Below are 62,779 nucleotides of genomic sequence, written 5' to 3'. Positions count from 1 at the left end.
AGTTTTTTTTTCTATTTTCTTTTAAAATTAACTAAGTGTTTGAAATGAGAGAAAAGAAAGGATTTATTCACATATTATTCATTTACTTTCAGCCAAGAAACAAATAAATAAAATCAACATATAATTCCATTTACAAGTCACAAAAGACAAAAAGTCATTGGGGCAAAAAGACCATTTTGCCCCTCCTTTCTAAAATCACATAAAAATCACTAAAGGGGTATTTTTGGGACATTCTAAATTCCCGGCCATTCCCGACATTCCCAATGTCTAAAACCCGTCCCCAAAATACTAACATACTAAGTTGTGATTTCTACTGAGCCAAACGCCGCGTTCCAAAATACCGGACACCGGAAATACGAAATATAAAACTGCTGATAACATACTCATGCATATCTGAATTCCATAATAAATTATTTAAATGGCTATAAATAATTTCCTGATTAACATAAATAACTGCTAATTTTCCAAATTAACTAAGCGGGCTTTACAACTATCCCCCCCTTAAAAGGATTTCGTCCCCGAAATCTAACCTGAATAACTCTGGATATTGAGCTCGCATGTCTGATTCTAGCTCCCAGGTGGCTTCTTCCACCTTACTGTTTCTCCAGAGAACCTTGACCAACGCTATGGTCTTATTCCGAAGGACTTTATCCTTTCTATCCAGGATCCGCACCGTTGTTCCTCATAGGACATATCCGATCGAAGCCGAAGGCTCTCATGCGATTATATGAGAGGGGTCTGAAACGTATTTTCTCAACATTGAGACATGAAATACGTTGTGCACTGCTGATAAAGCTGGAGGCAATGCTAACCGATATGCCACTTGACCTATCTTCTCGAGAATCTCGAAAGGTCCTGTAAATCTAGGGCATAACTTGCCTCTTTTCCCGAAACGTTTAATCCCCTTCATCGGAGATACTCGCAAAAACACATGGTCCCCTACTCGGAACTCAACATCTCGACGTTTCGGACCGCGTAACTCTTACATGCACTCTGGGAGGCAAGCATTCTAGCTTTAATCTTCTCTATTGCCTCATTGGTCCGCTGGACTGACTCTGGACCAAGGTATTTCCTCTCCCCTGTCTCGTCCCAGTGGATAGGGGATCTACATTTCCTACCGTACAACAGTTCATAGGGTGCCATCCCTATCGTACTCTGATAACTGTTGTTATATGAGAACTCTACTAACGGTAGGTATTTACTCCATGAACCCTCAAAGTCCATAACACAGGCTCTCAGCATGTCCTCCAATATCTGAATTGTCCTTTCGGACTGACCATCTGTCTGAGGATGGAATGCTGTACTGAATTTTAGCTTTGTACCCATTGCCCGTTGCAAACTTTGCCAAAATTTGGAGGTGAATTTCGGATCCCTGTCCGAAACAATAGACTTCGGTACCCCGTGAAGTCTCACTATTTCACGACGTACGGTTACGCCGTGATCCCTTTGAAAATGTTGTTCTGACCGGCAGAAAATGAGCAGATTTCGTAAATCGGTCCACCACTACCCAGATGGAATCATACATACCCGTGGTCCTAGGTAACCCGACCACAAAATCCATAGTAATATCCTCCCATTTCCATTCTGGTAGGGTTAGAGGCTGCAACAACCCTGCTGGTTTCTGATGTTCAGCCTTGATCTGCTGACATGTGAGGCATCTCGATACGAATTCTACCAAATTCTTCTTCATACCGTTCCACCAGAAGTACGGTTTCAAGTCTTGGTACATCTTGGTGGTGCCGGGATGTAGAGAATATGGAGTAGAATGAGCCTCCTCAAAGATCTCGTTCCTCAAGTCCACCTTTGTTCGGGACACAAACCACGGCTTTATACAAAAGCATCCCACTATCCGACGAAAAGTCCTTGGCTTGACCGGCCAATACCTCATCTCGGATCTTCACTAACTCGGATGCGTCGTCCGAGCAACTTTTATTCTTTCTAACGGATCGGATTGCGGCGTTAAGTTGTGCGGTGACCTACCACAAACTCAATGCTTGGACCTGACCATATCCTCTGCTAGCTGAGGTGAGATCTGAACCATGCTAGCTACCTGCCCGGGCCCCTTTCTACTCAGGGCATCGGCCACTACATTGGCTTTCCCGGGATGGTAAAGGATCTCACAATCGTAGTCCTTCACTAATTCCAACCAACGCCTCTGTCTCATGTTCAAATCTTTCTGAGTAAAGAAATACTTGAGACTCTTATGGTCGGTGTAGATCTCGCACTTCTCACCATACAAGTAATGCCGCCAAATCTTCAGTGCAAATACCACTGCGGCCAATTCTAAATCATGAGTCGGGTATCGCTGTTCATAATCCTTTAACTGACGGGAGGCGTAAGCGATAACCCGATCGGCCTGCATCAATACGCACCCCAAACCCTGTTTGGATGCGTCACAATAGACCACGAACTTCTCCTTGTCCGAAGGCAAAGCTAGTACGGGGCGGTAATCAACCTCTCGTTTCGGCTCACGAAAACTAGCTTCGCATTTATCTGACCAGATAAATCGCTGATTCTTCTTTGTAAGCTCGGTTAGGGGCATTGAAATTTTGGAGAACCCCTCCACGAACCTACGGTAGTACCCAGCTAACCCCAAGAAGCTTCTGATCTCTGTCACTGTCTTCGGTCTCGGCCAATCCCTGACGGATTCAATTTTCCCGGGATCCACCTTGATCCCATCTTTACTCACAATGTGCCCTAGGAAGGAAACCTGAGACAACCAGAACTCACATTTCTTGAACTTGGCGTAGAGTCTATGTTCTCGAAGTCGTTGCAGTACCATCTGGAGGTGTAACTCATGCTCCTCTTCGGCGAGAGTACACGAGGATGTCGTCGATAAACACAATTACACAGATATCGAGGAAATCCTTGAATACTCTATTCATCAGGTCCATGAATGCTGCAGGAGCATTGGTTAATCCGAATGACATAACCAGGAACTCGTAGTGTCCATACCTAGTGCGGAAAGCCGTCTTTGGAATGTCCTCCTCTCGGATCCTCAACTGATGATAACCCGAACGGAGGTCAATCTTAGAAAAGACCGTCTTCCCCTGAAGCTGATCGAACAAGTCATCGATCCTAGGTAATGGATATTTGTTCTTCACCGTCAGCTTGTTCAACTCTCTGTAGTCGATGCACATCCTCATAGATCCATCCTTCTTCTTCACGAACAAAACCGGGGCTCCCCAGGGTGACACACTGGGCCGAATGAACCCTATGTCAAGCAACCCTTGGAGCTGAATCTTTAACTCCTTAAGTTCAGCTGGAGCCATCCTATACGGGGCTTTAGAAACCGGATCCACCCCTGGTGCCAAGTCAATCACGAAGTCGATCTCCCGATGAGGTGGTAACCCTGGAAGTTCTTCGGGAAAAACGTCCAAAAATTCCCGAACCACTCGATGTCCTCTCGGCGAGATGGTGTACGGCCGAGTGGTGTCCACCACCACGGCCGAAACCCTAAGCACCCACCGTGCAATAATTCTCTCGGCCGACATAGCCGAGATCACCGGGATCCGAGATCCCTGAACCGAACCCACAAATACGAACGGTTCTTCACTTTCCGGTTGGAAGACCACCATCTTCCTCTTACAATCAATGCTCGCCGAATATTTAGATAGGAAATCCATTCCTAAAATAATATCGAATTCGACTAAGCTCATCTCTATCAGATCAGCGCTTAACTCTCTACCATCTATCCTGATCGGCATAGACCTAATCCACCTATTGGAGATAACCAATTCTCCGCTGTGTAACGGGGTTCCAAACCCCGACTCATATCTATCAAAGGGTCTACCCAACTTACTAAAGACTACGGCCGCCACATAAGAACGTGTAGCCCCGAGAATCAAACGATCGAATAAAACGAGTTGTTAATAAGAATCGACTGTAACCGATGGTGCAGGCATCTGCATCGGCTGCGTGATCGCGAATACCCCGGCTGGAGTGGGCATCGGTTGGAGCTCTCGGTGCCTACGGCGGGGGGACATTCCCTCTTGAAGTGCCGGGCATGCCACAATGAAAGCATCCCTGCCCCTTGCACTCACCCCGATGATGCCTCTTACGGATAGGGCACTCGGGATAGGAGAAGCGAGTCTCATTACCACGGGACGACTTCCTCCGTTCGGTTCCCCGGAACCTCTTGTTCGACTCGAGCCGCCGAAGCAGTGGGTGCCCTCTTCCTCGATCAATGGCCGAACCACTACTCCCCTGCTAAAGCCCGATGCGGGAGGGGTAGAGCTCCGCCACCAACCGAGTCTTGGGCCGAATGCGACATACATCCCACCGCGCCCTCGGCTCGCGGTGCCTTCTCCACCATCCGAGCGTAGGTGGTGCGTCGTCGGTGGTAATCATCGGGTCATGCCCGATCTTGGGATTCAACCCGTCCGGATACTTCTCCTTCTGCCGAAGTCGGTCGGCACAATTCCCGAGGCTAACCTCGCCAACCGGTCAAACTGAGTAGTATACTCAGTGACACTCATGTTCTCCCGCTGGGTCAGGTGAACGAATTCCTTTCTCTTGGCGCTTCTAACCGCCTCGTTGTAGTACTTCGCATTGAAAAGTTCCTGGAACCTCTCCCAAGTCATGGTGGTGACGTCGTGAATCTGAGACACCATGTCCCACCATACCCGGGGCATCCTCACAGGCCCGAAATGTGGCGCACACCACTCTGTCGTTGCCGGTGACACCCATAAAGTTCAAAATCCTGGTGATCACCGTAAGCCACTGCTCGGCTTTCGACACGTCTGGACCTCCCAGGAATACCGGAGGTGCTTGCTTCCGGAACCGCTCATATAAAGGTTCCAATCTGTGGGCCGCCACTACCATCTCGGCACAGGCGGCGAGGGGCGGTGCCGCCGGAACTACCGAGCAGAACCGGGAGCACCCCGTCGTCTCAACCTCGAATCTCGAGGTCTTGCTCTTCGATCTGGCTTGCATCTCCGCAAACCGTAACTCCCAATTCGGGGCTCCCCGATCGGCAGGGGGAGCACGGCGGCTGTGGCGGGTTCTCATCACCCCGACCACGAGCCCTGCCTCGGGGACCTCTGCCTCGGCCCCTAGCAGGTGGGGAAACCGAGCTCCCTCTCACGATTCGACCCCACTGAGTTGCCTCGACTCCTGGTAGTCCGCCTGGCGTCCATCTAGTTAGAACCGCCTGCGAAACCAAGAGTTGGCATATCAGGTCGTATTCAAGGCGAGCTTACTAATGCCGCTTAATTTGGAAATTAGAAATGAAACATGCGCCTATTCTACTATCAGGCTACTAACATGCTTCCTAACAGGCTTTTCTTTTTCATAACTGAATAAAATAAACTACTAAAGCAATAAAGGCTTGCTGAACCGTGGAACGAGCTAGCCGCCGATGATGATTGTACATGTCGTGACGATCTTCGGAAGACAACCTGGCGGCTCTGATACCAAATTGTAACACCCTAACTAACTTAGGGGTATTACGTGATTTTTAAACGTACTGTGCAGCTCGTTGCTAATCAACGAGGTTTATGGAAAAACGTGATTAATTAAAATTTGGCTTTTTCATTAAACTTATAAACCATTTTGCAAAAAGTCTCGGGATCCCGATTTATAAAAATATTTACAAACGCTTCTACTGTTTAACTTTTACATCAAAATAAGGTCATCTAACGACCGTTACAAAAATCTCAGCCTTGCTGTCCCGAGGATCGTACGCTCCAGGCCTAACCGCCCCGACATGTACAATCCCATAAGCTCGCTCACGGTCCATCAGCAACTGCCTTGCCTTTACCTACACATGCAACGTAAACGCGTGAGTCGACGGACTCGCAAGAAAAGCATAATAATATCATACATAAGGCCGCCGTGTCCAACACGATGCCGAGTCCCGCTCGCCATGTCCAACATGGTGCCGAGCACTACCGCCATGTCCAACATGGTACCGAGTTTTGAACGTTCGGGGGACGGCACTATTGACAAGTATCCTCCCGATCGGTCGAACCTGGTCATACTCCGCCGCTTGGTCATACTCCACTCGTACCGACGGGATAGGTCAATAAGCCGAACCACCAACCGGTGTCGGCTGATCGGCCGAGCTGGCCATACTCCGGCCGGTCATACTCCACTGTACCGACGTGACGGGGTTGGGTGGTTCGAAGCCTAAATACATATCTAATGTAAACTAACGGTGCTTCCTACATGCACGCTAAACATGTAAACTACATATGCATCTTGTTATACTAATCTTACGGATTCCGATTTCGGTGTGCGTCAACTGATCGAAGCCGAACGGCGGACATCGGCTCCTAAACCATAAAAATCACAACGCTATAAGTGACACGCTAAATCACTTCCCGGGGACTAAAACTCGAAACTAAAAGTTTCCCTATCGATAAAAAGCATGGCAATACCCCTAAAAACCCAAAAACGAGGAAAACTCGGGTTCTGAAAAATCCCCCATCCGGAAGTCCGGTTGCCCAACCGAATTGGTTCGGGAAAATTCGGGACCCCATCCGAGATGGGATGCTCAACCGAATTAGGTTCCTCGCGAGCGGCAAGCAAAAATTCACATATCTTGACCAATTCGAACCCAATTGATCCCAAACTTTCCGAGACCTCCTCAATAGGTCCCAAATAACAATTCTAGAGCATCAAACCTACCCAGAAATCCCACATGCAAAATTCACCATTAAAGCTCAAGCTTTGAGTTTCAAACTCAAGCTTGAGCAAAACCAACTAACTAAGCAATCCACTAGCTTAATTCACCTTAAACTAGCATAGAATTACCCCAGAAAACAAACCACAACATCCAGTAATTACAGAAACTAAGCATAGTATTTTCTCACAAAAATCATCAATTTTCACATATAATTTAAAAGCTTGAACAATCTAACTACTCATGCATCACACAACTCATTTAACATCAAAAATCATGCTTTGAACAACATAAATCAACAACAAAACACAGCAGAAACAACTCTCAAAAATCACATGCATTATCATCCATTTTCATCATTTTTCTTCAAGAATTTAAAGAGAAAGTGCCTAGGAAATACATACCACACAAGAGATCAAACAAGTTGCAAGTTAGGGCTAGAATCACCAAAGAAAATCCAGCTTTTTGAACCTCCAAGCCATAGAAAGAGAGGAAAGAGAGAGAGAGAGTTTTTTTTTCTATTTTCTTTTAAAATTAACTAAGTGTTTGAAATGAGAGAAAAGAAAGGATTTATTCACATATTATTCATTTACTTTCAGCCAAGAAACAAATAAATAAAATCAACATATAATTCCATTTACAAGTCACAAAAGACAAAAAGTCATTGGGGCAAAAAGACCATTTTGCCCCTCCTTTCTAAAATCACATAAAAATCACTAAAGGGGTATTTTTGGGACATTCTAAATTCCCGGCCATTCCCGACATTCCCAATGTCTAAAACCCGTCCCCAAAATACTAACATACTAAGTTGTGATTTCTACTGAGCCAAACGCTGCGTTCCAAAATACCGGACACCGGAAATACGAAATATAAAACTGCTGATAACATACTCATGCATATCTGAATTCCATAATAAATTATTTAAATGGCTATAAATAATTTCCTGATTAACATAAATAACTGCTAATTTTCCAAATTAACTAAGCGGGCTTTACAGTTACACCTTCAATGTATTTTATCCTTAAAACACTTGGCTCCGTATAAATGATGTTTGAGCAAAGTGAAATGAGATCTCCACCATTTATCTCTGTTTAGCCAAGCTCGAAGGATATCATCGTTTCACTTCTAAGTTCCTATAGAAGTTATAGATTCCATATTTATGGTAGCGCTCCCACTCAATTATACTATCATGTTCCTAAAATGTACGTATCACCCTGACCCAAAAGTAGGCTTAACTAACAAATCAAAGAACATGTATAGTACTCTTGAGATTGAACCTAACCATATCAGGATTAAGGTCATTTGATCTAGGATCAACATGTGATATTGAATTGAATAGATATTACGGTAAGTTTTAATATATCTAATCAAAGTTCAATATCGATCCCTTCCGATGTATACTCCATACATCCGATACTGGTAAACTTTGCCAATGTCCTGGAAAGGACATAACACTTTTCCAAGGTGTAAGAATACCTATCGCTGATTATACCATGTCAGTCTAAATCTAGTGTTCTGACAAATCAGGGAATAAACTTTTGAACATATAATTAAGATTATATTCCACTGTGCTGACAACACTATAATCTTTAACAAATTCATATGTTCTGGACTTAAAAAAGAATTCATACATTATATACATATAATCATGAAATAAATCATGTGAACCATGCAACATAAAATGTTATTTCTGATCTTTATTAATAAGTAAATCTGATTATATTGAAATGAGTTTTATTTAGGGCACAAAACCCAACATATTGTTGGGGTAGGGAATCATTTGAATTGACTATTGATTCATTCAAAGGTAGAATACAACATGGGATTAAAATGAAAAATAAGAAAGAAGAGAAGGGAGGTCAGTATGATGGTTGGTATAGGACATTGGGATGTCCGTGGGTGTTTATTGTTTGGTTTTATGAATGTTGTCCTGCCATTGTAAACACTTTCTGCAAAAGAGTTTCATCTAGGATTCCAAGAATTCTGAATTGGAGCAATACCATTGTGACCAAAAATCCAACTGTTAGAGACTTGAAGGGCAAGATTTTTGATTTGTCGTTGAACAAGGTAATTTTCAGTTTCTTTACTGTTTTTTTTTTCTGTTTTGTGCTGTTTTATTAATATTTGGTTATTTAATTGTTTTTGTTTCAATTTTTGGTTTTTTTGATTATGATTTTTAGTTAAAGATTAAAAACATTTGTCCTACTAATGAGGAGAGGCAGAAGCTTCAATTGGAAGGTTTTTTGTAGATGAATCTATTGATGACCGTGGTATATCTAAGCAAACATTTGAGAGTTGTTCATCTTCTAAGAAGTCTGATTCAGAGGACATTGATTTGTTGAAATCTAAGTTGGAGCTGGTCATTTCGAATCAAGAATCTTTGGCCGAAGACTTCATTTCCTTGAGGTGTTTTGTTGACCTTAATTTCAAGTTTGTAATGACTGTAATCAAGGATATTCAACAAAAAGGTAATGTCATTCATCGTCGACCTTCTGGTGAGGTATTTAATTATAGTTTATTGTTTCTGTTTTTACATGCTTTGTTTTTAGTTTTTTTCCTATCTTATTTTAGTTGCATTTTTGTTGTATAAATCAGAGAAAATCATCTGATGAGTTAGTAACACAAGATTCTGATGATGATGATGATGATGCCGAGGATGATGACAAGGAATTGTCTGATCTTGAAAATATTGATTCTGAATCCGATGATGGTGATGAGTTGGTTAAAGATGGTGGTGATGCTGCTGAAGATGATAAGGTTGTTAATGATGTTCCTCCTGCTGATGTGAATCAATCTGAGGTTGTTGCAGGCAGTGATGAGAGGGCTAAGGATGTTGAGAACCTTAAGGCCAAAGAGTCTAGTTTAAAGGGGGATGATTTTTTTGATAATTTAAGCTAGCTTGAAATTGATGATGACCAAGTTGTGTTGGCTGGTTTAGAGGCTATTCGTAAAATCAATGTAAGTGTATCTTTATTTGTTTGCAAGTAAATTATGTTTTATTTTAGTTGCTTGAAAATTTAATGTTCGTTTTGCAACTGTTCGTTTTCTGATTTTCATATTGTTATTTTAGGTCCCAGAACCCAATCCAGGTGTTGTTGGTGTAAAGACAGCTGCCATTCATACTGATGAAGAAGCTGAGGACACTATTTCTGATACTCCTCTTTTGGATAAGAGAAAGCGTGCACCGACATTGAAATCGCCTTTTGTTGATTTTGGGTCGGCTGATGTGAGGAGCACTCCAATGGAGGTATGTCATCAGGTTCTCAATCAGAAGGAGATGAGAGGGATTTTAAGATGGTTACTTATGTGAAGGGCCTTTACGCTCTTAACGATTCATTTGCTGATCCCATCTCTCCTGAAATTGAGGCAAAGTTTGATGCTTGGGTTGGTGAAGGCTTGCTAAAACATCCTAGGTGACTATTTTATTCTTTCTGTTTTTGTATTCTGTTTTTTGTTTTAATTTTATTTTTATTTTTTACATACATTTGATTTTAATATTGTTTTTTTTGTTGTTTTAGGTATTTCAATTGTTATGTTGATGGTGCGAAGAAATTTTCCTCAGGGTTTAGATTAGGTGTTGATTATGTTGAGGATAAAACCTGGTTTTATCATTTGGCTACCTGTGACATGTTTATCAATGACTCGGTAAAGTTTCTATTTTCTCTTCAAATTTATGATAGTTGGTTTTCAGTTGTTTTATCATTGTTTTTAAGTTTAGTTACTGTATTCAAGTTTTTTAAATAGTTTTTTTAACTTTTTGTTTTTGTGTTTTTGTGTTTTTGTATTGTTTTGTTTCAGCTTATGAACACTATATTCTATTACCTTAGGAAAAAAGGTAAATATTCTACTGTTGTTATAGTGAATTTTGCAACAACTGCTTGTCTTTTCGATGATTCCATTCAAGCGTTGTACCACAAGTTCAACAAAGCCAAGGCAATGAAAACTAAGATGTCGCTCATACATGCTGCCACCCAATAGCGCATTACATCCGAGGTTTGCAAATTCCGTATTCTAAGCCTTGGTATGAAGTCGATCATGTCTTATTCATCATCAATCTTAGGAAGGAAAATCATTGGGTTTTTGATTGTCTTGACTTGAATGAGGGGATTTTGTTTCTTTATAATTCCTTGAGGACTGCCAAAATGAATTCTTCCGCTAGGAATGCAATGAAGACTTATTCTGTGTTACTCCCTTTGTTTTTTGATCTCCTTGGATTTTGGAAGAATAGGTCCCATGTTCCTGATTTATGTTCTGACCCTAAAGCTCCTCTAAGGGTCCGTTTGGTTGATGGTAATGGGTCAGAAAGGAATTGAATAGAATACTAATGGGCCTGATTATTTTGTTTGGTTGGAAAATAACAATTTTGGAAAAGAATTCCATAGTAATGCTATTCCCCCAAACTAATAGAATTGCTATTCCATTTTTTATTTGGTGGAATTATAATCCCATTCCACTACTTTAGCAGATATCTCTCTTCTACTCTAGCCATGGCCCAAGCCCAACAAACCCTAACCCTAGCAAACTGAAGATTAACCATTGTGACCGTCTTCTTCGTCTTCTTCGATCGATCAGACTGTTGAAAATATTTTACCAGGATCTAGATTTACTACCATGTATGTTTCATTAACATCCTAATATGAATTCTAAAACAATGAAATAAACACATAAGGGTTTAAGAAAACCTTACATTGGGTGCAGCGGAATATAATGACTCAAAAGTAGGCTTAACTAACAAATCAAAGAACATGTATAATACTCTTGAGATCGAACCTAACCATATCAGGATTAAGATCATTTGATCTAGGATCAACGGGTGATATTGAATTGAATAGATATTACGGTAAATTTTAATATATCTAATCAAAGTTCAATATCGGTCCCTTCTGATATATACTCAATACATTCGATACTGGTAAACTTTGCCAATGCCCTGGAAAGGACATAATACTTATCCAAGGTGTAAGAATACCTATCGCTGATTATCATGTCAGTCTAAATCCAGTGAACTGACAAATAATAAACTTTCGAACATATAATTAAGATTATATTCCACTGTGCTGACAACACTATAATCATTAACAAATTCATATGTTCTGGACTTAAATAGAATTCATACATTATATATATAATCATGAAATAAATCATGTGAACCATACAACATAAAATGTTATTTCTGATCTTTATTAATAAGTAAATCTGATTATATTGAAATGAGTTTTATTTAGGGCATAAAACCCAACACATACTCACGCCGCTGCAAGTGCCGGGGTAGCGTTGCCAGAGGTAACTCTCTCTCTCTCTCTCTCTCTCTCTCTCTCTCTCTCTCTCTCTCTCTCTCTCTCTCTCTCTCTCTCTCTCTCTCTCTCTCTCTCTCTCTCTCTCTCTCTCTCTCTCTCTCTCTCTCTCTCTCTCTCTCTCTCTATAAATATACACATTTATGGGTATTATTTATGTAGTTAAACTTGATTTGAAGTGATGAATGTTGTGTTCTGTTCTGTTTGAATATCATATTGTTTGTTTAACTACTAATATAGAAAGATTAGCTTGAGGTTGAGTCTCCACTCCATCGTCTTCTCTTCTCTTCGACAAGTTAGCCTTGACTCACTCTCCAAAATATCATAATCATCATTGTCTTCTTTCGCTTTTGATCTAATAAAGTCCATCTGCTTTATCTTTTTCTCCAATAATTTCATCGACCCGGAGCTTCCTCCTTTTATTCTCCAGGTATTGCTTTTAGAAATGTAGTAACTGAGGTTTTTAGATTCTTGTAAGTGAAAAGTGAAATCTTCTGTACGAAAATGAAGTCAATTTTGATATGGGATGATTGTGATTTGTTATTTGTTATTGAATCGCAATCTGTTTTGGCCAATCTAGTTATTCTGGATCTTGTAAGAAGTCAGATTGAGTAGCGTTTTTCTAATTTTTTTTTTTTTTAATTTTTGGGTACTGTTATTTTGCTCAAATCGAAGTAGTTCATTACTCAAATTTGGTTAATTATTCATTTTTAAGTCAATACCATAAACCAAGTCATAGGTTTTTTTTTCTTCATAGTGGATAGTTATATGTATAGCTGTACTTTCGGAGCCTTCCAAATTCATTTAGCAGTGTATTTTTTTTTTCTGAAGCAAGAGCATTCATCTGAAGCTTCTTTGTTTGGATAAGCATACGAGTACCATTAAAATATTATCCCCCATTGGCTTAATTATAATGAAAAGCTCCATCTGTGTTCTTTCCTTGGTCATGTTTGTGCTACTTTGATTGATATACATATATATATGTATTTATATATATAATAGAGTCATCGTCACTTCATATAACAATCAATAAGAAAAGCTAAATACAAGTTATGGAAAGTCACTGACAATTTCTTTTACATTAAAGAGGCACATGCATATACATGAGCACTATATGTTTCATACACATGTTATGTTTTTATATCATCAATAACATTGTTGGGAAAGTCCAAACAAGAAACTCTCCACCGCAGGTGAAAACAGAGGTTTCATTTCATAATTAAAGCTTAACAAGAACTATATATAACAAGAAAAATATGCAACCAAGTAATTATATAAATATATATTTATATAAGTAGATAAACCTATTGCATGCATACATCCATATCAACAGAAATGAATGACTTTATTTCTTCCTTTATATCAATATTTGATTAATGGTTGAAGAGAAGAAAGAAGAGGAAGAAATAATTGATTACTGGTGGAATATCGTAGTGGAACTAGTGATCAAGATTGTTATTATTATTATTATTATTATTATTATTATTATTATTATTAGGAAACTTCTGCAATTCAGAGAACAAAGCAAGTTTCTCTTTGTGAAGAAGGGTGGTTGTCTTTCTCAGCTTCTTGTTCTCTTCAATGAAAATTGTTGCCTTCGATGATTGAGCACGTATTCTATGTTTTTGGAAATCTTGTGTAATTTTTCTTGGTATGTCTTTTTTCTGTGCCCATTTTATGAACATGTGCTCTACCTCACTAACATATTTAGCTTAAATAACTTTGCTTATGCCCTCAAACTTTATATTCTTCAAAGTTAGTTAGATATGAATGTTTTGGTGTCCTATTTAGTGGCATGTGAGTTAGAATGTCAGGGATATGATAAGGTTTCACATGCTTGGTGGAGGGAAGTAAATGAAGAAAAATGCAAATAATGTTTGTTTATAAATAGGATAGCTTTCTTCTAAGAAGGGACTCTTTGTAAGTTCTGTTTTGAATTGCAATATGAGCAAGTCATATGGAGTTTGAGTGGGTTAACATATTCAAATAGATTTCATGGAAAAGTTAAAAAAACAAAAAAAGAACACTGTTTGTTTTAGGCTCTGTTCCTTTTAGGCTTTATACTTCAAAGTCCTTGCTTATGGCCTCTGCTTTTGGTGACCTTAGAGGAACATTTCTTGGGTACTTGTATCTGTTTATCATTGGTTTATGATTCACATAACTCCATATGTAGTTGCTGAATCTTCTAAATTCTCCAACAACCTACACACATATTATGATTTTAATTATTTACATAAACTAACTAATAAATATTTATTATTATTATTATTAATTCAGAGAAGATATATATATTATAGTACAGTTATATATATTGTTTCTCTTTATTAATTAACTCCATGCCTTTAATATGCATTTGGCATTGTCTACAATGCATCTCACTCTGGTTTCTTACTTTTTTAGTGTCCCAGATGATGAGAAGGATGAATGGCGAGACTCCTGATTGATGACTCTCTTTAGTACACAGCTCGGGAAAGAGTTAGAAAGATCATGTTTATTCACTTTAAAATAATTTGTAGGACAATATATATTGCCTTTGACATTCAGTAGTATACAAATTATAATCTTTTAGATCTGGTATAATGTGTTATGCTCATAATTTTGTAAACAATTGTTTTGAGCATAAATATGGGTATTGGACATGAATACTTATACTTTTTGTAGTGATATTTTATGTATGGACAATATTTAATCTTATTAATTAAAAAATTATAATGTCAGGTGTTTTTTTAGGAAAATTATTATTATATAGTTTTTTTAAAATTAAAATTTTTCATGTGATTATATAGGTTTTTGTAAAAAAATATATGTCAGGTTTTTTTAAAGAAGTAATATTTTATAGTAAATTCAATAAATATAAATTTATATATATCAAATTTTTTAAATAAATATTAATTTTTTTTTAATACATATCAATTTTTTTTTTTTTAAAAAAAAAATATAAGTTGAATATATTTAATTTAATTTTTTAATCACGTTTTAAAAATAATAGTAACGGCCCCTAAGTGTAACATTTTGATTGAAGCGTCTTAGCTAGTATGTATTAATAGTATATGAAGAAAAGCTCTCATCCTTCCCACTTTTCATAATAAACCATTTTAATTAGTATGAAATTATTAATTAAAAATAACATCCAAAAAAACAATTCAAAGTTAAGATAATGATCATATTGAGTTGACACGCTGCAATTTAAAAGAGAAAATACAAATTTTTCTTAAACATAGTATCTGATAAAAACAAGGAGGCACACACACACACCTACCAAGGCAACAAGCTTAAGCTATATAAGATCAAACTAAAAAAACCCTTACAGCAAAAGTAAGTTCAGATGACCAAATTGAACCACAATAAACACCCCAAAATAAAACACACAATTTTAAAAATAGCATACATATATAAAGCTATAAATATATCTATATTAGCGTAACACAAAGATCTAAAGCAGATCCTCTAAGATGAACTTGTTGTCCTTCGGCTTGTTCCCAAGAAAACACTGGTGAGAACAGTTTTGGTCTGCAGTGATGCTTTCAGTAAATTCAACCCCTGCAGTGATGCATGGTCATGAAACTGATTAAGTGAAACAAAATAATATATATAAATATGTATATATATATATATTGATACCTCTTTCAAGCCCACCGAAACAGTCTTCTCCACAAGAGAGCCAACTTCCTTAACATGAAACTGATTAAGCATAGCAATACTAGAAATAGTAGACATTGGCTTCACTTGAAGATCATCCATAATCATATACGTAACAACACCCTTAACAAACCCTCCTTCATCACCACCTAATGACCCCGGACCCCCTTCGCCGCCACCACCTGCCACGGCAGCCACGTACGGCAGCTCATGGGAGATGGCACGATTACAAGTAGGACACATGGCTCCAGGCTTGTCCGACACGTGGCGTCGGTTACAGTTATGCTGAAACGGACACACGTAGACCTTTTTGGCAGCCAATGAGGAGGCAGCATCGTCGTTGGTCAAGAAAAGAAGTAGTGTTTCGGCACCGCCGAGAGCTGAGTTGCTTGGTTTTAGAATAATGTCTTTGTTAACGTTGGGTTGAATATAGGTGCTGCTTAGGTTTTCGAAGCTCTCGTAAAGATTACCAATGGATCCCACCATGCCATTGGTGGAGAGGAGTCTTATCACAGTGCCTACTGGCAGAGAAAGAAGCGTGAAAAGAAAATCGGCAAAGTCTTTTCCTGCTTCAGCGAAAAGAACCCTTTGCCCTTTGGAATCGATTAGAAGTTTTAGTGTAACTTTAGACATTGGTGGTTTTGTAGTGGTCTCCATTGTTGTAATATATTATTGTTCAATTAACTCGATATTAGTAGTAGTACTTTCTTAAGGCTTGTTTATGTATATTTATACTATAGAGAAATCGAAGGAGCTATAATAATGTTTGTTAATTAAAATTGGTTTTATTTCCCATAAATAAACGACATTTGAAAAGTCCAAGTGGATTAATAACTAATAAATCCGTTGGCCATATATATTCATGTACATATATTATATATTATCGACGATACAAAATTTTCTTGAGTAAACATTAGAAATAAAAGTCCATCGGTTGATTTTATAACGAGGCTTATTCAATACCCGGTTTAAAAATGAATTTACAACACATTAATCTATATATTTGTACGTTGAACTGTATATTTTCTTATTAATTATACTTAAAAAATAATAAAATCAGTTAGGATTACAAGATAAAAGTAAAACAATATTCTCTTCACCTTCCTACTTTCCAGTCCACTCGAGTCCCTCTGTTCTTTAAAAAAAATTGTTACTTTTAGTGATAATTTTTAAGTCACAATATATATATATTTTTTTTTTGTGATTAAATGTGATTTTAAGTCACAACAAAATTTTACTTGTGACTAAAACATAGTATTTAGATACAAGTTGTCAGTAATTTAATTTTAGCCACAACAAGTATTGTGACTAAAAATATATTTAGTCACAACAAATTGTAATTTTTGTGACTAATACATTTAACCACGGACTTTTTATTCACAACATATATAATTAATCACAACTTTTGTTGTGAGTAAAAATAAAATTTGTTGTAGTGACTCGTCACTTTTCTCCATTCCTATAATTCACTCAAACCTAAAAATAGAGTCTATGTCGGGTCCGTTAAGGGTTCTCAGTTTTCAATTATTTAAGTTTTAAGGGCTAAGAATTTAATGCACAGTGGATGTGTAAGATTTATAGTAGTTGCGATTGACTCAAGCAGACCCAAAATATTTGGGTCTGAGTCGTTAAAGTTGTAATATATTATTGTTCAATTAACTCGATATTAGTAGTAGTACTTTCTTAAGGCTTGTTTATGTATATTTATACTATAGAGAAATCGAAGGAGCTATAATAATGTTTGTTAATTAAAATTGGTTTTATTTCCCATAAATAAACGACATTTGAAAAGTCCAAGTGGATTAATAACTAATAAATCCGTTGGCCATATATATTCATGTACATATATTATATATTATCGACGATACAAAATTTTCTTGAGTAAACATTAGAAATAAAAGTCGATCGGTTGATTTTATAACGAGGCTTATTAAATACCCGGTTTAAAAATGAATTTACAACACATTAATCTATATATTTGTACGTTGAACCGTATATTTTCTTATTAATTATACTTAAAAAATAATAAAATCGGTTAGGATTACAAGAGAAAAGTAAAACAATATTCTCTTCACCTTCCTACTTTCGAGTCCACTCGAGTCCCTCTACTTTTTAAAAAAACGGTTAATTTTAGTGATAAATTTTTAGTCACAACATAATTTTTTTTTGTAACTAAATGTAATATTTAGTCACAATAAAAACTTACTTGTGACTAAAACATAGTATTTAGATACAAGTTGTCAGTAATTTAATTTTAGCCACAACAAGTATTGTGACTAAAAATATATTTAGTCACAACAAATTGTAATTTTTGTGACAAATACCTTCAACCACGGACCTTTTATTCACAACATAAGAATGATAATTTATAATTAATCACAACTTTTTTACTTTTAGTCACAACTTTTGTTGTGAGTAAAAATAAAAAATTTTGTAGTGACTCGTCACTTTTCTCCATTCCTATAATTCACTCAAACCTAAAAATAGAGTCTATGTCAGGTCCGTTAAGGGTTCTCAAATTTCAATTATTTTAGTTTTATGGGCTAAGAATTTAATGCACAGTGGATGTGTAAGATTTTTAATAGTTGTGATTGACTTAAGCAGGCTCAAAACATTTGGGTCTGAGTCGTTAGAGTTGTAAAAGAATTCCTGGATGTAATTCCTAAGAAGTTATCGGGATTACCACCACAACAGGAAATAGATTTCATCATTGATTTGGCACCTGGAGCAGAGCCTATTTCAAAAGCACCATATCGAATGGCTCCAGCAGAATTCAAGGAGTTGAAAAATACAACTTCAAGAGATGCTGAATCTAGGATTTACCCGACCCAGTGTGTGTCGCCTTGGGGAGTTCTAGTTTTGTTTATGAAAAAGAAGGATAGAATCTTTCAGATGTGTATTGATTACTGGAAATTGAACAAATTGATGACGACCAAGAACAAGTATCCACTGTCTAGGATTGATGACTTGTTTGATCAACTTCTGTTAGACTATTTTTAGCCTACGTTTTGGGTCACTTTTTATAGTTGTTTTCCTTCTTTATTATTATATTTGGAATAGAATTACACTTGTTTTCTTTGGTTTTAGGTTTCACACTTGGAATGTATAAATTGATCAAATTTTGGAAAACAACAATCTATAGAATAGAGAAAATTCTGCAAGAAAATAAAGCTGAAACTTTAAGCTTAAATTTGACTATGTTATGATCAGATTTTGGAAAAACTCAAAACATAGAAGTTTTAGATTTCTGTTTCTTCTTTCCAACTCATCTTGAATCAACTCATTTGGAGTTTGTATGTGAAAGTTATGCATATTTTATTGAAAGATGCTGAAGCTGTCAAATTTGCTTCAGTAGTCGCGACCACCACTTTCCATGGTCGCGACTAGGAGGCCAGACAACAAGTTTATTTTTCGTATTTTACCTAATACGGGATTTTCGCGACCAGGGGCAAAATACGAGATTTTTGGCCAGTTTTTTTACTTTTTCAAAGGTATGAACCCTAATTTCTATTTAAGGGGCTCGTGTTTTAGAAGGAAAGGAGGCAGAAATTGGACCCAAAACTGAAAGAATGAGGCAAAGGAAGCAATGATGGCGATCTGGAATGCAATCACCAACTAGTTCTTTCTTAAACTCTTAATTTCTATGTTAATTTCTATTTTAGTTTTGATTATGGATGTTATTATGGATTTTATCAACTAAACTCCTATTTAGAGAGATGATGAATGTTGATTGAAATTACTTTTGGTTAATGATAATTGCTATTTCTCCTTTCTTGATTGTGAATTTATCCATATTTGTGTTTGATTACATGTTTAAGATTGATCACCTTCTACTTGTTCTATGATCCTAATTCAAAATCTGAAAAGTGAGAATCGGGAATGCTAAAATTGGATAAACTAGGTTATGATGTGAAACGAAAGTATTTGCATAGCCTTTGTGACATTTAGATTATTGCTTAATGCTGATTATATGTTAATCTATCTCATAGATGATTAAATAACATGTGATTTAGGACCTAAAAGATCTGAAAAGAGTTAGGTTAATTTTTATAATCTGTTATTCACATTAAGAAAGAGAATAGTAATTAGCATTAACAATTGGGTAATTAAATCAACATGATTCTTTTCCCTAATTTCTCATCCTTGATTAAACACATTTATTGCTTTCTTTAATTTTCTTGGTTTTCTTTATTTCAAAATCTATCAAAATTATTTATCTACCAAATAGAATCATAAGTCTAATTTAGTGGTATTCAGTTCAATTTCCTGTGGTTCGACCTTACCTGCGTGAGTTTACTACTTGATTACGTGCACTTGCGTATTGTCTATAAATTTTGTAACAACTTCAGGGTAAGACTATTTTCTCCAAGATTGACTTACGATTAGATTATCATCATCAATTAAGAATTCAGGAAGAAGACATTCTGAAGACGACATTTCACACCAGCTATGGTCACTATGAGTTCTTGGTGATGTCGTGCGGGTTAACAAATGCTCCAGTGACCTTTATAGATCTTATGAATAGGGTGTTCAAAGACTTCCTTGATAACTGTGTTATAGTATTTATTGATGACATCCTTGTATACTCTCAGACAGAAGCGGAGCATGAACAACATCTCTGAATGGTTTTGCAACGACTCAGAGATCATGTATATAAAGTTCAAGAAGTGCGAGTTCTAGTTATCACAAGTGTCCTTCCTAGGGCATATTTTTGGAAAAGACAGAATTATGGTCGATTAGGGAAAAATTGAGTCAGTGAAGAATTGGCTGAGGCCAATGACAGTTACTGAAGTTCAAAATTTTCTCGGATTGTCAAGGTATTATAAACATTTTGTGAAGGATTTTCTAAGATTTCAATGCAACTGCAAGAATTGACTAAGAAGCACCAACGGTTTGTATGGTCTGATAAGTGTGAAACACGCTTCCAAGAGTTAAAACAACGGTCGATCGCGACACCAGGGTTAGCTTCACCATCAGATCAAGAAAAGTACGTGGTATATTGTGATGCATCTAGACAGGGTCTGGGGTGCGTTTTGATGCAAGCTGACAGCGTCATTACTTATGCTTCTCGTCAATTGAAGGAGTATGAACAGCGTTACTCGACACACAATTTAGAACTTGTTATTGTGTTTGCTTTGAAAATTTGGCCGCATTACTTGTATGGAGGAAAGTGTGAGATCTATATAGACCACAAGAGTCTCAAGTAGTTCTTTACTCCAAAAGATTTGAAGATGAGACAAAGGCAGTGGTTATTGTTAGAGTTTATTTTACTAGGATCTAGATTTACTAACATGTATGTTGATTATAGTACTAATCTAACATCCTAAATATGAATTTTCTAAGACAATGAAATAAAGACATATAAAGTTATAGAAAATCTTACATTGGTGGCAGTGGAATATAATGTCTCCTTCCATTTAGATCTCTAATCCTTGATCTTTTCTGTCGCAGAGTATGATTAAGATCTAAACATGGATCTTCTTCTGTTATTAGAATTCTTCACAATCTTCCACAAAAGCCTGAGTATTGGCTTGAATTATGTGGGCAATTCCTCAACTCACTAAAGGGGTTTCGAAAATATGAAGAAGAAAGGAAGAGGATTTTAAATTCTAAGAGCCTCTCTCTTTATTTTTTAAGTTGTCTGACAAAGTAAAACTATGTTAGAAAATAAGAGCCATCTCTTTCTATTTATAAGATAACTTTTAGGGTTAGGATTAGAATTATACGGAATTAAAAAAAAAGATAAAATAATGGCTTAATTGAAACCTTGTTAGCCCTATAGGTTTTAATTTTTCCATTTTATTTTAGAACTTTCACAAATGCCATATTTTAATTCTAACTCAATAAATGTCAAATTTATCTATTTAATAATTATTATTAATTATAAAAGTAAATTGTCACTTAACTTATTTATTAATTAGACATTACAAAGTCTCTTAATTAATAAATAAACTCTAAATTCTCTCTTTCTTAATTAAGCCCTTGCTTAGTGAAAATTCACAAACAAGATATAATCTTATTTAGAATTCTAATTGATTAATTAAAACCAATTATTTGACTCTACAAGACAATATTTTTCCAGACAATGTGGGGACTATGGCCTATGTAACCAAGCTCCCACTAAGTAGATCTAAAATTTACCAAGTAAATTTTCTAACTTATTAACTACTCCTGACTCCACTATAGATTCAGAATTGCACTCCTGATTACATAGAATGCTCTATATTTTCCAAATATAGATACACTATGAATTATCCATTGTTTCAATCTAAATAATCAAAGATCCTCTATAGATGATTTACATCGAGTAGGGACAAATTTATCGTTCTACCCCTCAATGTATTTTATCCTTAAAATATACTTAGCTTTCTATAAATGATATTTCAGTAAACTAATATAATTACTGAAATAAGAGCTCTTCCATTTATGTCTATTAAATCAAGCTCAAAGGAAATCATCATTTTGTTTCTATATAAATTCCATATCTATGATTAGCGCTCCCACTCAATTGTACTACCATGTTTCAAAGATGTAAGTATTGGGCAGATCCATTTGGTCAACTTTAACGAACAAGTCAAAGAACACAAGTAACGCAGTTAAGCCATAACCTAACCATCTCAGGATTAAGATCTATTGCTCTAAGATCAACTAAGTGATATTAACTTAGAAAGATATAACAGTAAGTTTATGATATATTTTCCATTGTCAATATCATTCCAGTCCGTTGTATACCTGATGTCGCCCAATTAGTTACACTGCGGTCGCGGTAGTAAACGGGCTATATGTCTTATCCACAGGGAGGTAAATTACCACTAAAGATTAGTATAAATAGAAAATGATAGAAATGTGAATGACGTAAAAATAATCAAATGATGAGTGAAAGGGTGTGATCAGATAAAGAATTTGGTAAGGTAGAAATATAGTTATGCAAATTCTATTCTAATACCGATATTAATTCAAAAACACAGTTGTAATTCTACACTATTAATTACAACTGGAAGATGTATATAATGAAAGCTCAAATTAATTAATCTTACATAAATTGAATCTCACATCTAACTTGACAGCATGTCATATTATATATCATAAATTGACAAAATACCACTATTGGCAGAATACAGTAAACGACATAAAATATAATAAAGATACCAAAATATTAATAGCCTAACTTACATAAGAAAAGCATGACTGAACTTATATAAAAGATACTATTAACTTTGGAAGAAAAATTAGAAGATGAAGAACAATTTAATAAATGAGATATGGAGATGAAGCACAAAATAATCAATATCAATAATAGAAATAAGAAGTACAAACGCTACACTCTAACCTCACCAATATTACTACTCTAGTTTACTCATTTTTGTCACTAAAATAAGTAAACTAAAATAATAAAAGAAAAGTAACAAAATGACAAAGTGTATTTTTCACTCTAAAATCTGATCCCCTTAACAACACATTTCGGCTCTAATTTATAGTGAACGATTGCTGTAAAATTAGTAAAATTCGGGTAGACTGTAGGGAGGGATGTGGCTCCACGTTCTCATAATAATGTGAGCATGTGCATGACTCAAAGCTAATGTTGTGGAGATGATGCATGCCAAGCCGAGTGTGAAGGGAGCACATTTCAATTACGTGTGCTTGGTTGAGATAGTGGGACTTAAATGAACATGATGACCAAAATACAATTGTCATTGAATTGGACATGAGATAGGAGGCCCAATTAAAGAAATGACTATGCATGAACGTGGGTTGCTTCTTGGGCCATTTCATTTGGTCTTCAATTCTCTTCTTTAATTATTTATAATTTTACCAATTGTGCTCCAAATCTGAAAAATAACATCATATTTAAATAAATTAAATATTTCCAACTAAACAAATATTACAATTAAAACAATACAAATATTTAATTAAATTAATTTTATATGCACAATCAAAGGGTTAAAATATACAAATTTGAGCAGTAATCAATACCTCATACATCTAATACTAGTATACTATGCTACACTTATATAAGTGTAAGTAAACTTTATCGCTAATTATCACGTCAGTATAAATACAATGCACTTATAAATAATGGGACTAAGTACTTTACAGCATATAATCATAATTATTTTCTACTGTGTAGACAACACTATAATCATAAATAGCTATATGTTCAGTATTTAATAGAATTTATATATTAAACATATAATCATGAAAGTAATCATGTGAACCATGCAACATAAAATGATTTATGATCTTTTATTAATTAGTAAATATGATTATATTGAAATTAGTTTTATTTAGGGCATATAATCTCAATAAACTCCCACTTGCACTAATATAAAACTAAAAGTGTATTTCAATTAATCTTAACATCTTGATATCCAAATCAAGTATAGTATGTAGTATTATCTATGTAATAGGATTTGATAGGTTGTATAGTATCAACCTTCTCCACCATTACTTCTCCTTAGTCACAAAATTTTAGATATTGTGAAATTTTTATCTACATGTTTACTCCTCTTAGGGTATTGGACTCTTTACTGTTTGGCAACTATATCTGTATTATCATGAAGTAAAACTAGTACTTAATCCATTACTGGAATAACACCAAAAATTACATAGAACGTTTTATAGGCTAAATAATTATCTAGTAGCCTTCTGGGCCACTTTAACATTCAGTCTCACTGGTAGAGTTAGAGACTTCAGATAAGTTTTTACACTTCTCTAAAAATCATTGCTCCACCCCAGAGTAATCACCATCTCATAAGTAGACTTTCTAGCATTAACGCAAGCCTAAAAACTTGATTTGTTGTAGCCTAAGAGTATTAATATACCACCATTATCAACTAACATATAGTTCCTTTTTTGATCTTAAGATTTATTTGATTGTCTTCCAATATTTCTTTCCTGGATTAAACTGATACCTACTCATAACTCCCACTCAACAGCAGGTGTCTAGTCTAATGCATACCAGAGCATACATGAGACCTCTCACTGTTGATGCTTATGGAATTGTTTTCATGACTTTTATCTTTTTTAGAATAGTTGAAACTCTTCCTTAGATAAGTAAACTCTATCTGTAGAAGCCAAAAAACTTCCTTTAGAGTTAGCCATCAAAAAAATGCTTCAACATCTTACTAAAGTAAGTTGCTTACACTAGAGTAAGTAAATTACCAGGTATACCACAAGCCATAAGTTTCGATTGTCTCAAACTTATGATAATGGGAGCGGGAAATTTTGTTAAGTCCATTGAATAGACTTATTATCGCAATTTCCCTTCTTGTCCTTGTAACAGAAAACTTTTGGTTGCTCCGTATGAATAGTTTTAACCATAGTTCTCTTGGCTTTGCTTCTTAATTCCTTATTCTGACTATCTATTGCTTGTTTAAACTAACAATAAATTCTTATCACAAATGTCTCCAAGTCATGACAGGGTGAGTTTCTTGAAACCCTCCCACTACGACGAGGTACCATCACTTTCTATCTAGGAACATTTGTGATATTATCCTCATCGGCTGTGTCAATACAATAGAGGCAGTGAGACCATCTTATATAGAATAAGATGTTAGAATACTTTGGAATTGAATCAAAAAGTATCTTCTCTACTTTGCTACTTTGTTTTCAGATTTAATCACGTTCTTAGAAAAGTAGTATTTGTTGAAGCAAACACTTTCTTATCTTAATGACCATAGGATGGTCCAGCCCTAATCATTTTAGAATAGCTATCAAACATGCAAATACACACAATCGCACACACACACTCTCTCTCTCTCTCTCTCTCTCTCTCTCTCTCTCTCTCTCTCTCTCTCTCTCTCTCTCTCTCCAGTCTCTCACACCACACACTGCAATATGGTTGTGAGGTTCTTGTTCTTTCCTATCTTATCATAGTATCTCACGAGTTAAGAATATATTGTAATTACAAAATTATACTCATTCAACTGAATCTAATAGCCCACTCTATTCCTGAGTGTTGAGGCTGGCTTGGAAGATTGTAGTGTGAACTCTTCAACAAGTTCTTGGATTGGTTGTTCGATAATAATACCAAAAGATAGTGAGGATCCTCTGATAGGCTACAAGAGGTATTGTTTTCTTTTCATGTAGTTTAAATTTAATCTATATATATTATGTTAAGATCCTTGGGATTATGATTCATATTGGATTAAATTATATTTTAATCAAATCTGCTTTTGCTTTTCTAACTCTGATATAGACCATAAATACAAACATGTCTCTCAAGTATCCTAGGGAAATGGCTAAGTAGATCGCCCAAATAAAGTTGTTGAAAACCAAAACTAATGTGAGACAACACATAGGATGTCAACCTAGGTGCCTAGTACTTGTATAGGACCTACGTTGAGCCCTGAGATGTCCATGTGACATCCTCTTTCATCATTTTAGGGTCATTGAGACCTATTTGTTGAAGGATAACACTAAGAAATGATTTCACTGGATCTTTGGTGCTTACATGGGTGCCCCAAGCGTGCAGGTAACACTGCCTTATCCTGGGATGTTGGACCCCCAATGTTGTTTCCATCATGCCACGTGTCAAAAATAGTGTCTAATTAATCAAGCCAAAGTTTTGGGTAAACACCTTAAAAGGACCAAGAAATCATGTCCTCAATATTCAAGGTCTTCTAAGTGTGACATAAAATCTCCACCACCAATTGAGTGTGTTACTCAAAGACAAGTAGTTTCTTTTGAGTAATAAATACAATTATAGAGCTAGTGAAAGGAAAAGAGGCCACATGATATCTTGGATATCCTTAACACATATTTTTAGAAATATATCATTGAGCGTGATATAGTTTGAAATCTCTTATACTAGTGTCTATGATTGGCATATATAATAAAAGGTATAGAATTGAATCTAAGACCAACTATGTGAGATAGTTGATTCATGATGGAATCATACAAACTCTTATGTGAAAATATAATGGATCCATTTACAAATCTTTGAGAAGAAAAGTTGAGGCGCACACGCAAGAGAGACATCTAAAGGGATGGAACTAAAACTACTCGCTTAATAGATTCACCAATAATGGAAACCCAATTTTTACCCCATTTTTGTAAGAAATTCAATGGGTAAGAACAAGTCATTGATAAGTGGATAGTCAACACTTAATTGGTCCCATCTAAGAATGGTTAGTGTTGGTTGCCACGGACTTGAGGGTTAACCAAAAACTTCTAATAAAATTTAGTTTATAATAAACAAGCATCTCTAAGAGAAGCAAAGATGATGCAAGAATTTTACCTATATGAACTTAAGCCTATTGGTGCCTCTCATAGGAGTAGAGTTTTTGTAATATCCTGGAAAATCTAATTGTGAATAATTAAAGTTTATTATATATTATAGGATTAATTAGAGAGTAATGAGTAGGGTTATGATCTTGTTAATCTAATTCAGCGTAAATTATGAATTTTTTCATAAGTGTATATATAAGTATAATTTATTAATTATGAATATTTATTTAGAATATGTGGGTATAATGTAAGTTGTTTATGGAATAAAAATATTTTCAAGTTTAGTGACCTTGGAGACCCGATCAGAGGCCAAAAATATCACAACAAGTTTAGTTAGAAATTTTAATGGGATTATTGAGACTAGTTAGTTTAGAATTATCAGGGTATTTTAGGGTACTCGGGATTGACCAAATACCCTAGGGTTAGAGATTTCTTAGTGGCTAAAAATAATAAAAGTAATCCTTTTATAATTAAATTTATTATTATTATTATTATTATTATTATTATTATTATTATTATTATTATTATTACTAAACTTTCACTTTATATATATATATATATCTATATGTATAAGATAAGTTTGAACTTTAAAAACAAAACCCTCATCAACTCACTTTTTCCCTTCTCGAGCAAACCAACAAAGCCAAGACTCCAAGTTTTTCTTTTGATTTCTTCCCACTCTTTTTAGCTCTTTGATCCATTGGTAGTGGAAGTTAGGAGTAGCCAGGCTGGGGTAAAGGCTAAAGTTAAGATTTGGTTCTTTTCTTTCATGAAAACTTAGGTTCTAAAGGTTGACTTTTGGTTCTGTGATTTTAAGGGTTTAAGTGAGCATTTGGTATTGTTATTGGGGTGTTTTGGATTTGGTTATAATGCTCTTGTTATGATTTTGTAACTATTTTGAGATAAGAGTCAAGTTTGAGCTTTTAAGCTCAAAGCTTGGTCTCTCATAGCGGATTTTGATTGAGAGCATGGTTTTGATTTTTGTTACGTAGAGAATGTTGTATGGATAATGTATGATCGTTCTATGAAATTCACAATTATCTGGTTAGATTTTGGTGGGGTTTTGAGAAGTTGAAACAAGATATTTCCCGTTCCTGTGAAAAATGGTAGACCGTTTTTGGAGTAGGAAAAAATAGTCTACCGTTTTTGGTATTTATGGGAGGATTGAAATTCGTATTATGGCCATAACTTTTCACTCGGGTGTCTGTTTTAGACGTTCTTGTTGGAATTTTATACCCTAAATAAAATCCATTTCAATATAATCTTGTATGTTACCAATAGAAGATTAGAAGTTATTTATGTTTACATGTATTTTTCATGTTTATGATTTAATATATAATTTCTATTAAATCCAATACATATTATAATTCATAATTATAGTGATGTCAATATAGTGGAAGATAATTATGATTATATGCTTCAAAAGTTTATGTCATGTGATTCATTAGTGCACTAGATTTATACTAATATGATAGCTAGTCAGCGATAAAGCTTACTTACACCTTGGATAAGTGTTATCTCCTTTCCAGGGTATTGGTAAAGTATGCTAGTATCAGATGTATGGAGTATACATTGGACTGGACCAATATTGATCTTGGTAAAGAAATTATAAACTTACCGTTGTATCTTTCTAAGTCAATATCACTCGGTTGATCTTAGATCAAAAGATCTTAATCATGATATGGTTAGGTTCGATGTTAAGAGTGTTATTTATGTTCTTAGACTTGCTCGTTAAAGCTTACCAATTGGTTCGGGCCAAAACATACATCTTGGAAACATGATAATACAATTAAGTGGGAGCGCTAATCATAAATATAGAATCTATAGCTTCTATCTAGACATAGAAGGGAAATGATGATTTCCTTCAAGCTTGAGTTAATAGAGATAAGTGGAAGAGCTCTTATTTCAGTAATTATATTAGTTTACTGAAATATCATTTGTAGGAAGCTAAGTCTTTTAAGGATAAAATACATTAAAGGATAGAACGGGAAATTGGTCCTTACTTGATGTAAATCATCTATAGAGGATCTTTAATTATTTGGATTAGAACGATGGATAATTCATAGTGTATCTATACCTTGGAACATATAGAGTGTTCTATATAATTAAGAGTGCAATTCTGAATCTATAGTGGCACAAGGAGGAATTAATAAGTTAGAGACTTTACTTAGTAAATTTTATACCTACTAGCTTGATTACATATGCACATAGTCCCCACACTAGTTAAGATAATACTGCTTGTAGACTTAGTTAATTGGTTTTAATTAATCAATTATAATTCTAAAATTAGACTATGTCTTATTTATGAATTTTTACACTAAGCAAGGGATTGTGAAGAAAAGAAGTTTTATGATTTATTTGTTAATTAAGATACTGTAGTGAGTCTAATTAATAAATAAGTTAAATGGTAATTTTATTTTATAATTATTTTTAATTATTAAATAAATAGTTTTGACATTTAAAGGATTAAATTGGAAAATATGGCATTAGTGAAAGAAAAGATAAATTGTTGAATAAAATGGTAAAATTGTAACTAGTGGGACCCACATCTTATGGTCAGCTACTTAAGGAGAAATTTAGCCATTTATTTATCATTTTTTAATTTCATATAATTCAAACCTAACCCTAGAAGGATTCCTATAAATAGATAGTGATAGGCTCTTAACCTGATACACCACATCCACTCATACATTGGCTCTCTTCAGTCAAATTTGTCAAATTAAGAAAGAGTCTTCTCTCTCTCTCTCTCTCTCTCTCTCTCTCTCTCTCTCTCTCTCTCTCTCTCTCTCTCTCTCTCTCTCTCTCTCTCTCTCTCTCTCTCTCTCTCTCTCTCTCTCTTTCTATTCATAAATTTCATTCCTTGTAGTGCTAGAGTACATGCCCACCCATATCAAGTCAAGTACTCAATCATAGTGTAGAAGATTGTGAAGAATCCAATACCTGAAGGAGATCCAGGCTCAGATCTTGTTAATACTCTACGAAAAAAAGGAACAAGGGTTAGAGATCTAAGTGGAAGGAGACATATTATTTCGCTACCACCAATGTAAGGTTTCCTAAACTTTATATGTGTTTAATTTCATCGTTTTAGAGAAGTTATATTTAGGGTGTTAATCAACATATATGTTAATAAATCTAGATTTTGGTAAAATAATTTCCAATAGTTCTATATACCGTTTTGAAGCTTGCAACGAGATTTATAATATGGTATAGATTTTAGAGCTAAAGTATAAATTTTATTTTAGGGTGTTTATACCATGAGGTTTTGTAGAAAAACCTTAGATTGTTTTATGCGAGTATTAGGCTGTGTTTTAGAATAGACACGTATCGATTTACTATTGTTGAGAAATAGGGTCGAGATCATTGGGCATTTTTTTCTCAACTTGGATTAGTCGGCATGCATGAATCTGGATTAAAAAAAAAATATATCTATACCACATAGTATGCCAGATACGATTAAGATTGTTTATGAGTTAGTTGATAATGAGAACAAGGTGATGGTCATTACCGTTATGAAAGTAAGGTGAAAGTCATTACTGTTATGAGAGCAAGGTGACAATTATTACTATTATGAAAGCAAGGTGACGATCATTACCATTATGAAAGCAAGGTGATGATCATTACTATTATGAGAGCAAGGTGACAGTCATTACCGTTATGAAAGCAAGGTAACAGTCATTACCGTTATGAGAGCAAGGTGACAGTCATTATCATTATGATAGTAAGGTTACAGTAATTACCATAATGAAAACAAGGTGATGGTCATTACTGTTATAAAAGCAAGGTGATGGTCATTACTGTTATAAAAGCAAGGTGACAATTATTACCGTTATGAAAGTGAGAAAGCAACCATGATCACCATGAAAGAAAAGTCATGACTATAAACTATAGCAGTTGTTAGGTTCCCTACTTGAGGGTTATCTCCATAGATAACGACAGTGACATGAATACCGGGGATGGTATTTGGGTTGATCCACATGGGACAACTAGGAAAAGTAATGACTATCAATTGGAATTGTTGTTAGGTTCTCTACTTTCCAGTTATCTCCATAGATAACGACAATGACATGAATATTGGTAGTGTTATTTGGGTTGATCCACATGGGACAATTGGGAAATGTAATGACTAAACTGAAACCGTTGTTAAGTTTTTTACTTGTCGATGATCCTGATTAGGTAGCGGCGGTGACATGAATATTGGCGAGTGGTATTCGGGTTGTCTAGTTTGACAACGACGGTAACATTTGGATACTAGGGATTGGGTGTTCATGTTGCCTAGCTCAGTGATAATTGTGATATTTGGATACCAGTTTTGAGTATCAGGGTTGTTTTATTAAATAACGACAAAGACATTAGTATGCTAAGTTAGGTGCAGAGTTGTTTCATAAAGAAAATGGTCTGAATGGTTACTTTATGAAGTAATAGTTATAGTTATTATTGTTAGACTAGTAATTGTGTATAACTGTATATTCTTATATTGGTATTCATTATGTTTGAGTAGCCATGCAGACCTAGATTTAAATACATGAGTAATGTATAATTGTTTGATCCTGGTAATGTGAGTTTACTTGCTGATATTCGTGTGATGAATTATATGATTGTTGTTATTGTTTTTCTTACTGAGTCTTTGTTTCTCACAGGTACTTTGTGGTACAGGTAAAGGCAAGGGAAAACTAGGACAACTATGAGATGACAATCTTCTTCGGTAAATGTACATATCGACTTATCCTGCTTGTGTGGTCGAGTTGTCAGGAGCTATTTAGAGTTGTACCTAATGTGTATTTTAACTTACTTTTGTATACATCTCTTTTTGTAAAACTTTTGTAATAGGGGATCCCTAAAACAAATTTTTAGCGATGTCATCATGTTCATTGCTATGGTCTTATTATAGTGAAGTCCTTACTATTATTGTAGATTTGATTGAATAGTTAATCTATTATTACAAAACTATGTTTCAAAAACACACACTTGGCGTCCCTAGGGATTAGAGCGCTACAATTTTCTCCTTGGAAAGCTCATGAATGGACTAACACAATGCCATAATAGTTTTAAGCGTGTGAAAGTGGGAGTAACATAAGAGAACAAATGAAGGTGTGTGAAAGTTCACTTGAACACAATACTACCGGTCATATCAATTAAGGACTTGGAGATTCAATCCATAGGAATACCGACTAGCCCGATAAGGCTTTGTAGGGTCTTCACTAAGGCACTATTCAACTCAAAAGATACATTATTTTATGCACCAACATTGTTTATTTAAAGATGAGAAAGGCATAAGTATTTAACCAAGTGGAGGATTGTTAGAATTGGTTAAATACTTAAGGTTAATACATGAAGATTTGTAAACACCAATCAATGAGATATGGTTAGGTTAACCTAATGGTTCAAGTTAAAAGCCAAAACACATTAAGAAGTTTACATTTAAACTTGAACTTGTAGGATATAATGTAACATGTTATGGGGTCTTAAAATTTGTTTTGAGTAAATTAAGTCACCCAAAAAGTTCTGAGTCAATCAGAAGTGTCAAAATGCATATTTTAGAGAAAATTGTACAGTAACAAGCAAAATATCGCCTAGCATTAGGCGACATGTCGCCTACAACATTTTTCGAGCAACAAATAAAAAATACTGTCAAAGTCTCGGGAGACATATTGGCTGGAGGCAACATGTCAGCTAGAGCATGACAGAAGTTTGTATTTTGCAATTTATTTCTTGAGCATGTGACATGTCCCCCAATGATTGGCAACATGTCGCTTGGAGCTTTGCATGAAAAATTTCAAGGTTTCTTAAACGAAAGAAATGACCCAAATAACCTCATCAAGTAACCTAACCATATGGGTTAATATTAATTATAGTTCCTCCACTATATAAGGGTGTTAGGAGAGCAAAAATGATTAGATCATTCATTTTTACTCTCTCTCGAAAATCCTTCTCTCTAAATGTTCCTTAGTTCTCTCTAAGATTTGTTCTTAGGGTTTTGCTAATCCTAAACAACTAAAATGCTTGAAGTTGCAGATCTTATTCTATGAGAGAGGTCATTAGCAATTTAATGAAGGCTTAGAGTAAAAATTTTTTTGGATATCATTGAACTAATGTGGCAAGCTTTCTTTGAAGAATTGATTTCACAGAAATCATTAGTGATGTTTTCTAAAATAATATTTATGCTATTTGTGTTAATCTTTATTTCATTCTTAATTGTTTCTTTTGAATTAATCTTGTTGTTCATAATAACAACAATATTAATGTTATTCTATTATTCTTGATTTAATCTCTATAATTGTTATTCCAATTGTTGTTGAATTTTTTATGTGTTCATACTCGATTAATCTAATACTCTAATAAAAGTGACAATACTTTGGGCCTTAACTAAGTAAATTACTAAAAAGTCCTTTGTTCTCACATATATACTCACATATTAATATGTAAGGTATTTTTATTGTTTATTTTTTATATATGATATGAGACTTCAATATATACTTTCATTTTGTTTGATTCATAATATTATGCAAGAAAAGATAAAATTATTTTGATAAAAATAATAGAATATTCAATTGTTGACTGATATGAATTTGATGATCAATGCATAAAATATATATAGGGTAGGTTAATTAGTTGTAGAATAGGGATTGGGAAACAACAAGTACTATGAATTATTGAATACAAAAAAAATTAATCAGACCATATATGAAAAAAAATAATTAAAAAAAAACTAATTAGGAAGTTTTTTCACGAGATGTACTAAATTCTGTTTCTCGAACTTTTTAGACTGTCAAAAATTAATTTAAGTTATTAATATTGTTGGATTTAATTTTTTTTATCTAATTACATAAATAGAATAATTAGTGTTTTTTATCATTCTATATGGAAGATTAAAAATATCTCTTTACATAATCATAGTCTGTATGTTAAATTTTACTTATTTTTACTATTAAAATATTGAATAATTAGCATTTTATCTTGATCTTCAACTATTATCATATATTTTTTTATATAAATATTTAGTCTTATGTAATTCTTAATTTTTTTTTATTGAAAATGCAATAAATCTTAAGAAAAAAAGATTTAAAATTCTTCCTCTAAAAAATTAAGTTCATTTAAACAAATCAGATTCAAGTTTTTTCATATTTATCAACTCATGTTCATATTCGTTACGATATTTCTTTAGTTACAAACCTAAATTGATATTCTCAAAACATAAGAAATGAAGGTGCAAATTTCTCATCTAAATCAATAATAATATACTTTATGTTGGATTTAATTATTAGAAAAAAAAATATTTAATTAATTTCTTTTTAAAGAGGCATAATTTAGTAATTGTCTATGTTCATGTGAAAATTAATTAATTTACAACAACACATCAATTGTGAAATGATAAAAAAGAATCAAAGCTAACAAAAGTACTATATTTTTGTAAATAGAATAGTTCACAAAACTTTATCATTATGATATACATTTTAGAGGATACAATTTGGTAGTGTTATAAGTTTTGAAGATACAATACTAATTATTTTTCAAAATAGTTGTGCTTAAATATTTTTAAGAGCCCCACACGTGCGAAGCACGTGAGACGCCACTAGTGTGTTGTTAAAATCATAAGAATTCTCCTAAATTCCCAACATTATACGTTATAATTGTTTAGAAAATTACATAATTTTTTGTAAAATTCTGAATAATTTATAGTACTAAAAATAAATTAAATTTATTTTATGTGCATATAAAAAAATTTCAAAACTAAGGTTGTGTTAGGGTTTATAAAACACTCAAGAAATATATGAATCACAGATCTAAACATATTCCCTAAAAGTGCTTTAATATAGAAAATCCTATATCATAAATTTATGGAACCTTTGCTAAATTAAAGAAGAAGAAGATGATAAAAGATGAGCGGAAGCACTAACCTGAAGCCATTGTTGGAGATTACAGAGAAGGTTTTGATCTTCCAAGAATACACTATTTTCTAGAGTATTTTCTCTGATGGGGAAGGAGAGAATACAAAAACCCTAGTGTTTCTTGGGGACCACTACCTATTTATACTCATCTTAGAATGAGTTTTGGGTATTTATAATTTGGCCCCTCAACAAATTATAAATTAACTTATGGTATCTACACATTATTTCCATGACAATTTAATACCCTTTTGATACCCATAACATAATTGGTCACTTAATTTTGTATCACACTTTATCATAGCATATACATTATACATATGTGCCCACAATAGGATTTTAATCTAACAATCTCCCACTTGGGCGACATATGTTACCTTATAAATGTATAACCTTATGAGCTCAAAATTTGATATTATGTAAAGGTATTCACAACAATCTCGTCCATCAACTATACCCATATAGGATCAAAGCGATTTTCGTCATATCAATCATGACTAAACCCATCAATGGTCACATATACAAATATAGCCAAATGACATAGATCAATCATGGATGTGTAGCATGGAAATTACATGCAATGTGAACCGAACATGCCTATTTCCAACTGGTCCTCCTTAAACCAAAGTGAGGTCAGACTTTAACATAACAAAACAGAGTGAATAAACTGAAAAAACTTTATTTCTGATCAGAAAATAACCAAATACATAAATGTCTTAAACAAACATAAAGCAAAGAAAATACAAACTCCCACTAAATCATGATATCCTCAAGTAACACTACACCCATATGAGCAGTGTGCTCATGAAAGACCTTGGGTGGTAATCCTTTTGTGAGCGGATCCGCTATCATGGAGTTTGTCCCAATATGCTCTATGGAAATCTGTCCACTCTGCACTCTTTCTTTCACAACTAGGAACTTTATGTCAATATGCTTTGACTTGGATGAGCTCCTATTGTTGTTGGAATACAGCACTGCTGATTTATTGTTACAAAATATCTTAAGTGGTCTTTCAACATTCTCCAAAACACGCAGCCTAGTGACAAAGTTTCTCAGCCATATTCCCTGATTTGATGCCTCATAACACGCTACGAATTCAGCTGCCATAGTGGAAGAAGCTACAAGTGTCTATTTGACACTTTTCCAGGATATAGCTCCTCCAGCTAACAAGAAAATGTAGCCTGATGTAGACCTTCTGCTATCTTGGCATCCAGCGAAATCAGAATCAGAATACCCTACGACCTCCAAATGATCTGATTTCCTGTATGTGAGCATGTAATCTTTTGTTCTCTGAAGATACCTCATAACCCTCTTGGCTGCTATCCAATGGTCCATACCAGGGTTGCTTAAATATATGCCTAACATCCCAACAATGTACGCAATATCTGGACGCGTACATACCTGAAGATACATTAGACTCCCTACAACTGATGCATAGGGAATCTTTTTCATTTCCTGAATTTCAAGGCTGCTTTTAGGGCATTGTCTAAGACTGAATTTGTCTCCTTTAGCAACAGGGGTATCGCCTGGTCTACAATCTTGCATGCCAAACCTTTTGAGTACTTTATCGATATAGCACTTTTGTGATAATCCAAGAATACCCCGAGAACGATCTCGACGTATTTGAATTCCTAATACAAAAGAGGCGTCACCAAGATCTTTCATCTCAAATTGCTTAGATAAAAATCTCTTGGTTTCGTGCAATAAGCCTATATCATTAGTAGCAAGCAATATGCCATCGACATATAGAACCAGAAATATGTATTTACTCCCACTGAACTTGTGATATACACAATCATCAATAATATTCATCTCAAAACCAAATGAGATAATTACTTGATGAAACTTGTGATACCACTGACGAGAAGCTTGCTTGAGTCCATAAATGGATTTCTTTAATTTGCAAACCATATTCTTTGGGTCACCAACCACAAAGTTTTCTGGTTGCTCCATATAAATTGTCTCATCAATGTCGCCATTGAGAAACGTTGTTTTAACATCCATTTGATGTAACTCAAGGTCAAAATGGGCAACAAGTGCCAATATTATCCTAAAAGAGTCTTTCGATGAAACCGGAGAGAAAGTCTCTGTATAATCAATGCCTTGTTTCTGAGTATAGCCTTTTGCTACAAGACGTGCCTTAAATCTCACCACATTAAAATATTCATCCTTCTTGGTTTTAAGTATCCACTTACAACCAATTGGTTTTACACCTTCTGGTAATGGGACAACTTCCCAAACTTTATTGTCTTGCATAGACTTATTCTCTTCATCAATGGCATCAATCCACTTTTGAGAGTTAGAACTTTTCATGGCCTGATGCAAGTTGATTGGATCATCTTCCATCATTCCAATTTCATCCTCATGTTCTTGAAGAAATACAAAATAGTCATCTGAAATAGCATTTCTTCTCTCTCTTGTGGACCTCCTTAATGGCTCTTGTTCTTGAGGGTGTTGAATTTGTTCTTCTGGAACAATAGCCTCATTTTGATTTGAGAGTTGTTCAACATTGTCTTGTTGAGGTTCCGGATTCATTTCTTGATCAATGACAGGTGTGGAAGCCTGAACATTGTCTAAAATGATAGTAGGAACTGAGTTTGAATTCAATTCCTCCTCAAAAACAATGTCTCTAACCTTATTTCTCCCCCCAAATTCAACATCCTCAAAAAATGTTGCAGTTCCCGTCTCAAAAATATTTCTGACAGTGGGATCATAAAACTTATAGCCCCTAGATCGCTTAGAATAACCAATAAAGTAGCTGCTAACTGTTTTGGAGTCCAATTTATTTTCATGTGGCCTATAAGGCCTTGCCTTAGCTGGACATCCCCAAATGTGGAAATGCTTTAGACTAGGCTTTCGACCTGTCCAAAGCTCATAAGGTGTTTTTGCAACTGCTTTACTTGGTAATCTATTCAGAATGTAAGCTACTGTCTTTAATGCTTCTCCCCAGAGGGACTCAGGTAAGGTAGAATGAGCGATCATGCTCCTTACCATATCCTTAAGAGTCCTATTTCGTCTCTCAGCAACACCATTCATGCTAGGTGATCCTAGCATGGTGTATTGTGGAACAATACCACATTCCTCTAGGAATTTAGCAAATGGTCCTGGACGTTGTTCACCTGAGCCATCATATCTACCGTAGTACTCACCACCACGATCAGATTTGACGTTCTTAATCCTTTTGTTGAGTTGATTCTCAACTTCAGATTTGTAAGCTTTGAACACGTCCACAGACTGAGATTTTTCATGAATGAGATATAGGTACCCATAACGTGAGTAATCGTCTATGAATGATATAAAATATTGTTGACCATTCCAAGATGCCGTAGGGAATGGCCCACAAATATCTGTGTGAATCAATTCTAAGACTTCTGAAGCTCTATTGGCACCTAATCTCTTAGTTTTGGTCTGTTTTCCCTTGATACAATCTACACAGACATTGAAATCTGTGAAGTCAAGAGACTCTAAAATGTCATCAGACACAAGACGCTCAATTCTACCTCTTGAGATATGACCTAAGCGTTTATGTCATAATGACACTGAATTTTCTTTATTTAATTTGCGTTTAGTACCTCGTGATTCCACATGCAAGGTTTCATTATAGGATGCAATTGTTTCTAACAAATAAAGATTGTCATAAGTATTCAAATAACCAGTTCCAATAATATTTGAATTTAAAGACAAAGTAAACTGATTGTTTCCAAATGAACAAGAATATCCAAATTTGTCCAACAAAGAAACAGAAACTAAATTCCGTCTAAAAGACGGCACAACAAAAGTGTCTTTCAAATCCAAATAAAAACCAGTTCCTAATAACAATCTAAAATGCCCAATTGCTTCCACTTCCACCGATTGACCATCGCCCACAAAGATGTATCTTTCACCATCACTTGGCTTTCGGTAGCTCAGGCAACCCTGCATAGAAACACTTATGTGAGTAGTAGCACCAGAATCTATCCACCAAGTGTTTCTAGGTACTGAAACTAAATTAACCTCAGAACAGACCAAAGCAAGATTAATACCTTTCTTTACACGCCATGCGTGATATTTGGCACAATCTTTCTTCACATGACCAGGTTGGTTACAAAAGAAACAACCCTTAGAATCCTGTTGTTGTTTCTTTTGAACTGGACCCTTAGCAGCTTCATTCTCAAATTTCATTTTCTTGCCCTTATCCTTAGGGGTAGTGGCCAAATGAGCACTTTCGGTTTTGTCCTTTTTCAACCTTTCTTCCTCTTGCACACAATGAGAAATAAGCTCTTTGAGAGTCCATTTCTCCTTTTGACAGTTGTAACTAATTTTAAATTGGTTAAACTGTGGAGGAAGCGTTAACAAAACCATGAGTACAAGTACATCATCTGAAAGCTCAATCTTAAGTGTCCTTAATCTTGAGACAATATGATGCATTTCCATAATGTACTCCCTTACATTTCCTTGACCCTTATACTTCATGTTCATTAAAGAACCAAGAAGTGTTGTCATTTCAACCTTATCGTTTTTAGCAAAACGTTCCTCAATTTGTTCAAGAAAATTCTTAGCCATAGTAACCCCTTCGGATTCGGTGCCCCAAAAGGCTTTTGGAATGCTGTGTTTCATAATCATTAGACTCATTGTTGCGATATTTAGCACACGCAAGTGTACGTATCGTTTCAAGTAGTAGACTCACTAGGAGTGAGGTCGATCCCACAGGGAGTGGAGTTAAGTACATTAAAATTAAACTTTTACTTCTATTTGGTTAAATAAAAATAAAGAAAGAATTAAAAATAAGAAACTAGTAAGAAGCAATTATTCAAGAGAATTGAAAGTTAATAAAAACTAGGGCTTCGATTTCAATTATTTCTATTGAATATGGCCTAATATGATTATTTTCCTAATATTAATTTCTATGCAATAGCAGGTTTACTAAGGTAATATATAGTCTTCTCAGATATATAAATCTCAATTACATGCAAACTTTCTACTCTCGTGATAAATTTAACATGCAACAGGCATTAAACACAGAAACCCTATAAGCTATCTAAACCATATAGGTACTCTCGTCCTATATCGAAATTCAGTTCTATTCTACTATAGCATATTTGACACTCACTTCTCAGATCTCGCATCAAACTCATAGACAGATAATTGGTGATCAAGCAATTAAAAGTAATTAAGCACAAATAAAATAGAATACATAGAAATTAGGGGGAAAATAACTCATATTAAAACCATAAACAATGTCAAACAATATCCATCTAACCCTAATAAAGTGTTTAGTTACTCATGTTCATTGAAGCACAATTACACATATTAACTTAAAGAAAAAAGATGAAAATAGAGAAGAGAAGAAGAGTAGAATGCTAAACCCTGAGAAGTATGCCTCCAATTTTGCAGTTGATCTCTCCACTCTGTATCTGAACTCTCACTTTTTTTCTCTCTGAGATTGCTTGCTGAAATCAACTCTATTCTTCCCTTTATATAGGCATTGAAGGCCTAAAAATATGGAAAAAAACGCAATATTTAAATTCCCATTCGGATTTAAATTTTTGGGAAACCTCAAACGAGATATTTTTTTTCAGCTGCGTTGACTGATAGTATTTTGGCCATAACTCTCTCAATATTGCTCGGAATCGAACGATTCAAGATGTTCCGGAAAGATAAAAGAGAGATCTAGAACTTTCATGCTTCGACTTTTTCCAAAATCCAATCAGAACACCGTCGAATTTAGGCTTGAAGTTTCAGCTTCCACAATTTTCTCTATTTTAAATATCATGATATTTTTTTATCTTTTTCCCATCTTTTTCTCTGATATTTTTCTAATCTTCTTCTATTTTAAATCTGTAAAAATAAAAGATAACAAGTGTAAAAATGCTCCAAACACGATTAAAACTTAATTAAAAATATACTAAACTTAATCTAAAATTAATACTAAAAATAACCTAACACTCATGCGATTTGAACGATCTCACCTCTCAAATTCCCTTTTATCATCATGGAAACTTTCCTTAGTGAGAGGTGTAGGTTGTTCATTCCTTAGTGCATGGTCCAAATCTATACATCCCAGAACTATAAGTAGGTTCCTTTTCCAATCTTTGAAATTGGTCCCATTAAGCATAGGAATAGAATTAATATTAGCAGATATTGAGGCAGCAGAAGATGAATTAGCTGAATATAGAACAAATAAAATAAGCTCACATTAATATGCATAATAAAACAATAAATTCAAAAAAATTGGTTAATCCCATCTCAAGATACCAAACACACATTAATATCAAGTCTTTGGACAGTAATATTAACGGTAAGCGGTACTCTTAATGTAACAATCAAATATTGACAATAAAATTGTGTCAAACAATAGGTCAATCTTTGGACTAACGTATTGCTCACACAAAATACTTTATAATTGTCACACATTTATTGCCACAAGTATGTTTGAAATCTAGCAAAATATTCACTTACCTTTGGGCTAGTTAATATAAGCATCAATTACAAACACACAACCAACCTAATATTTAAATAAATTAATCTACACAAAAGAGGTTACTTTGGCGATATATTGTTTCAATTAATTTACTCAAAATATTAGTCCTAAACCAACACCAAAATTTGAATTAAATTGTTTGCACCAAAATATATATTTACCAAATTATACTATAATGTATATATACTACACAGAAGCCATAACATTCATATTATGTAAATATATATATATATATATATATATATATACCAAATGTGTTTGTTCTGATAAATTGAAAAACAGTAAAATATATATATAGTGAAACCAAAAAAAAAAAAAAAAGACACAGTAATGTATATATATCGTACAGACAAGATTATATATTTATATATACAAACTTATGATCTAGCTCAAGAAACACCACATTATATTATGTATATATCTTACTGCAATTACTGGAATTTAACCGCAGAAAAAAAAAAAAAAAATAGCCGCAAATACCCAATATGTATATTGATACAAATCTGTAAAAGTCCTCAAGCCATTATCAATATGACAAAACCGTATTCAATCATTCATAAATTTAAATTTAATATCAACCGAAAATTCAAAATATATATATAATTTTTACTGTATATATATATATATTAAAATTAAAGCCTAAAGTATTAAGGCACAATATTTTTTAAAGAAAAAATCAAAACCCTAATTTTTAAAATTCCCAAATTTCATAAACAAAATTATCAGATCTTCAATTAATTCAACAAAGGTGGCTCTGGTACCATTTGTTAGGGTTTATAAAACACTCAAGAAATATATGAATCACAGATCTAAACATATTCCCTAAAAGTGCTTTAATATAGAAAACCCTAAATCATAAATTTATGGAACCTTTGCTAAATTAAAGAAGAAGAAGATGATAAAAGATGAGCGGAAGCACTAACCTGAAGCCATTGTTGGAGATTACAGAGAAGGTTTTGATCTTCCAAGAATACACTATTTTCTAGAGTATTTTCTCTGATGGGGAAGGAGAGAATACAGAAACCCTAGTATTTCTTGGGGACCACTACCTATTTATAGACTCATCTTAGAATGAGTTTTGGGTATTTATAATTTGGCCTCTCAACAAATTATAAATTAACTTATGTTATCTACACATTATTTCCATGACAATTTGATACCCTTTTGATACCCATAACATAATTGGTCACTTAATTTTGTATCACACTTTATAATAGTAGCATGTACATTATACATATGTGCCCACAATAGGATTTTAATCTAACAGGCTGAGCATAAAATCTAGAAAACCAAAAAAATTGTTCAAACCAACTTACCGAACACCGTTAGAACCGAAACCGACGAAACCAAAAATCAAAAAAATCGCTAACAGTTAAAACTGCCATCGAACGATCGGTTTTTTTTTTGGTAATAAACCGACCGAAAAAACCGAAACCGACTGTTATACATATATATATATTAATTTATTAAGTTTTTTTTTCATGTATTATATTTACTAATAATATATTATTATTTTATTAATGTTAAAGTTAAAAGAATAAGATAATTAGTTTTTGAACAATTAATTTGTATGTTTATAGTTGTAAAATGTAAAATAATGTGTTTATAGAATAAATCGGATCATATTTTTTTTAAAAAAAAAAAAAAAGAAAAGAAGTTCAGTTTGGGCGATTTAAACCGATCAAACCGATGTTCAAAAATGTCAGTTTTAAAATAGGTTCTGGATTGGTCGGTTGGTTTTCGGATTGGACCAATTCAGACCGAAAACTGAATTTTAGATTTTTATATAGAAAAAAAGTTGACCAAACCGACCAATGTTCAGCTCCATTCAAAACTATATGTTTTCGGATTTTTGGCACATTGACTGACTACAATCCTAATTGTTTTATATTCATTACGATGTGCATGTCAAAAATACAAAATAGGTTACATTTATGCATGTTTTATATAAGTCTGAAACAATAGACGTGCGCCTATGTAAAAGTGTTATGTTTTAGTATATTCTTTTTTTCTCAATTGTTTTATTGTTGCCCCCTTTCATATTTTAACCATGACTTCAGTGTTAGGACTGATTTATTTATGGAAATCTTTGTATTTTTTATAACAATATGGATCTATAAGTTTGATTTTTAATTTTCTAAGTGTCACTAGTCTAAACTATGTCATGTTTCTCATCATTTTTGTGTGCAATATTGTTCTTTGGTGGATTGAAAACTTATTATCTAGTTTGAAAAAGGTTCTTATAATTTTCAAAAAAAGCTGTATACATACATTATGGTTTTTCAATGAATTGTTTATTGTTCAAACAAAGAAGAAGAATAAGAAGTAGAAGTAGTGATACTTGTTGCTATTTTTGTTATAAATACCAAATGTAGGCTATGACTTTCTGCCAATATTGTTGTAGATAGTATATTTTAAAACTCCAAAGGGAAATTTACATGGTATACTAACTTTTGTCATTTTTTTACAAAAATACTGTCAGGCGGTATTTTTTACTTTTTTACTGTGTTTTTTTATAAGTTTCATCTTTGCAAGATATCTTTGTGTTAAGTTTTCACCTGGTGTTCTACTGGTGTTTTACCGGTGTTCTACTGTTGTTTTGAAAGTACATTCGCTTTTGTGTTTTACTAGTGTTTTATAAAAACACAGTATTTTTGTAAAGATTTCTGTGTGACAGTATTTTTATAAAAATTAACCCAAATTCCAGTATTTTTGTAAGTTTCCCAAACTAAAACTAAAGAGTTAGTGCTGTACTATTTCGAGGCCCAATATGGGGAAAGAAGAAAAGAGAGAAAAATAAATAAATAAATAAATAAAGGAGAAGAATATATTTGATAACGTAGAGTGAAAGATATTACAATTATTAAAAAGCTGATTTCTATGGTTGGAATCCACCATACCTGAACATATAAATATCTATAAATATAAATAAATAGATATAAAAGGGCACATTTGAAACACGTGTACGAATACGTAATTGTAATTGATACAATGTATATATATAAACTATAATGGCACACTATATGATATTTATCAAATCCACACTACTTTTAAGAGAGAAAGCGAGATGTATGATGTATCAATAAGGCCAGGCCAGTGGTTGTATTGTATATATATATTGTATAATAATGATAATAATAATTATATCATATTCCTAAAATGTTAGTGTGACTCCAAAATTAAATTGATAATTAAGTGATTAGCCAAAACTAAAGAAATGATTAAGTATTATTATTATATAATATAAATGAAAGATATATGTATAAAGAGATTATGGTCCATATTATCCCCCTTGGCCGACTCCCGGCACTAGCAACTACCAACTATAATTTTTCAAAATTCTCAAGCAATGTAATACATTCTCATTTGTCACCTTCTTTATATTTTTTCCCTACTTTATAAAATTATAATCATAGTTTTGTATACTAATTCTACTCTCTACTCCATATAGCTTGTAGGTTATTTGTATATCTAAATTTACATCATCATTTACTATTTTTTTATTGTTAGTATTTAACAAAAATGTAGCTTTTTGCTTTTTGCAGTTTTGGCTATTGCAAAATAAAAGATCTGCTTTGAATATTGAGTATTAAAAGGCACCATCGTGGCGTTTTATAAATAGTTTTCAATATATTTAATTTTGGAATAATTTCACAAATACATATAAATAATAAAAAAATTATAAAAATATAGTTTCACAGAATGTTAAATATTTTTACAATTTTTTTTATTTTATTTACAAAAAATACGATGTTTTTATATTGTATTCATGTTAATTTGTTGTTGATTTTTTGTTATTTGTGTGTTATTTTTTGTTGTTATTTTGATGTTATTTAGATATTATTTTCATGTTACTTTTATGTAGTTTTTTTATTATTTTCATGTTACTTTTATATAGTTTTTTTATTATTTTTGTATTATTTTTACGGAAAACCGTAAAAATATATAAAAAAAAAAATTCATTAAACGTAAAAATATATATATATTTTTTTTAAAAAAAAAATATCTTATCTAATTATCCTTTTTAATTTTATTAATACTGATATAACATCTTAACACTATAAATATATTTTTTTTAAACATTTCTCATTTATTTTTTTGTAATGAATTAATTTGTGTTTCAGTTTTATAATATACGCAATGAAAAGCAATATTAAGAAGTTAAAATAAGCTCATATATAATATATTTATATATATGTATGTCAACCACTAATCATGGCACAAAGATATGTTAAGATGTGATTTGAATTTAATTTGTGATTTTGTGTTACTTAGCCAAAAGTGTCTGATGAGGTTTGTTTGAAAGAGAGAAAATTCAAATCATTAGAGACAAAAGAAAACGGAAGCACAAACTTGGAATCTCTGCCACCATAATGAAAACACAAAGTTTAATGGGTCCCTATAATTATAATACATATACATATTTATAAACATATTCAGATTTTTTGAAATTCAAATGCTTAGTTAGTTTCACTCATTGACCACCCAAAATAACACATTTATATTTTTGTCACTATTCTTAATTATTCCTCCTTTATTTTTTCCTGCCTTGTAATTTTCATTCATTTACCACCAAATAACTATAGTGTCATTTTTTTTTGTCACTACTGTTATTATTCCAATTTTTCGTGGTGAAAATAGACTTTATTAAACCTTATATTATGTAAAGTCTTAAGGGTTAGAGAAATAGACAGCAACCATATATATATGCTTTAGGTGAAAAGCTCATCTCCTCTCAACCAAAATATAAAGATACTTTTTTGACTTTTTATTCATATATCCATATTTGTACGTACAAATATATTTATTTTTATTTATTTATTGCGTGAATGTATGTGTATATTTTATTCTTTCTTTGTATCAAAATATTCTCGACCACTTCTATATCTAATATATATCTTTAGTAGTTATGTATCATACTCTCTCTATTTACATGGTTATGAGTCTTCCCACGTATTTATAATAATAATAAATAAAAAGGATATATAGTTTATGTATACAAAAACATATACTGATATACATAATAATAATGTCTGATCAAAGAAAATGCATAAAAAACAAATTACTTGCTTATCAACAATAATATATATAAAGAAATTAAAGTGTTAGGTTTCACCATATTCAGTTAGATGATTTAACTTTTAACAATCATATACAGTTAATTAGATGATTTTTTTTTACCCTACAGAAATTCAATTAATCAATGTCAATGTACATTTTTTAGCCACTAAAATATATGATCATAATCATATGTTTTGGTTGATCGATAATACCAATCTTGATAACGATCTTTTTGAATAACATTTGAGGAAAAAAGAAAAAGAAAGAACAAATTAAAACATGATGATCAGCTTATCTTTTCTTAATCATGACCACCATGTTGTATGATCATTTCCCAATTTCCATGCATGATGAAGAAGAAAATACTAAAGAGTCTCTTAGTTTTTGGTAATTTATTATATGTTTCACTTATTGGCTCACAATTAAAAAAAAAATATTTCCTTATACATATAATTGAATTTAAAAGTTGAAATAGTATCAGTTGTAATTGATAATTATTTTATGCGACTTACTGTAGAATGTGGAGTAATTGATTAATATGGCAAAATGAATCCTTACCAATAGTCTTTTTAATAATTGGTAATCAATGACAATAATAATGTAGCCTTTAACTTTTGATTATTTTTTATTTTTTAAGTAAAATATATTTTTCATTAAATAAGTAACAACATGTAAAAAAAATAATACTAAAAAGTAATTAAAACCCTCTTTAGTTAACCAAAATGTGACTTTATTTTTTTTATATATACACAAAAAAATGTATAAAGCAAAAGCAAAATTGACTTGTTATTTCTTAGTTTACATCTTGCAAGCCTTTCCTTTCCCGGAAATTTAGACTTTTTACAATGTCAATTCGCCAGATCGTCTGTTAAATTCAATTATTATCACTAATTGTATATATTATTATAAAAATATTTATTTTTGTATCACGTATACATGTATATATTAAGATGATATTGTGTAAAAAATAATGGCTAATGGTACACTGTATACAATATTAATATTGTGTTTGTTGCTAGACTTTGAAAATTGAAATCTTGTATTATAATCAATAATTATATATCATCAAATAAAGATTTCCTTTTCTGGAATTGAAGTTGATGTTGCATGCATAACATTGCACCTAATTAATCAACTCTTATTATTTAAATTTATTATGAAGTGTGAGTTGTGATTTGAACTTTTGTTTTACATGAGTGAGTGATAATTTTTTTTTAATAATATTAGCATTTCAAATATATATCAACCAAAACAAACAACTACTTTTCCTTTTTTTTTTGTTTAAAAAAATTAAATTTAAATAAATATACGATCATTACTTAAAAAAAAATGAGAGTGAGAGAGTTAATGAAATCAAATACATCTTAATGAGGGTAATAAATTTATTCAATGAGTTAGTGCCACGTGATTAAAATTAATTTGTGTGATTTTTTTTACTCTTTAATTAATGATAGATGATGATGATGGTGGTGGTGGTGGTAGAAATTTGGAGTGATAGATTTGAAAATATCGAAAATGCCCCTGACCCTCATCATCATGATATATTCTGTGTCTTATAAAAATGATTATTAATTACATATAACATTTTTAAATTAGACCCAAAAGAATTTATGAGTGTGTATATATCTTCATCATGTGACTAATATGGTTTGTCATCACTATATTTATTGATATTCTCTGGTTTCCAAAGCAAATTGAAACTAGGCTATCATGACCACACGATCCTTCCTTCCAAATTAATACTCTTCATTATACAACTTCAACATTAATAATAACAGTACTAGGTTACTAGTCCATAACATTATTTACATATATATATATAGTTAAAAGAAAAGACATTTCCAAAAATCTAACATAAAATATTTTTTATATGTATATCAGTATATCCATCGATTCAAAATTTTCTATACGTATAAATATGTAATTGGACAAGTAGAATATTTAAAATTTTTAACAAATACAATCCATCTAGCGACTCATTTAATTAATTTGGATCCAAACACAATCTAATTAATTAGAGTTGAATGTTTAATTTTTGTGGCAGTCAATTGTGAACGAATTAGTTGGTTTGATCGACTATTTATTGTTTTTGATCTATTATTTGTTGCAACTTCTTCAAAGTTAATATTGATAAAATGAGAGAGTGTTACAGTGTCTGTGATAGTATGAGTGGTATACTAATCTTTGGATATATAAAGCGCAACTTTCGCACTTGAAATAGGGTTCTAAGGGATATTCAGTTTTATGTGAATAAGTGAGGATACACACTTAACCTACTAAATGCGCACTGTCCGACCGTGCCACTGACTGATGTGGTGTGACACACTTTATTTTTTAGAGAAAATTTATTTATTAAATTATTATTTTTATTTAATTAATTAAAATAATTTTTAAACACGTTAAATTAATTGGTAAAGAAAAACATGTTCACCTTATTTTCAGCATCGTTCCCACGATCTCAATTAATGTTCCACGATCAATGTATTTCTTTTCGTTATTACCTTCTGTGCATTCTCTATATAATGCATCAGAACCAACAAGAAAAATACATATTTTTCACACAGAAAAAAAAAATGATTTACAATTATTATTTACGATTATATTATATATATATATAGTCCGAGCAGTAGTTTTTTAGTGTGGTATTCCGACAGTTCTCTATCGTGTATTAGAGCTCCGATACAGTGGTATTTCGACAAGGCTGTTTTCGACTGCTTGCACATGCTTAGGCAGTGCCACCAACGTCTTTAAAAAGAGCGACTTAATTTGCGACTCAATCCAAAATTTTCATTAGCAATTATTATATACGTATATCATTGATAATCTTTTTACACAAAATAAATATTTTTGTTTTTCCTTGAGAGTGGTTTTGTAGTTTGTACTTTGTAGTAAAGAAGTCTTTGTAAAATATATATTATCTCCCTAGATATTTTTTTTTTCATTCTTTATGCGTTATTCTTTTTCTTGTCATGTTTACAGTCAATAAATTAAATTAGTAATTTGTCAAAAAAAAATTCAAAAAAATTAAATTAAGAAATTAATGTATAGTACTTTATTGGTTTTGGAAATACATTTATTATACATAATAGTAACTTTCCGACAAAATCATATTATTATTTTGAAAAGGACTTTTTTCTTTCTTCCCCTTTTTTAAGTGAAATTTGAGATATCTGTTATGATTAATTTTTCACTCAACAATTATATAGCTGGAGTTGAAAACCAGCCGATGAATTGATGATTCCAACAGTTGAAAATAATTTACATATGAAAACTATTTGGCCTTTATATTTAACATTATTTGCTCAGTTTCTACTCAAAAAATTGATATGCAGCTTTCCACGATTAATAAGGTCGGAATTATTTTCCACGATTTTGATGAGAGATTGAGTAATCCTAATGAAATTATTTAATCCAAAAAAAAATGTATAGGAAGGAAGGAATGCTTATTCCAATGATTAATTAATCGTTGTTGTCAGCAGAATGAGTTGCCGTGAATTTGAAAAAGAACACAACCACTTTGTAGACTTTTGTTTCCTTATTACATACCGTTTATCATTATATATATATTTTATAGGGTCTCCTATTTTATAAACGTGCGGTTTGTTTTAATAAATTCCATGGAATGTGGATTTTAAGTAAAGAAAAAAAAAACAAAAGGAAAAACTCTAGTACTTGGAGACTACCCAATTTTTTTTAATGTATTCCTCGTAATTAAGATGAATTAAACACTTGTTATTAATAAATAGAAATGTATTTTCTTAAAAATATAAATAAATAAAAAGAAATATGTAATTGTCCCACATTAAGTAATTTGTAATGTTTATATTACAATTTAGTAGTTATTAAATTTTTTAATTAAATAAATATTTAGAGTGATTTTATCAAAAATATGTATATTTATACATAAAAATAGTTTTATTAATATAAAAAAAAAATGGTCATTGTTACTTTCTCCGCAAAAATGAACTAAATATCCATTGTTTATAATTTTTATAAATTTAAAGTAGGAAAAGAGAAATAAGTATTACAACTTTTAAACGTTTATATCATTCCTTTACAAAAAGCAAATTCTTGTTTGCATTGTTTTTTATTTTTTAAAAAAATATTATGAAATAAATATATATTGTATTTACTTTATATATATTAAAAGAAAAAAAAAAGAATTTTATAAGGTGGTTAGTTTACAATTAGGCTTAACACATGAACTTGTAAGGTTATTTTAAAATTCACTTTTGTATTTTATTAATAAACCATGTAAGTCTCTATTAAAAAATAAACCAAAAAAGAAAATATAAATGATTTTAGATTATTTGTTTATTTTAAGCTAAAAGGTTATATTTTTTTTCCTATTGGATTACAGAAAATGATTAGTATTGAAATATAAATAGAAAATCTATGTTACAGAAAGAAACAAGTAAAATAAAGAAACTTCTTTCATGGTTCTTCTACCAGTGTCTGTGTGTGTATATGTATAGCTCCATTACCTTCTCCTTTCTTTAATTTCTCTTATTACTTTGTCATGCAGTTGAGCTAGACAATTTAACGAACACCTTCCAAACTTTTAACTGAACTTTACCTAATCGATATACTACTTTCTCCGACCACAAGATCACTGATTTCCGGCATGAAACTCCCGCAAAATCCAAAACCCAACTCATTGCCGGCGACCCTTTTGGGTAAATTATTAGATAAATTAACAATTAACCCAAGATCTATTTGTATATAACATAAAGCACAATAATAAGATATAATAATTAGGTATGTGTACGATCCATAGCAATTATATCTGTTTGATCCACAGCAGTTACTCCACTTTGATAGTGCAATACTATCAACTAAGTCTTCCTCCCTAGATCTCTAAATCAGAAGCAGTTTATTTATCTGATTATCAAAAGGTATACAATTGTGATGAGACAATATATATTTATAGAGTTAGGGGGACTTAGCTACAAAACCCTAGTTGGGCTGGGCCTGCAGGCTTCAGTCAACTAGAAAAGCTCACACTCATACTTCACCTAGACTTTACACACAGATGCTAAACCCATTAACAATTGATCACCAACAACATGGGCTAACACAGCAAAGAACTATCCAATCAACCCAAGTTTTAATAAAACCAATAAAACTTAATGTAAGCCCAAATAAAAAGTCTAACATTCTCCCACTTGGGTTACATTAATTTTAATACATATATATTATATATCAAAATAATTTTATTTGAAAACGACTCATGGGTTGAACAACAAGAAAATATTTTTGGCCACTTTAAAAATGATAGTTCTCTGATAGCATCTTAACATACCGGTCCAATTTAACCTTTGGTAATGAACTATGACAATCATATTGTTTTTAACTCAACAAAAGACATTCATAATCACAAAATACCAAAGTATTAAATCGACATGGTCAATAAGTCTAGTAGTGTGGTAAGGAATTATGTTCAACATGTGATCAATTCAAAATAACATAATATCCTTATAAGTCCTCAATTTCACTGATACCGTGATGCTTAATAAATAAGCCAGTGAAATTAAACATACACTACTTAATAAATAAGTAAGTGTCACTAAACTTGTTTAAAATATTAAGCCAACAAAATATCATTGTCTTTAAGGAAATAAATTTAAAAGACAATGATCACAACAATATGAACCACATGCTTTCAATTCAATCATTCTCGAGAATATAACAAAACATAACTGAAAGCATAAACATCAAATAATCAAAAAAGTATTGGCCCACAAAGTAGTTCATAGCATCAACAAGTAAATTACATATAAATGTAATCTCAAAAGATAAAACAAGAAACTCCCACTAACCCAAAGGAACAAAAAATTATAAAATGCTCATATCAACAACATGTTATCAAACAATATGGCACTTAATCCTTCGGTTAGAGGATCTGCAAACATCAACTTGGTCTTTCAATATTCTATCACAATGTCTCATTTCTTAACTAAGTCTCTACTCGTGAGATACTTTATTTCCTTATATTTGGAAGCACCACTAATCTCATTATTCTTTGAAAAGAAAACAACAATATTATTATCACAATAGATTAGTATAGGAGAGGAAATAGGATCAACTAGTCATATCTCTAAAATCAAATTCTTTAACCATAAAGCTTGCAAAGATGCCCCATAACATATGACAAATTCAACACAATAATAAGATATAATAATTAGGTATGTGTACCTGATTGATCAATAGCAATTATCTCTGTTTGATCCACAACAGTTACTCCACTTTGATAGTGCAATACTATCAACTAAGTTTTCCTCCCTAGATCTCTAAATCAGAAGCAGTTTATTTCTCTGATTATCAAAATATATATAATTGTGATGAGATGTATTTATAGAGTTAGGGAGGGAACTTTGCTACAAAACCCTAGTTGGGCTGGGCCTGCTCATCAAAGGTTTCAGTCAACTAGAAAAGCCCACACTTCTGCTTCACCTAGACTTTACACACAGATGCTAACACATGGGCTAACTTATCCAATCAACCCAAGTTTTAATAAAACCAATAAAACTTAATGTAAGCCCAAATAAAAAGGGAAACTTACAAAAATAATGGAATTTGAGTTAACTTTTACAAAAATACTGTCACACGAAAAAGTTTTTAAAAATACTGTGTTTTTATAAAACACCAGTAAAATACAAAACAGAACAACTCAAAACAAGAGTAGAACAACTAAAAAATACCATTAGAACACCAGTGAAACTTAACACAGTATACTGCAGTATGAAACTTATACAAAAATACACTAAAAAGGTGAAAAATTCCCATGTAAATTTCCCAATAAAAAGTCTAGCATACCACCCTTAAAGCCAACCAACACGTACGACCAATGTTAATGGACGAAACCCATTACTACTTTTCACTCTTCTCTTCTTCCACCATCAATGGCTTCCACAAATTCAACCCCTTCTGACCCATTCCCCTCCGCAGACGACTTAGCTGCCAAGGCTGTCAACAAACGCTATGAGGGCCTTGTAACTGTTCGAACAAAGGCCATTAAAGGAAAAGGTGCTTGGTACTGGGCTCATTTGGAGCCTATTTTGATTCGAAATCCCAGTACTAATAACCCAAAAGCAGTGAAGCTTAAATGCTCTCTTTGCGACTCAGTTTTCTCGGCTTCGAACCCGTCGAGAACTGCCACCGAGCATCTGAAAAGGGGTACTTGCCCCAATATAAGCTCCGTACTGAGACCCAATTCCTCGGTTTCGCCATTGCCGTTGACGACGTTGCCTTCTCCTTCTTCACACAACCACAGAAAGCGAAGCTCCCAAAGCTGTATGAGTCCTCCAACTCCTCATCACGCTCCCCCTACTGCTTTAGAGGTTCATTCTTTAGCAATGGTTGAGTCGACCAGGTACTGCGGCGAGTTCGGGTACTTGCCGCCGCAGAACGCCGGCGGTGGTGCTAATAACAATAATAATAATAATAGTAGTAATAATACAGGATTATATAACCACCATTCGATGTTATCAGGTGGGAAAGACGATTTGGGTGCTTTAGCAATGTTAGAAAACAGTGTGAAGAAGCTTAAGAGTCCTAAAGCCTCACCGGGTCCGACTTTTAGTAAGGAACAAATTGACTCGGCGGTCGAGTTACTTGCCGAGTGGTTCTACGAGTCATGTGGGTCGGTCTCGTTATCGAGCCTCGAGCATCCCAAGTTCAGGGCTTTCCTTAACCATGTGGGGTTGCCTTCCTTGTCTCGGCGCGAGTTTTTGGGTGCTCGGCTCGACGCGAAGTTTGAGGAGGCCAAAGTGGAGTCTGAAGCTAGAATAGAAGATGCCATGTTTTTTCAAGTTGCTTCTAGTGGTTGGAAGAGCAAGAATGTGTGTGACTTTCCTTGTGGAGATGAAAATTTGGTCAAGTTCACTGTTAATCTTCCTAACCGGACTAGTGTTTTTCAAAAGGCCGTTTTTACTGGAGGCGCGTTGCCATCAAAGTACGCTGAGGAGATTTTGTGGGATACTGTTAGTGGGATATGTGGAGGGTCCGAACAGCGTTGCGTGGGGATAGTTTCAGATAAGTATAAAGCCAAGGCTTTGAAGAATTTGGAGGTTCAGAACCATTGGATGGTGAATCTCTCTTGTCAGCTTCAGGGCTTCGTTAGTTTGATTAAGGATTTCAACAAAGAGTTTCCACTTTTCAGAGTTGTCACTGAGAATTGCAAAAAGCTTGCGAATTTTGTAAATACAGAGAGTCAGGTTAGGAATGTTTTCCTCAAGTACAAGACACAGGAGCTTGATTGTGCAGGGTTGCTTCGAGTTCCTTCTTCGAAATTTGATACTTCAAAGAACTTTGGACCAGTTCTTGCAATGTTGGAGGATGTGTTGAGCTGTTCCCGGGTACTCCAAATGGTTGTGATGGATGATTCCTGTAAGGTGGTTCTTGTAGAGGATCCAACTGGGCGAGAGGTTGTTAGGATGATTCAGAGTGAAGGCTTTTGGAATGAATTGGATTCAGTTTATTCTCTTGTGAAGCTGATCAGAGGGATGGTTCAGGAGATTGAGGTTGAGAGGCCATTAGTTGGGCAATGCTTACCTCTTTGGGAGGAGTTAAGAGCAAAAGTGAAGGAATGGTGTGCTAAATGCAGCATTGCCGAAGCACCAGTTGACAAAATAATAGAAAATCGGTTCAAGAAAATGTACCACCCAGCTTGGGCTGCTGCTTTTATACTTGACCCTCTTAACTTGATCAGGGACACAAGTGGGAAATATCTTCCACCATTCAAGTGCTTGACTCATGAGCAACAAAAGGATGTAGATAAGCTCATAACCAGGTTGGTTAGCAGAGAAGAAGCTCATATTGCATTGATGGAGCTTATGAAATGGAGGTCAGAAGGACTGGACCCCCTTTATGCTCAAGCAGTTCAAGTAAAACAAAGAGACCCCATCACTGGAAAGATGAAAGTTGCCAATCCACAAAGCAGTAGACTTGTATGGGAAACTTGCTTAAGCGAGTTTAAGACTTTAGGTAAGGTTGCAGTTAGGCTTATTTTTCTTCAAGCAACCTCATGTGGATTTAAGTGCAATTGGTCATTTACAAAATGGATTTGTGTGCATAGACACTCAAAGATAGGTGTAGAAAAAGCCCAGAAGATGATATTTGTAGCAGCTCATGCCAAGCTCGAAAGAAGGGATCTTTCCAATGAAGAAGAAAAAGATGCAGAACTTTTTGGTGGTGGAAATGTTGAGGACGACATGCTCAATGAGGTCTTTGCCGATGCACCCTCTGTGTAATGTTTTCTTTTTCAATCTCTTGTGGGTTTCTTTGTAGCTTTAGGATTTTTATTTAATTCTTTTTCTTCATTTTATTCTCTTTCTCTTCTTTTTTTTTTCACCCTTCCTTCATTACGTATAGATTAGAAATTTTGAGGAAATTATGGTTTGCTGAACAACAATGTGAAGGAATTGAACAAATGTATTACTAAACCAGGCTTGCTGCATGGTTCAATGAAATCATTAATCTTTCACTAAAATTTTACTTTGGGATTCTTTCTTGTACGTGCTCGTAAAGGATTACCTTGTCCAGTGTGATCAACCTTGTATAGACTCTATGACACTTTGTTGAACTTGAGTAATTTTGAGAAAACATTCTTAAATTTCTCTATCTTTAGATTTGAGGCTTCTAGTTTAAAAGCCACCCTTTTGTTTTCTTCTTCTCTTCTATATCAATTGACAATTAGTAACTTGTTTTGTAACAGTTCTCTGATTAAAATTATGTGTTATTAATTTTAATTTCCTCTGTTACTCAACATGGTAGAAATGGTTCACAATCTGATCTTGGCGCAAAGCGATGGTGCATCAGTGCATGTGGCCCACATATTTACTCAAAATAAAATCAAGAACTAATTGTTGACTTATTACTTATTAATAAGGGGTTTGTAACTATTATTTTACTCGATATAGTATTCTAATCTAACGTGACTAAACTAACACTTTGATTAATTAAAGTTGATTCGTCTGATGATCATGTGAATACTACATAACTTGTCTATGTTTTACTGACCTTAAGCTTTGTGTTTCTTAAACAAAGACATTTTTTTTTTACTGTTTATTCTCACTTGAGAGCCTAAAGCAATCCAACCTTTCACTGCGGCTCCTCTTTTAATCTTTTCTTAACAAATTTCAGGGTTGTATTAATATTTTATATTATAAGTTAAGTTCCACTTAACTAAGAGAAAAGGTCTACTTGCTTAGCTAGAAATGTACATCATGAAACTTCAAAGTACTTATTTCTTATATCCACTTTAGGTAATTGGGGGGTGTTGATTATTTAAATATGCTCTTGTGCTAAATGTATATAGTTTGATTGTGAAAACTTTCTGTTGGATATGATTGAGGCTAGATATGGAAGTTGATCCAAAAAAAAAAAAAAAGTCAAATTTACACCCAATTGGCTTTTTCCACAAAGGCAGTTGATTTTTATGTGGGATACATCCAATTTGGTTTGGATGCCAAGTGTTTGAAGATAAATGGTGTTTTAAGTATCAGACAACTAGAAATTAGGTAGTTAGTATATATGCCTGTATTTAAGTGTCCTAAGGTCTGAGAATCAGATAGAGTTCAGAGATGGACGTGCACACAAACACATGCAAATAAGTGCTTTGCTTTGCAATAAAAGAAAAAAAAAAATATACACTGGTGCTGACAGATAGGATGATTTTAAGCACACCTGCATGGCTTTCTAAACAATTTTTCATGATCTTTATAATACTGTTACTGCATGTGTCCTTCCCTTCTCATGGAATCTATATTTTTCAATTACAATATGAAATAGTGTATAAAATAATTAATGCAAAAGCATAATTCGATTTCAATTTGGACTGTTGTCCCCTCAATAAAAAAACCATTCTTGGACAATTTCTTATTAACCACCTCTTAGGTCTTAGCACACTGTCTAATAACCTTATAATATTTATATATAAAAATATATATGCTGATTATTGACAGAGATGGAATGGGAAAACACAAACACGTGGAGAAACTTTGTTTTAGAAAAGGAGTGGAGTGGAACACTATAAATGTTTTTAGTTTCTTTGAGAATAGAAGTTGCAAAAGGACACAAAAGTGACAACTGTTCTATTTTTTTTATCTATTTTTTTAAATTTTGGAACTCTCTTTCTGTTGCAGAGGTTTTTTTTTTATTTTTTTTTCTTATTGAACTGGTTGGTGGGATAGCAAACTGGTCTTGAGAGTCACACATGGGTCAACCTCGGAAGAACTTGAGAAAGAATCTTTGTAGCTAAACAAGCAATACTTGTTGTTGATTCAATTCAGAATAATATCTCCTTCTGTGTCTGTTACTGAAATTGGAGAGAGCCCCACAATGAAAGAGAGGATGTCCATCTCAGTTTATTTTCTTCTTCTTCATCTTCTTTTTTTTTTTTTCGTGGTTGTCATGGTCAATAGAAAGTGAGAGGTATAGTGTGGGACCTTTGCCTCTCATTACTCTCTTTCTCCTTCCTATTTTTCATTTCATATGCTTAATTATCTTGGCTATAGTGTCCCATCATCTTTGGTAACTTGTCATTTAAAACATTCCAATTTTTGTAATATTTTTAACTCTTGAGTTTGGGGCCCTTTCGTGAATATTTTAATTCCAACGTCGTAAATTGAATTTTATTTTTGCAGGATTATCAAATTAGTCTTTACATGATTGCTAAAAAAGTCTTGGGCAAAGCTGAAGCAAGGAGGTTTGTCGGCTTGAGGAGGCACATAAGATGGTTGAAAGGGATATTGCAACGAATTTCAAACAATTCTGCATGTTTATTTCGGCTACTAATTTTGACTAATTGTAACAGGTTGGTGGTTTTAGCAGTTCTGTAAAGAATCACTATTTTTTTTTTTTTGCCATAAAAAAAAAATTGATGTAACAAAGTGTTCGAAACCAATGCACACACAACTTGTTAATCTAATGCAACATATATGTAATATGTACTAATGCCCCTTTTAACTCTTTATTAAGAATAAAAAAAAACAAAACTTTTAAGAAATTCACTTTGGCTAGAGTGATCTGGTTCTGGCTGGTGAAACATTTAAATCCATTTTGACATTTTATTTTTCTTCATCAATGACACATAACACAGTTGAGAAAAAGATAGGAAGAAATAGGGTGAGGTGTGAGGATTATATGTATATGCATGACAAAATAACGTGGAGAGTTATTGGTTGGTCATCATTTAATTCCTTATAGTAGCAAAGAGAAAAACTCCCAAGTTTGGTAAATACTATCATACTTGCTTTGTGTTGTTACACCTCTAAAGTTGATGTTATAGAGTTTTCAATAACCTAAAACATAATTATACCCTCTTACCATAGGATCCCATATCCTCCCCAATAAAGAAGATTAGATTTTCCCCACCTTCTATAATCTCATCTGGAACAGTAGAAAAATATCAAGTGTTTGCCATATGTGACAAAAGCATGAAAATAAAATAGTTAATACAAAAGAGTTTTTGTGTATAGTATATAGTAGTTTATATTTTGAGTTAGTTCTAATTTTACCTTTCGTTGCCTTTTGCTTACTGAATTCGGTGGAAACATTGCCGATCCTGTCGGCAGGGCCAGGCAAATACTGACTGCTTACCAACTAGAAAGGAAATCCCTCTTTTTTTTTTTTGTGTTAATTTAATTATTTATTTATTTATTTTCACTTGTATAGTATGGCTTCATTGTTCAAACCCACTTATGTTTTTGTAAAAGAGAAAGTAGATATAATGATTAATACAGGACAAGACTCTCTTTCTACAAGAATCTTGACACTTTCAATGCTACCCCATGATTAACCTTCTCTATATACTATATACATCATCTTTGCTTTTCTTCATTTCTTCCCAGGCTCCCACTAATACTACCAATACCAATACCAATACCACTCTTGTTGGTGTTTTTTGGTAATTTTGAAGCCCATTCCTCATTCCATGTATGTCTTTATAGACTATAGTAAAGATTGTATTGGAAAGAAGATGATTACAGTAGTTATTCATTTGCTACTATTAATGCACTGTGTTCTGTCTTTATCTCTTATTTTCTTTTCAACAGTTTTGTCTGTATGAGGAAACAAAAGATAAGTATACTTCCTTTTATGTTACATTAATTATAAGTTGAGGGAGGAAATTACCTTGCACAAACTTATGGAATATAACTTTAATTTTTTGCTTTAATCATTGTAATAGTTTATACTGTAATACAACTGTGTTGGCAATAATTGGCTTGTGTAACTTTTTTTTTTTTTTTTTGAAAAATAAAGGGAAAAACATCAGATGAATTTTTTAAATTTCCCAAAACTATTATTCCACAGAAGAGAAACCTTTCTGTACAGTCCAATCTAGGAAGTCAATTAGGATTAGGCTAGTTGTTGGGTAAAAACTCAAGAGTTTCCTACTTGAAACTAAAGCACTCCCAATAGATCATGTATAATAGCTACAAAGCTAAAATATATCTCAAAACTCTTGAAAAAACTCTTCTAATAAATAAGCTATAATACCTGAATATTTTAGCTCATGAATACATCTGTACATTTAGGTAAGTTTTACATCTTAACTAATTTTTTTTTATTATTATTTGTTGTTGTTTTCTTTTCATTCCTTTACATTATTTATATTAATAAATATATAAAATAAATTAAATGAATAAAATATATTAAAAAAATTATAATTTAAATTATATAGAGAAAAAATAAATTAGTTAATGTATGGTGTTATATAAAAATTTAAAGTAGAATAAAAAAAAATTAGTAAAGTATTTTAAAAGATAGAATAGAGTAGTCAATGAAAGTACTCTAGTATGATAATTCCCAAGAGCAAACAAAATATAGTTAATATATTGCGTGTATAATATTTTAGATAATGGCTATGATAGTACTATGCTTTTATGAATTGATATTGCAGTTGAGATACCATCTCAATTTCTGTTGATTTTATTTTTTGTTTTTCATAAAAGAAACAAATATTAATTTTATTTCTCACATAATTTAGGTTGTGTTTTACTCTCTTAAACTGCTCAAGAAAAAACATTAAATAAAGAAAAGGACCAAGCTTAAATTTGTCTAAAACTTCAGTTGGAAGTCTTGATATAGTCTCTTTGGTAAATTAATTGCTCACAAGTCACAAGTCATATATTATTTAAACTGTGCTTTTTGTATACATTGAATCCCAGTTCCAATGCAGGTTGGGTGCAATCATTTCATGTAAAAAGATAGGGAATTGTATATTGACATTATATATATATATGTACAATAAATAAAATGTTACATATTTTTATTCATACACATCACTTGCTGCAAATCTAAGCATTTGGCATTTTTAGTAAAAGCTTTTATTTTAAATTAATTTGTAAACTTTATGGTAACCTCACTATGATCTCATCTTATGCATTATTTTAAAAGATTATTAATTTGCAATCTAGTCACTGGTTGAGATTTTTGTGTGTATATATATATTTATATGGGCTAGCTGGGTGACAATACACTATTTAAATCACATGTTCTTCTTCTTTTTTCAGGTGCAAATTGGCCCTTTCCCTAGAACTTTGTTGAAAAAGTCATCAGTCCTAGTAATATTTTCCCACCAACCTGAGCCTTAATTGGTGAACTTTATGAAAGTGGCCCCTCTCTAACAGAATTAAGTTAGCATAAAGATGATGATTTTACATTACAGTGTATTATAAATCCTATTCTCATCCACATCCACATATACAACAAACATAATTAGTTTATCAAATATACCTATCTTATCAAATTATTTGCTTTTACTCAAAATAATTCCTATTAAAAGTGACATGTAAAGAAAAATAAAAAGACTTAATAATAATAATAATCCTAAACAGAGAAATAATGTATATTTTAAGTTCCATTTTGGCTTTAAATTCAAATGAAAAAGTTAGTGCAATAGATTTCAAACCTGAAAAATAATTAAAAATCATATGATACATATACAGCCTTTATGCCAAAGATGGAGTCAAATCCATTCAATTCTGCTTATCTTATAGATGATGGCCTTTGCTGTTTATAGTTTTTTTGTCATTAAGTTAAAAAATTCTACAAACAAAGATAACAAAACAGTACTACTACTCCTCCCATTATCTCATCTTAATGTTAATGGTCATCATACATTATCATTACACAAAACTAATTATACTCACCTTATATTCCAAAACCTTAATCATTACTTTATGTACTACTACTCAAATATGGCTACCTAAACATATTATTCTACTCAATTCTGAGGTAGACAAGTTTATTTATTTGTTATTTTTTTTTTCTTTAAATTACATTTATAATTTCATAGATCCACATTTAACGGTGAGGCTATTACAAAAGACAATGTCCTTACAAAAAAATTGACTTGTGGAAGACTCATTAGGTGTGCTTTTTGTTTGCTTAGTGGGGCTAATTCTCACAAGCAGAATAATATTTCTTATAAATAATAATAGTTTTTTTTTTTTTTTTTAAATTAAGTCTATTGTAAGGTCCAGGGTCTACACATGGCAAGCATAGAAATATGACCTACCAATACTGCTTTAACCAGAAAAGAAAACCTAATAATAATTGTAAGACACCCTCCTTGCCTTTAAACATAAAGGCTGCCCCACAACTCTGTTATTTTCTACCTTATATATACACATATATATATGCCTCTGAATTAACCACACCATACAGTCTTAAGGCCGTTCTATATATATATTTATGTAGCCATGATATTTTTTTTGTATTGTTGTGTGAATTTTATTTATTTTTTTACTTTTTTACGAGTAACAACTAACAAACAGTGTAGTGATGTACTTTAAAACTTCTCCAAAGGGATGATGACCAAAAACAATGTACTGAAGAAACTTTTATTTCTCTTTTGTAATCGCTATCACTCGTGACACATAGATTGTTGGGTAGTGCTTTTATTTTTTTCCAATTGTTTGACTCCATAGATGTACATTTGTGTATTTGGTAGATACCTACGTTGAATTTAAGGACGGTTCTGAACTATTATAGTGAAAATACGAATACTATATTGTCTTTGTTTTTGTAAGATGTTGATAGTGATATATGATCAGAACAAAACTGACGTTCTGATCTGAGATTGACTCTCTTTATTATTATAACACTTGTTTTTATAAGGTTTGGTTTGGCATTCTACTTACTTGGGGATTACTCTTATTTTTGAATTATAAAACTGAGGTTCTTTTGGGCTTAAAAGGCTTCACCTTTATCAAGCCCGTAGTTGGCAAACAAGTCCAATGGGCTGTGCAACACTTTTGGAGCTCAAACCAAAATAACCTCCAAAAACACTCAACTTTATTAAGTTTTATGTCTAGTTTTTTTGATGAGACGTATATTTAACATTCTTAATAGTGTACTACACAATCATTTAATTTCCTAAAGTTATAGGACAACCTCAAGCTTCACACTTCACTTTTACTCTTTCTTTTTTAGTTCTTATGGAGGTTGAGGGATTTGTGAAGCTCGTGAAAGACATAAACTCGATATTACCACCCTTTGTGTTATTGCTATTTGGATGATCTTTTCCAAACACTAAATACAAGTCTTCGTCATATATGAAAAATTTATAATGTTGTAATAA

General features: G+C 33.0%; 2 protein-coding genes and 1 long non-coding RNA gene across 3 annotated transcripts; 2 read left to right on the top strand and 1 right to left on the bottom strand.

The window, feature by feature from the left end:
* Nucleotides 1-11,981: 11,981 nt before the first annotated feature.
* LOC115705072 (uncharacterized) lies at nucleotides 11,982-14,657 on the top strand. Its single transcript, XR_009684128.1, has 2 exons — nucleotides 11,982-12,349; nucleotides 14,320-14,657. It is a non-coding gene; the product is annotated as an uncharacterized LOC115705072 (long non-coding RNA).
* A 449-nt stretch (nucleotides 14,658-15,106) lies between these two features.
* LOC115707327 (uncharacterized) lies at nucleotides 15,107-16,400 on the bottom strand. The gene is made up of 2 exons (XM_030635257.2): nucleotides 15,541-16,400; nucleotides 15,107-15,459 (listed from the first exon to the last, which is right to left on the bottom strand). Exons 1-2 carry the CDS (start codon nucleotides 16,213-16,215, stop codon nucleotides 15,367-15,369), a joined length of 768 nt encoding a protein of 255 aa, XP_030491117.1. The 5' UTR covers nucleotides 16,216-16,400; the 3' UTR covers nucleotides 15,107-15,366.
* A 36,626-nt stretch (nucleotides 16,401-53,026) lies between these two features.
* On the top strand, nucleotides 53,027-55,681 carry LOC115705522 (uncharacterized). The gene has a single exon (XM_030632866.2). The coding sequence runs from the start codon at nucleotides 53,094-53,096 to the stop codon at nucleotides 55,440-55,442; it is 2,349 nt and encodes a 782-aa protein (XP_030488726.2). The 5' UTR covers nucleotides 53,027-53,093; the 3' UTR covers nucleotides 55,443-55,681.
* Nucleotides 55,682-62,779: the final 7,098 nt, after the last annotated feature.

This window comes from Cannabis sativa, chromosome 1, assembly GCF_029168945.1.
Source record: "Cannabis sativa cultivar Pink pepper isolate KNU-18-1 chromosome 1, ASM2916894v1, whole genome shotgun sequence".
Classification (NCBI taxonomy): domain Eukaryota; kingdom Viridiplantae; phylum Streptophyta; class Magnoliopsida; order Rosales; family Cannabaceae; genus Cannabis; species Cannabis sativa.
Note: the sequence above shows the minus strand (reverse complement) of the source record. Positions and strands in the feature narration are given on the sequence as shown.

What these genes read in the sequence shown, in the direction of transcription:
- LOC115707327 (XM_030635257.2), bottom strand. Translation starts at nt 16,215, where the DNA reads ATGGAGACCACTACAAAACCACCAATGTCTAAAGTTACACTAAAACTT. An exon ending in TTTCGGTGGGCTTGAAAGAG is followed by an intron (nt 15,460 to 15,540) that starts GTATCAATATAT and finishes GCATCACTGCAG; the next exon opens with GGGTTGAATTTACTGAAAGC.
- LOC115705522 (XM_030632866.2), top strand. Translation starts at nt 53,094, where the DNA reads ATGGCTTCCACAAATTCAACCCCTTCTGACCCATTCCCCTCCGCAGAC.